The sequence below is a fragment of the Gorilla gorilla genome, chromosome 21 (assembly GCF_029281585.2).
Source record: "Gorilla gorilla gorilla isolate KB3781 chromosome 21, NHGRI_mGorGor1-v2.1_pri, whole genome shotgun sequence".
Lineage (NCBI taxonomy): Eukaryota > Metazoa > Chordata > Mammalia > Primates > Hominidae > Gorilla > Gorilla gorilla.
In genome coordinates, this window is record NC_073245.2 from 71,664,766 (window position 1) to 71,736,854 (window position 72,089).

Consider the following 72,089-nt stretch of genomic DNA (forward strand, 5'->3'; position numbering starts at 1 on the left):
CCCCCTCCAGGCCTGAAACCCCCACTGCTCAGGACCCAGCTCCCAGCCCACCTCCTCTGGGAAGCCCTCTGTGAGGGGGTTCTAGGCTGGGACTCTTATGACCTCCCACTTGCACGTTGACTTGGCTCCTGGTACCCCCTGTGTCCCCATGTTGTGAGAGACAGGTGGCAGCCTCCCCACATGTGTGTGTGCATCTCCTGAGGCGCTGAGCGCGTGGGAGGAGGGGAAGCAAGCTCACCGGTGCTGGGAAACCTGTCCTCCAGGCCGCCTGGTTAGAGTTTGCGGGGCAGGTGCAGCCCCAAGGCCCGTGTCTCTCAAGTGAGGTCTCCCAGCTCCTAAAGTCACTTTCTCCTGAGGAACCATGCTAAAAATGCTGGTTCCAGGGCCCTGACAGAACCATGCTCTCAGGAGCCAGCACTCAGGGTGCCTGGGCTTTTTCTTAGAAGAGGCCTGGGATCTATTTCTGAAATAAGCTCTCTCAGAGAAATCTGACAGGTGCAGAATTTCAGAGCTACAAGCTGAGACAATGGCAGGGGCCTCCAGTAGCCGCCTGTCTCTGGGGCCCCTGGCCCACATGAGGCCCCTCAGGCCCACACACAGTCTCCCTCCAGCTCACATGGCCCCACACACAGTCCCTCTGGCTCACATACGGTCCCTCTGGCTCACACACCTCTCTTGGCTGCTGAGGTTTTGTGCTTCCACCAAGCCAGGGGACTGTTCTGTGGCCCTGGAACCACTGTGAAAGCAAACAACCCTCGGCTGTGTTGGGAGACAGCTCCGGCTCCTCCATCCTCAAATGTGAGAGCTGATGATTGGGGTGGAGGAGGAGGTGAGTGGGGAGGGGGTGGGGGAGAAGGAGGTGATGGGGAAGAGATGAGTGGGCAGGAGGTGAGCAGGGAGGAGGTGAGCAGGGAGGTGGTGGAGCAGGTAGAGTGGAGGAAGGAGGTGATAGGGAGGAGGTGAGTGGGCAGGAGGTGAGCAGGGAGAAGATGAGCAGGGAGGTGGTGAGCAGGGAGGAGGTGGAGGGGAAGGAGGTGATGGGGAGGAGGTGAATGGGCAGGATGTGAGCAGGAAGGAGGTGAGCGGGGAGGAGGTGAGTAGGGAGGAGGTGAGTGGGGAGGAGGTGAGCAGGGAGGAGGTGAGCAGGGAGGAGGTGAGTGGAGTGGGGATGGGATTGGAGTGGGGGGAAGGAAGTGATAGGGAGGAGATGAGTGGGCAGGAGGTGAGCAGAGAGGAGATGAGTAGAGCAGGGATGAGTAGGGGAAGGAGGTGATAGGAGGTGAGTGGGCAGGAGGTGAGCAGGGAGGAGGTGAGCAGGGAGGAGGTAGAGGGGAAGGAAGTGATGGGGAGGAGGTGAGGGGGGAAAGAGGTGGGGGGGAAGGAGGTGATGGGGAGGAGGTGAGTGGGGAGGAAGGTGGGAGGAAGGAGGTGATGGGGAGGATGTGGGGGAGGTGGGGGGCAAGGAGGTGATGGGGAGGAGGTGAGTGGGGAGGTGGTGAGCAGGGAGGAGGTGAGGGGGCAAGGGAGGTGATGGGGAGAAAGGAGGTTATGGGGAGGTGGTGAGTGGGGAGGGAGGTAAGGGGTAAGGTGGTGATGTGGAGATGGTGAGTGGGGAGGTGGTGAGAGGGGAGGAGGTGAGGGGGCAAGGGAGGTGATGGGGAGGAGGTGAGTGGGGAGGAAGGTGGGGGGAAGGAGGTGATAGGGAGGATGTGGGGGAGGTGGGGGGGAAGGAGGTGATGCAGAGGAGGTGAGTGGGGAGGGAGATGAGTAAGGAAGTGATGGGGAGAGGGTGAGTGGGAAAGTGGTGAGGGGAGGAGGTGAGGTGGCAAGGGAGGTGATGCGGAGGAAGGAGGTGATGGGAAGGAGGTGAGTGTGTAGGAGGTAAGCAGGGAGGAAGTGGGGGGGGAAGGAGGTGATGGGGAGGAGGTGAGAGGGGAGGAGCTGAGGGGGGAAGGAGGTAATGAGGACAAGGTGAGGGGAGAGGAGGTAAGGGAGGGGAAGGGGAGGGAAGGAGCTGAGTGGGGCAGAGCATGTCTCCTCTCTTTAAGCATCCTCTGTATTCTGCAGAGGCCAAGCAGTCCGGGTGTGGGCCTTCCTCAGTGGCCCATGAAATAACTTTGCTCCCCAGATTCTGAGCATGGGTTAGAACACCAAGTCCCTGAGCAGCCCCATCTCTGGGCTAGGGCAGGGAGGGCAGGGTCCCCTTTCAGCCTCACACCTGGGATGCACTCGTAGGAACCCGCCAGGTGTTCTGCTCAACTTAAGGTCTCAAACACCAGCCCAGGGCATTGCCACCTTCCCACAGTCATGGTGATGACAAGCTTGGAGTCCTGCAGATGTCAAGGAGGGACAGGGCTGCACCCCTCACCCTAGCATCACTCCCAGGTCTGCAGGCCACAGAGGGTGGTGCTGGATTCGGTGGAGAAATGTGCATTTGCACTGGCTGTGCTCTTTACCGTGCACCTCTGGGCAAGTCCTCCTAGGGCCAATGGGAGGAATCGCAGAGGCTTAGACATGCAGCTGTCTTCACCGCATTCCTTCCTGCTCCCTCTGCTGTGACAGGCTGCTTCCTGCCTGGGAGCTTTGAGTTCAGAAAGCTGTGAGCTGTTTTCAATTCAAGGGGCAGGTTCTCTCTCTCTCCCTAAGGGTCCCTGTAGACAGAGGAGGGAGGGCTGAGAGCGAGTTCAGTAGGGAGGCTTCAGACAAAACCCAAAGAGATGAGCTAGTTTCCTTCCTAGTTAGCCTAGGTGGCCAGCGCCCTGTGGCCACTCGAGCACGTGTCTGTCCTCATCTGCTCCAGCATGGGGCTGAGACTCCTGTTCCCGGATTGGGGCTGTCGCTGGTCTCGCGTTCCTTCTTCTTGAAACTCAGATGACCCACCCCAACCTGACATTTGGACGTGCAGGGCATCTGCTCAGAACAGGTTGTCCTGTTAGCCTATTGTTCAACCTTGCCTGGTTGTCCCAAACCTTGAGCCAATCTCTGTAGCCTCAAAGAATCTTAGACTTGGGAGGCAGGGTGGCCCGGAGGACCTCATGTCCTGCATTTGGGGACACAGACACAATCACGGCCTAATTAGACACAACTTGGCTCCCCTTCCATAAAGCTTGTTCCGTTTCACTTCCACCTGTGCTATTTTCATGTTTGTTTCTAAATAAATTCACCTTTTAAAAACATTAAATAGATTTCTTTACGCAGGGTCAGAAGTGGGAAATCATTACTCCTTGCCATATTTAATAGACGGTAACTGTGAAAAACAGAAACCAAGTGTTACTAGCTGGAGACCCTTGCCTGAAGAGGATTCCGAGCCTGAGTCCAGCTTTGTTCACAAGGAAGGTTGTGAGTGTTCGGGGCCTGTGGATATATTAGACAGAGATTTTTCCTGTCATCGTAATGCCACGCTTTAGTAAATTCTGACCAAGTGCAGCCCTTCAAACTCCAGGGGGGAAACTGAGGCACCAGGTAGCGAAAGGAGAGATACCAGGTCAAAGGGGAGTCTGATAGCTGGGCTCAGACACCAGCTGGAGCTCTTCTCCACACCTTTCCATTTCACTCGCCCCCTCCCTCTGTGCCTCAGTTTCCCTCCTCTCCATTAGTCCAGCCTCAATAGCCATACAGGTGGCAGTGGTGGGGATCAGGTGTCAGAGAGGAGCAGCAAGCTCTGTCTCAGCTCCGTGGTGGTCAGTGGGGTTCCTCCAGTCCTCTCCCTTTGGCTGATGATGGCTGTCTCCACGTGTCAGCCACAGCAACCCTGTCCCCAGACACTAGCTGCTGTTGGAAGGGAAACATGTAAATTCCATCCATTCTCCTCAAACACAAAAGGGAATGTTTAAACTGGAGCCAGTCAGGGGTCAGGGGTGGAGGGAGTGGCCTCCATGAGGAATGCATGATAAATCCTCTCGCCTGGCTTCTTGGCTACATGAACAGTTTTATTTTTTCTCCCAACCCCTCCCAATTGTCCTCATGTTGGGTGCTGTTTTGTGTGCCAGAAGGACAGGGAGAAGGACAGATGATGGCCCCACCGTCCATCACAGTTCTGGCAACGCAGAAGGCCTAGAGAGGAGGCTCGGGGGGGCTGGGGTGCAGGGCTCCAGGGTTTGTGGGGAAAGCTGTTTGGGAGTCACCACAACATCCATCATCAGCTGTCGTGCGCATGCTGTTCCACCTCTCTGTTTATTTTCTGAGCATCTCCAAGAGCCTGGGACACCAGGACAGGGCATGGCAGGAGGAGATGTTTGTGTTTCTCCAAAGAGAGCTTACCGTCTTGTGAGGTAGCAAGAGAAAATGCTGAGGAGGTGCTGATCATCAGGTGGGAGCTCCCTGTTTTGGTTCAAGAGGGGCCATAACGAAGGGTATGGTTAACTGCAGTTGTGTAGTGACAGGATAAGGAAGTTTCCTTCTTTCCTTACAAAGACAGACTAGGCAACAACGCGAGACCCCGTCTCTACAAGAAAATAAAATAAAATAAATTAGCTGGGTGTGGTGGTGCATGCCTGTTGTCACATCTGAGGCTGAGGCAGAAGGATGGCTGGAACCCAGGAGTTTGGGGCTGCAGTGAGCTATAATGGCATCACTGCACTCCAGCCTGGGCGACAGAGCGAGACTCCGTCTCAAAAAAAAAAAAAAACAAAAAAAAACAAAACGAAGAAAGAAATGCCCAAATGTCTCACCCCGTGCACATTTTTAGAGTGCTTCTCAGTTTTTCACTGCTAACTTGGTGTCCCTAATGGGTCTTGGCAGTAGGGATGGAAAGAAGGGGTGTGGGAAGTCAGTAAGAGAAGATAAATTGCCCCAAAGTTATTAATTCCATTAGTTCATAGGGCCATACCCCTTTCCTTTCTCTCCTGAGCGGCACTTCAGCTCGGAAGGTACAGGTAATCCCTTAAGTGCTTCATCAAAGAGAATAAAGAACATGGAGCAATCACTCCTTGGCTGAGATATTAAAAGAATAAATTCAGGTTGGGTGCACCACCTTGGTGGTCAAAGAGAGGCCATATATCATCACACCTAAAGGACATTCACCAGTGTCAAAAAGAACGAGCTGTCTTTCTCCCCAAGGGAAAATTGCCTGTGGTGGAGGGAGATTCATTCAACTGGGTTTTTGCAAGTCAGGTCAAGAAGAGGAGGGTGCGACCAGGTTGATCACATCTGAAATATGATTGGCAGACAGCTAAGTGACCTCGGTGAGAAGGGAAGTAAATTACCTTTTGGTTTCAAGTTTTCTGAAAAGCTGTGAGCCAGGCCCTTTGGCACAAAGTACATGCTAGGGGGTCACCTCCATCATGGGGAGCATCATCTGGGGCTGCTGGGGTGGCCAGGACCCTCATGGGGATGCCCCTACCTGCTCAGAGAGCTGCTGGCTGGCCCAGAATGGGCGTTGGATGCTGCAGATGCAGTTGTCAACACAGATGTCCGTCATCAACACCTGCCTGCCCTGGAAGCGAGGTTGTCAGGAGCAGCTTAGGGTCTGACCTAGGCCTTCCCTGGGAAACCTACCTTCATCCCAGCTCTGGTCTGCATTTTCCACAACAACCAGAGACCCTTTCCAAACACAGCTGGGAGGCCAGGCATGGTGGCTCATGCCTATAATCCCAGCACTTTGGGAGGCCAAAGTGGGTGGATCCTTTGAGCCCAAGTATTCGAGAGCAGCCTGGACAACATGGCAAAACCCCATCTCTATAAAAAAATAAATAAATAAAATTAGCTGGGCATGGAGGTGTGTGCCTGTAGTCCCAGCTACTAGGAAGGCTGAAGCAGGAAGATCATTTGAGCCTGGGAGGCGGAGGTTGTAGTGAGCCAAGATTGTGCCATTGCACTCCAGCCTGGGTGACAGAGTGAGATCTGTATCAAAAATAAAAATAAAAACACAACTGGGCCATATCACGCCTTTGCTTGAAATCTCTCCCATGGCCCGTGACTTTTCTTAGGGATAAAATTCAAGTGAATTGTGAATGAGTTATAACCCCAATACTATACCATTGCCCCAAGAGTCTCCCACAAGACAGAAGACAGCTCTAGGAGTTTCCTGGGGGCTGCTGTACCAAGTGACTACAAACTGAGTGGCTTATAACAAGAGAAATGTGTTCTCTCACCATTCCAGAGGCCAGAAATCCGAAATCAAGGCGTCAACAGGGCCAAGCACCTTCTGAAGCCTCCAGGAGAGGCTCCTTCCTGGCCTCTTCCAGCTTCTGGTGGCTCTGGGTGTCCTTGGCTGGTGGCCGCATCCTCCCATCTCTGCCTCCATCCTCTGCCTCCGTCCTCACGTGGCCTTCTCCTCTTCTCTGTGTGTCAGGCCTCACTCTGCCTCTCTCCTGCAAGGATGGCTGTCATTGGATTTAGGGTCTGGCAGGATAATCCAGGGTGACCTCATCACAAGATTCTTCACTTAATCACATCCACAAGGACATTTTCCCCAAATAAGGTCACAATAACAGATTCTGGGGATTATGATGTGGACACATCTTTTGGGGGTTACCATTCAACCCATCATAGTAGCTGGTTGTTTAAAGCTGGGGTCCCCAGGAAGCAGACCCTAGACAAGGCTTTGAGGGCAAGCAGCCGCTCTGGGAGGCAATCCCAGGTAACAGCCCTAAGACCCCGAGAAAGCGGTAGAGAGGAAAGAGTGAAGCAGTGCTCTCAGCGCATCACAGCAGCGAGTGACCCAGGCTGGTTCTCACCAGGGGGCTCTGGGAGATGGTGCCGGGCAGGCTGTGGGGCAAGGAAACTGGGGTCTCATTCAACTCCCACCATCCTTGGCTCAGGGCTACTTCTGGGCATGAGAACTCCATGGTGCCTCCAGTTATGGGAGATCCCAGAGGAGAGTCGCTGGTGTTCACAGAAGGACATTGTTGGAATGTTCTGGAACTGAGTGCTAAGGGCATATGGGCACGTACAGCAGCATCCCTGACCCCAGTCCTGGCGAACTCCCCTTTCTTTCTTCCTCCGGGCTCCAATGTCACAGGATGCTGCAGAAGCCCGTGTGGGCAGGACCCAGCCCAGATCCTCAGGGCTTCCCTGGGACCCCACACGATTCCTCTCCATTCATAAGCCCCCCCTCCCAGCCTCTGCCTCCTCCAGCCTCCTGGATGGATCTAGGTGGTCTCTGATTGGTGTGCTCTGGACACCATATTAGTGGAGGGAGGGAGGTTTAGATCCTGCTGGGGACAGGGAGAGACAGAGGCTGATGGTGGTCAGAGGGGCCATTTGCTGTTGCCTCCTCCCCCTGAAGGTGCCAGGGCTAGAGGTAGCTGGAACATCACCTGGGCTTCAGGTAGTGGTGTGGCCTCAGCCTTCCAACCCCAAACCAGATATGCCTTTTCCCCTGAGCTGACAGTGGGAAAGTTGGCTTGGACCCAGAGGATGGAGTCCCATCTGTGTGAACACAGCAAGCAGAGATACCTGCGGCCCTGGGGGCAGCTTGGTCCAGGAAGCAGAAGCCTGGGCTACACGTGGTATGAACAGTGATCTGCATTTCATTAACTCTGCCCCCAGGCTATTGGCTGCCACCAAGTTTGCTATCCTGGTGAGGAGCAGGCAAGGGGTACAGAGATGGGAAGCAGGGCCCCGTCTGGCATTTTTACCAGGGGTGACGCTGCTTCTTCACTGAGCCAAAGTAGAAACTGGGCAGCAGAAGGAAACGGTTCTCCCTAAATAACCTTGGGCAGCTCCTGAGCTGGGTACGTGGCTTTCCGATGCCACATCTGTTCTTCCTGCTTCCAGCAAAGACTCCAGCCCTCCTTTCCATCTGCGGCCTTCATAATGGGCTTGACTCCCCACCTGGAACCACAATGGGTACAGGACCCAGGCTGGGTAAATCAGAGTCAGCCATGGGTCAGAGATGGACACATGGCCCAATCAGGCCACTGAGTGTCAAGCCCTGGACTCTTGGCAGAATCTGTGCAGAAGAATCTCTCTCTTTCCTCTGGCCGCTAACATAGGGGACACAAGCTTGGAGCTTTTGTGGCCCCTGTGGCCTCCTGAGCAGAGCTGGGCTGGGAATGAGGCCTCAGAGAGGGCACTGGAGCCGGGAGGTGGAGGGACAGGGGTCTGATGATATTCAGCAGCCAGATCCAGATGTGAAGCCCAGCCTGTCCTCCGGGACTTTCCAGTTACATGAGCCAACAGATTTGCCTGCTTCGAGTTGAGTTTCTGTCACTTGCAACCTAATGAGTCCTGACTATGACAGTTACTTAACCTCTCTGAGCCTCAGTTTCTGAGTCTATAAAATGGGAATAAAAGTGGTACTTTATATGGTTGTTCTTACATACGATGCTCTGAGGATGTAGTTTGTGAGAAGGCAGTGGGAATGCAGTAAGTTTAATCAAGGTTTGTTGAGTGAGGGAAATTCAGGAAACTTCTGTCAGTCACTTTAGCCAATTTGAAGCTCTCCTTTTTTTGTGCAAAGACAAACTACAGCTTACTCAACTGGTACTAATTTATCTAGGTTCAGCATTTGATTTTATTGGGCCTTGGATTTTCATCTATTTTGTGTCTATCTCATTGCTCCAAACTAGTACAAGCTCCTGAATTGCAGGGGCCACTTCCTATTCCTCCTGGGATGATCAGGTTGGGCGGGCCAGGGTGCTGCTTTAAAAGTCAGATTTTGCTTCTTTAGTCTTCCCTGTTGTTAATGAACAGTTGTTAGATGTCACTTTGTGCCTAGCTTGTTCTAAGTGTTTATGTTAGTTAAGGGTTTTCTGTGTCTATAGAAGGAAAAATTCAAACTGAGTTAAGCCCAAACTAGACTTTGTTGGCTCACATAGCTGAAAGGCCCCGGGGTAGCTGCCTTCATGCCTGGCTGGACCTAGTAGTTCCAGTGTCATCACAGGACTCTAAGAACTGTCATGGCTCTGCTTGTTTATGTGCTGGTGCCAAGACTATCTGTTCCTGGGGGATCCCAGCAGCCCCAGACTCATGGGAAAAAATGACCATGTCTTTCCCTTGGTCACTCTAACAAAAGTCTCAGAATTAGCCCTGATTGGACAATCTGGGTCACATGCCCATCTGTCAATCAATCACTGTGGTCAGGATTATGCTGACTGACTGAGGGCTGAGTTGCAAGCCCCACCCCCTGCCCTGCTCAACTACAAGGACCAAGAAGGGGAATGAATTCCTCTGGCAACATCAGCATGCAGCTACTAGAAGAAAGGCTAATGGATGCCGAGCCACCTCTGTGGCCCTTGTCACTCAAATACTAACAAGTTGCAGAAGTAGGTACCATTACATGTTGCATATGAGGACAGATGAGGCACAGGGAGGGTAAGGGACCTGCCCAGTGGCACACAGTTGATCAATTGATAAGAAGACTCCAACCCAACTACAAGGTTCTTTGTAATGACCTCAAAAAGAATTTTTGCTGTTGTTTCTCTGCTTTCCTCTGTTTGTGATTCCCTCACACCAGCACAGTGCAAGACACACAGTAGGCCTGAAAACACTGCTCATTTGAGTCCATGGATGCCTCTTTCTGGTGTTTGTGTGATTGTTTACTCCTCAGGGTTTCCAATGACTACAGAGTATGGCCAACAGCAAAACACACCAATTTTTACTGCAAATTAGTTTTTGAATAAATGATATATAAGTTTATGCATCCTAATTAACCAAAAATTATTTATTACAGCAATTAAAATAAAGTTGTGTAAATGACTGCAATTTTAAGTTCTTGACAAAGCAATAAAGTCCATTACTGTTTCTTGCCCTGCCAAGGCTCCTGGAAATCCTGCCAGCTGCTCAGCTGTCCCGCCCCCCGTGAAGATTGCAAGGAGCAGAGTCAGAGAATCTATTGAGCTGGGTCCCCTGGGGAACTGACTTCAGGCTGGAGGCCCTCAGGCAACAATCAGCATCTTCTGACTTAGTAATGCCAGGGAGGGTATTAGAAACCACTAGACTCCTCAGCCACCCAGACACAAAGATACAAGGTGGGGTGATGTGCATGTCTCTCTTCAGGACAGCCCAGAACAGCCAAGTCCGTTCTGCCGCTAACTCTCCTTCCCCTTGCTTTGTCCTGTGACTTGCTGGGACCAACCTGAAATGCCCCCTCTTCCCAACCCAACATTTATCCATCCATCCATCTAGTCATCCATCCGTCTAGTCATCCATCCGTCATCCTTCATCCATCCATTCATCCTTTCTTCCATCCATCCATCCATCCATCCATCCATCCTTCCATCCATCCATCGTTCCACCCACCCAATCATTCATCCCTTTATCACCCATCCATCCATCTGTCATCCATCTAATCATCTATCCTTCATCTACTCATCTGTCCACCCATCTCTCCAATCATCCATTCACCTAATTGTCCATACATCCTTCCACCCATTCATTCAATCATCCATTTATCCATCCAATAATCTAATTATCACCATCCATCCATCCATCCATTCATCCATCCATCCATCCATCCATCCATCCATCCATGTTACCATCAATGTACCATACCCCAGGTGCATGTTTCCCATTTAAGTGTCCTTGGGGGTGGCATAGTGACTACTGGAAAACTCCAAAGAGAGCTGTCAGCCATGGGCTCAGCCAGGGATCCTGGGGAGTGCCAGGAAAATTCCCCTGGGAAACACCAATTGTTTTCCCATCCCTAGCCCTACAAGTATTCTGGTGGAGGCTGAAGAATGAGTAGATTCCTTTTCTCTATGTGGAGAGGAAGAATGCAGGCAGGAGAATGGCATAGAAGAAATGAAAGGCATTTTAAAGAATTTTGGGGCCATAATTCAAGGAAGTAAAACTGGTGTGGAGCCTGCTTCTCATCATTTTCCAGTGGAGGGGAGCATGAAGCATGGTTGGATTTCGCAGATATTGGATGGGACATACTTGTATTAAAAAGTATGTTGTTTATTTGAAATTCAAATTTATTTCTTTTCTTTTATTCTTTCTTTAGCATGATCTGACAACCATAAGCTTGCAGACCCACCTGGGTTCTGCCTCTTGTGAACAGGTAGCCTTGGGTGAGTCACTCTGACACTTGGTGAGCCTCTCTGACACTCACCTTTCTCACCTATAAAATGGGGATAACAATAAATACCTCGGGGAGTGTAACCAAAATTGCCCACCACTGGGACCACATAGGTGGTGGATTGTGTAGAACAGAAACATGAAGGGCTCATGAGGAATTCCAGGTCTGTAGACTGCAGGACAGAGGCCTCAGCCAGAAGTGCTCAGAATCCAAGTTGAACAATGCTCTGCCAGTCACAGGAAACATCTGTGGGGCAACTGTGGTCCCTAGGCTGCTATTTTGTAAGCTCCCATTTTTCTAGGGCTGTCCAAAGGATGACATAGGATAACATGGTGATATATGAACCCCAAAGGTTCGGCGCACCGAGCCGGCATTGCACAAATGGCAGTTCCAGGACTCTCGGGGCAGAGATCAACTCTATTGTTTTCAGCCCCTTCTCTTGCTCCCAATGCTCCCCCCTGCTCTCTCTCTTTTCAGGACCTCCCCTCTCCCCTACCTCATCTGTTGCAGCAACTCCTGCATCTACAGATGTCCACTGACTGCTTCCAAACCCTACCGCTCTTCACATATGGGAGAAAAAGACTTGGCAGTTTCTTAAAGGATACTCACGAAAGACCATGTTGAGACTTGGGTTTTGGAATGAGACAAACTTGAACATGGACTTGACCACTAACTCTTTCAGCAACTCATTCTGTGCCAGCGGGCAGCTCATTCAGCACCTTCGCATGCAGTGCCTGTGAAATAAGTACTGAAATGAGGTGAAATAAACACTGAAATGAAATGTGTGAAACAAGGTCTGGAGCTCCTAGAGCTGTGGCCAGTGCTCCATAAATGCCAACAGTGACCAGCAGGACCAGCAGTACTGCATGGTTCTCAAAGCCACAAGGGCCCTCAGAGCAGACTTCCTCTAGCACAGTACTCATTGGAGGAGAGCTGGCTTGATTGGCAGCTTTCTCTAGCTCTTAGCTTCTGGGAAACAAGAGGTCAGAACAGGGTGACTGCTTGCTCACCCTGTGTGTAAGAAAGTTTACAAGAATGAGAACTCCATTGCAGACTTGATTCTTGTTTCAAAACATTCATCCATCTACGGTTTTTCAGGATGCTGACTTTAATCCACTATAAATGTGTCAGTCAAAATCCTTTTAGTTGCAGGTGATAAAATTACCAGCTCTAAGTAACTAAAAGATGGGGGTTGATTAATAGTGTACAACAAGCAGCCTGGAGAAGGGGAGTAACCTGGGGCTCCTGTGTTTTGAATGTTTCTGCTTTGCCATCTTCACAGTCACAAGAAGGTTGCCATAGCTCCAGGCATCATGTGCTTACACCATAGTATCCTACACAAGAAAGAAGGAGGTACAAGCCAAAGATCTTTCTCTTTATAAATCTCTCTTTATTCTTGGGGATAAGCTCTTCCAGAAGCTTCCTAGCAGATTTTCTTCTGCAGTTCAGTGTTGGGGAGTAGGTCACATGCCCATCCCTACACCAAAAACAAAGGAAAATAAGATGGCAGTGGCTTAGACTGATTTGCACTTTCTGTGATTGCTGCACAAAATCAGTGTTCTAGTCACAGGAACAATGGAGGAATGACTGCTGGGTGGACGGTCAGTATTTCTGCCATTTGTAATAATAATGCAGATAAAAGTAGCTTCCATTTGCAGAGGACTTACTATGAGCAAGTCATCCGGTTAAAGGCTTGACTGAATGACATTAGTTTCTCACAATAGTCCCATTTTGATCATACAAGAACCCACTGTTCTTGTTCCCATTTTCAAGGGAGGCAAGTGCTTTCTGTGGGGTACCTGGTGCTGGCTGTTCCTGAAGCTGTCCCTGGTGCTGGCTGTCCCTGAAGCTATCCCTGATGCATGTCCCATCAGTCAGCCGAGGGTGGAATAAAAACTATGAAGCCACCAACGACCCCACACTCCCCCTCCACTTGCCAAATTCCATGCATCTTTGCTCAGGTCTGGCAGGAGAAGCCAAGAATAAACCCTGCCTTGCTGGTGCCCAGCAGCAGCTGCAGGAGGAGGCATGGGTCTGCCCTCTAACTCAACTGCATGTTTCGACAATGTTGCAACATTCCAGGCCAAAGGCAGTGATTTCTAATCAACAGGATTGTGTCCTTGGTCCAGGCCTTTCTGGAGCACTTAAAGTGACTGGTGACAACTGTTCCTGTGGGTCCTCTTTCAGTCTTCATTCATGTGGGACATTTTGATTGGGGAATGGTTTTATGCCTTGGGCCTCAAAAACGTTCCAGGTGTTTTGGTCACAGGAAAGTGACCGCCAGAAAAGAGGTGGGGACAACTGAGACTCATGTGAGTCTGATGGAAACTCGGGGGGAACAACGTGTTAGTACTTGGACGTATTTCTGAGCAATGGACAGGAAGCATGCAAACACACTTGTAAGGCACCTACACCATGCCAGGTGCTGTGCAAGTCAGGGAGCTGAGCAGTGGCCACTCACCTGCTTGGGCCTCCCTTCTAAAGCTGCAGCCTGTCCACTTCTCTCTGTTGGCAGAAGGCAGAAAAACCTCTCTCTCTGTTTCTTTCTGTCTCTCCATCTCTGTCTTTCAGTCTCTGCCTTGCTGTTTCTGCCTTTCTCTGTCTCTGTTCTCTCTGTCTCTTTGTCTCTGTCTCTGTCTTTGTTTTTCTCTGTGTCTCTGTCTCTGTGCCTATTTCTGTCTTTGTGTCTGTCTCTTTTTTCCATCTCTCTTTGTCATCTGTCCTTCTCTCTGTCTCTGTTTCTGTCTTTGTCTCTGTTTCTCTCTGTGTCCATCTCTGCCTCTCTATCTCTTTTTTATCTCTCTTTATCTTTCTGCCTCTATCTCTTTCTCTGTTTCTCTCTCTCTCTGTTTTTCTTTTATCTCTGTTTTTCTGTCTGTCTCTGTCTTTCTCCCTGTCTCTGTCTCTGTGTTTCTTCTGTGTCTCTCTCTGTCTCTGCCTCCTTATTTCTGTCTCTGTCTCTTTCCATCTCTCTCAATCTCTGTGTTTCTTTTTTATCTCTCTGTCTCTGTCTCTCTTTCACAGCATGCACACACACACACACACACACACACACACACACACACACACACACGTGGGTCTTTAGGCAGAAATGATTCTTTTTATTTAACCAAGAATGAATTGGGCTGAAACACACACATTTTTGCCATTTTCAGTTTATCAAAAAGTATATGTACATATGTGTGTGAGAGTGTGTATGCGTATGTGAGTGCCTCTCTAGATAAAGTGCTTCTCCCCCTCCCTACCTTCTGCCTCTGGGTAGAACACACTGATTTCTGAATAGCACCAGGAGACCCACACACTCTGACCTGCCTGGTCTGCAGGGCCAGACTTGCAGGTAGCTGTGTCTGTACAGACACAGCTGTATGTGTGTGTGAGGCCCAATCCTTTCTCTGTAGCAGAATGAGGAGATGTATCTTTTTTTTCAGGATGGAAAACTACTGCTCTCTGAGCCGTGCTCTCCTGTGTGGGTAGAAAGATGCCTCTCTATCAGGACCAGCTCTAGACCGCACGGCCTCTGTTTTATTTGCTAAGGATCTGCCTTCTGAAATGCAAAATCATCTTTGTTTATTTGGGTTGGTTTGTTCCTCCCTGCAACGAGAAAAAAATATATAGTCTTTATGCGCACAGAAAAACATATCTCCTCTCTGTCTCACACTCTCTTTGATACACACACACACCACACACGCGCGTGTGCGCACACACACACAATTTTCCCTTCTTTCACTATGTGCCACTGGGAAAACAAACCCTTCATTCCTCGTTATTCCACACACGTAGAATAATGTGTGTGTCTCCAGGCAGAAAGTCAGAAAGTCTTTTCTCTCAATCCCTTTCCTTTTGGCCCCCCATTCTTACACATGGTGCACACACACACGCACACACACACACGCACTCACAGGCTCCATCACTGGAAAAAATGTCTCCCTTCTTTCACTATAGATGCACCACCCAAAAAGCCAGCACTTGATCTAGATGCAGATCTGATTGAGCCAAACTTGTGTGCACACACTCTCACACACATGGATGCACACACACACTCACACAATTTCCTGCATGCTGAGAAATGAATCCCTGAAGAAGGGAAGTGTGTGTGTGTGTGTGTGTGTGTGTGTGTGTGTGTGTGTCAAAAATTATTCTGTCTCAGAGAGTGGGTCTCTGAAGTCTTTATTACTGGATGGAAATACTGGCTCCTTTGAGAAAGTTTGTACTAGGGAGAAAAACATATGCATAAATTCTGTCTGTTGAAGAGGAAAATTGTGTGTGTGAGTGTGTAGAAGGTAAATGTCCTTTCTGTGTTGGTTTGTTTCTCTCTGCAATGAGAAAAAATGTTTTTATCCATGAAGAGAAAGTGTCCCCTTTTCCCCCACAGCCCCTCCACATGCACGCACATGTGTACACACACACACACAGACACACATTTTCCCTTCTCTCACTGAATATGTGCCACTGGTGAAACAGACTCTTTATTTCTCAGTATGCAGAATAAAGTGTGTGTGTGTCTCCAGGCAGAAAATCAGAAAGTCTTTTCTTTTAATCTCTTCCTTTCTCTTTCTCTCTCTCTCTCAGAAAAGTCTCTCTCTGAAGGTTTCTGACACTTGGCAAATAGGCACCTCCCCCACCACCGGACAGAAAAACTCAGTCATGCTGTGACAGCAGGAAGATTGTGTGTGTGTGTGTGTGTGTGTGTGTGTGTGTCCACGTGCATGCAGGAAGATGTCTGTGTCTTGTTCTGTCTGTGTCTCTGAAAGCAGACATGCAGCAAGTCTCTCTCTCTCATCCTTACACACACACACACATTTCACAGGCTCTATCCCTAGGGAAAAATCCCTCACATCTCCCTTCTCTCAGTAAAGATGCACCACCCAGAAAGACAGCACTCGATCGGATCTGCGTTTGGACTGGCAGAAAGCTGCCTGGCAGGTGTCTCTGGGGGTCTCTCTCACTAGCTCCTCATCACTGGCAGCAGCGACGCCATCCCCAGCTAAGCAATCCCCCCAGAGAAAGCCCCTGACCACAGCCCCCGCCTTTCCACCTCGGAGACTCGTGTGTGTCTGGGTACGGGCAGCAGAGAGTCACTGTCTGTGAGTTGTTTGCTCTTCCCGAGGGCAGGAAAATCTGTATCAGGCAGAAAAATCTGTTTTGAAAACACACACGCATGCACATTCATGCACACAACGCACATACGTACCACACACATACCACATGCATGCACACACAGGCAAAATGTCTTTCCTTCCTTCAGGAAAGGTGCACCCCTGGAAGGCCCAGGCGCTCTTTCTCAGTTTCCAGAAACCTGCCGGCATTGCTTGTCTTCAGAGACAACGTGTCTGTCAATGAGGAAAGTCTCTCTCGGAGGCCCTTATCTCTAGGAGAGAAAAACACACACTGAGAGAAACTCACTCTCCCTCTTCCCACACTCAGAAATCCGTGTGTGTGTATGCACTGCGCAGGAAAAACAAGCAAAACAAACCAAAACCAAACCTCTGTGCTCTGGCCCGTGATCTCTCCGTACACAGGAGAACGTGTGTGCCATTTTCCAGGCAGAAAAAACGATTCTGGACACATGCAAGCTCACTCGGACATGCACACACTCATGCAGAAAGGCCTCAGTTTGCACCAGAAAAACAAGCTCTATGTCGTCTTGGTTCCTGGCCCTCAGAACAGCCTGTGTGCACCTCCACATAGAAAATGTTTTTTCCCTTTCACTCAGAAAAGGCTCCATCCGAAGCTACCTGTAATGAGGCAGAAACGACCTCCACCATTAGTAAAAGGCGCAACTGAGTAACTCACACGCACATGTTACTCTTTCCACACTGAGAGAATCCTGCATGTGTGCCTGCTTGTGCAAAAAACCAAAACGTGTCTGGTTTGAGGCTTTCTGTGAGCTCAAAGAGACCTATCTCTTTCCAGATAGAAAAAAAACCCGTCTTTCCAACACACACACACACACACACACACACACACACACACACACACACGAATACACGGCACTTGGGACAGAAATGTCCCCCTTGCCGGCCCCAGGGTGCACCGCCTCCAGCATGGGATGCTCATTCCCTGCACGTCTTGGCTCATGAGCAATTGCCAATTTGTGTCTGTCTTCAGGCACAAGACATTCTCTCACCCAGAAAGGGCCCCCGAGAAAACACAATTCAGATAACACACACATACACACACACACACACACACCTCTCTCCAATTCTCACTAAGGCTTCACCACCTAGAGCATGATTTCTCAGTTCTTGGAATATTTTGTGTCTGTTTACGGGCAGAAAATGATCTGTCTCACTCAAATGTCTGTCCCTGAAGCTGCCCTCTACTCTCTCCCGCACCAGAGAAAAGCCCACTCACACTCGCCCGCCCTTTTCACACTGAGCAAAGTCTGTGTGTGTGTGCACCTGCACACACACTCATGTACGTGGCCAAAAAAATGTTGTCCGTTGGTTCATCTCTTTTTGCAAACAAATGTGTCTTTTTCTAGGTAGAAAAATTACACACACACACACACACACACACAGACACACACACACACGTGTTTCCCCTTCTCTCAATAACTTTGCACCACCTGAAAAGTCATTATCCAATTCTTGGCTCTTGAGAAATCCTTTATCTCCAGTTAGAAAATACTGTTGCTCCCTGAGAAATGTCTAAAGTGCTCTGTCACTAGGCTGAACAACTTGCCGTGCCCTCCCCTGCACACACATACACTCACACCAGTCAGCAGGCGCGCACACACTCACAACCAGAAGAGCACTGTGTGCACGTCAGTACACATCCTGTCAGCCTTTCCATGTCTGCGCACACACACACACGCGCGCGCGCGTAGGCAGAAACCTTCCCCCTGCCCATCAAGTGTCACCACTTTTTTAAATCACTTCTTTTTCTTCTGATTCTCAGCTTATGAAAATCTGTGTGTGTGTGTCTCCAGACAGAAAATGATTTTTTTTCCTCCTAAATTGCTTCCTCCAAAGCACTTTCTCGCTGGGAGAAATGATTCCCCTCCCAAGAAAAACACTTTAGAGAAGACGATCACTCCCACTCTGACTTCCTTTTCATATTGGAAAATTGTGTGTGTGTGTGTGTGTGTGTGAGAAAAACTGTTCCCTTTTGGTCTGTTTTTTTTTTTTTTCGCAAGTCAAAAACCACGTATCTTTTTTCTCCGGGCAGAAAAACTACTGTCTGTTTTTCTGTCTGTCTGTCTCTCTCTTATATACACAGATGTACACACACGTGCACACACACACACACACGCAGAATGTCTTTGTTTTCTCACTAAGTATTTACCATCTGAAATAACCAGCACTTTCCAATCCTCAGCCCTCAGAAAAATATGTGTTTCCAGGTAGAAAATATTCTGTGTCTCTCAGAAAAGTCTCTCTCTAAAGGTTTGCCACTGGGCAGAAATCTCTCTTTCTCTCTCACATACACACACACAACAAGAAGGAAAATGTGTGTTTGTGGTTGTGGTTGTGTGTTTGTTTTTGTGTGTGTTTGTGTTTGTGGGTACAAGCCGATGAAAGTCTCTCCATGTTGAGCTGCCTCCCTGCAAGCAAAAAAATACATGTTCTTTTTTTTCCAGAAAGAAAAAATACCCCAACACACACACACACACACACACACACACACACACACACGTGGCTCTTCTCTATGTACTACCTGAAAAACAAGCAAACAAACACTATTTCTGGGCTTGCAGAAAATTATGTGCATGCTTGTTTCCAGGCAAATAACAATATTCTTAATCTTCACTCAGAAAAGTCACTTTTCAAAACTCACTGGACAGAAATACATTCTTCCCTAAAAAATAACAACCTACTCTCACCGTCTTTCCACACTTAGAAAAGTGTGTGTGTGTTTGTGTGCACGTGTGTAGTGGGAAAAAAAACCCTCACTTTGTTAGTCTATCTCTTCCTGCAGGCAGAAAAATATACGCATCTTTTTCTCTGCGGGAAAACATGTACGTGAGGTGCACTGGCAGACACACACACACACACACACACAATCTCAGGCAGAATGTCTGTTTTCTCACTAAGTATGCACCACCTGAAATACCAACACTTTTGAAATTCTCGGCTCACAGAAATACATGTGTCTCCAGGCAGAAAATGTTCTTTTTCCCTCTCAGAAAAGTCTCTCTCTAAAGCTTTTCATCACCGGGCGACATAACTCCCCTCTCCCCAAGAAAGCACACACAAAATAAGAAAAACACACGTTGGAAAAGAAGAAAACTCTGTGTGCATGCATAGGTGTGTGGTTATAAGCAAAAATGTCTCTCTGTGTGGATTTGTCTCCCTGTAAGCAGAAAAATACATATGTGATTTTTCCAAGCGGGAACAAAATTCTTCTCTTTCTCTCACTGTCTTTCCCTCTCTCTGTCTGTCTCCTCTCTCTCTCTCTCTCACACACACACACAGACACACACGCGCGCACACACACACGTCTCTTCACCGGGCTCCCCTGCTAAGCAAATATGTCTCCCATTCTCTAGGGAAGTCTGTGTGCACCACTTGAAAAACACTATTCTGTAGCTTGCAGAAAATTACGTGTACGTGCATGTTACAGGCAGAAAACGCCCTCCCTCTTTTTTTCTTTCTCTTCTTCTTTCTCTCTTTCCCTCTTGGAAACGTTTCCCCTGCCACAGCCAAGAAACACACAGCACGTTAGGAAAACATAAGTACCTGCTCACTCCCCAGGTAGCACATGTTACGGGTGTGTGCACACAGCCCTGCCTGTTGCTCTGTCTCTCCCCGCACACAGGAAAACACGTGCTTGTGTGTGTTTTCTCCAAGAAGAAAAATCAATCTTTCTCTCTCTCTGCCTCTGTCTCTCTCTCCCTCTGCTGGAAAAATCGTAGTTTATTGCTTTTTCCCACCAGCAGAAATATCTCCTACCTTAACCCCTTACAGGGGCTGGAGACCTGCACACACTCGCCCTGCAAATCTGAAAACCCGGCGCTCTCCCTCCTGCTCTTTAGAAAAAGGGGCATGGGTCACTGTCACCCATTTTCTTATCACGAGAAGAGAGTGCCTGTGTTATTCTCTCTTTAGCTAGGAGAGCTCTCCGTCTTTGTCACACACACCCCCTTTCCATGTCTGAAAAGGGTGTTTGTGTCACTGTCTGGGCCCAATGTCACTGTCCATTTACTCTGCACCCTGGGCAGGCAGTGCCTTTCACTCATAGGAAAGAAGGAAGTTTCTCCCACTGCTCGGTCCCCAGGGTCCTCTCAGGGACCTTCCCCCTGTCCCCGCACCTAGTCCAGGTGGGAACCGGTTTCCCCTTGCAGGGAGGCGCTCTGTCTTCTCCCGGGCCGGGATACACAGGTGTCGCAGCAGGAGTTCAATGTACCCCGTGACCCCCTCGCGGCCAGAGGCCCCTGCCCAGAAAGAGGGGACCCTCCACTTCACTGAACCCAGCCAGTGCCAGGCCCCCGAGGACACCGGGCTACAGTCTCCTAGGATGCTCCCAGGCCTGGAGCCGGGCAGGGTATCTCGGTGTCAGGCAAGTTGGTCCCCAACGAGCCACCCCAGCGGGGGTCCCTCCTCCAGTCCCCTGAATCCCTTGTCTCCGGGACCACGTCTCATCTAGGCTCAATCAGGGGCGATGACAACAACCATGACTTTGCCCCAGGAGCCTGAGTTGGGGGCACGGGGCCCGACGAAGAAGGGGCCAGCGAGCTGTTCCCCCCCTGCCCCCCCACTCTGGCGCAGCGAAGTCTGCAGATCTCTGGGCCCCGGCGCTGCCGAAGCCTCCCCCACGCGCCGCGCTCACTCGCTGCACAACAGCGCCACCACGAGGCCGTGCGCGGAACTGCCGGCAACACAGCGGTCGCACCCCCTGGTCCCCCCGCCGGCTGTGCGGATCCCGAATCCCTGCTTGGCTCGGAGCTGCCAGGTCTAAGCCGACCCTCAGAGACGCACGCCCCTGACCCACTGGGCAGCTGTGGTGTCTTTGTATACAATGTTCCCTTCCTTTCTCCTCTTCTCGTAGATGTTCAGATTCCAAGGGACTTTTCCAGAAGCTTCCAGAAACCTTTCCTTTTAGGGACCCAAGAGACCTTGATTTCAGGGACACAGTGAACCCCACTTAGGACCCCAAGAAAAGGGACTTGTCTCCAATCTCCTGTCCTAGAATGTGCAGACTTAGGGGGCTCTCCTGTACTCCTGGGTCCCGCACATCTGTCCAGCCCCGCCTCGTTCACCAGAGGCAGCACAGACAGGCTGAGCACACAGACGTGGGCTTAACTCTCTACCCATCCACTCACTGTCTGGGGAACTTGAACAACTCACATTGCCTTTCTGTGCCTCAGTTTCCCCATCTGGAACTGGTCTAAAAGAACACCCCCCGGTAGAGCTTCTGGGAAGATCACATGAAGTATGAAGCTTTGAGAGCTTTTGTACCCAACAGGCTCTCAGGAGGCAGCAGTCCAAACGGTGGAGGGATCATTGTTACTAAGCAGGCACAGCTCCCAGCCGAGGGGGAGCTGGATCTCCCTGGCATCGACCACCCCAGGATGGTTATGGGATGGTTATAGGATAAATACCTCTGCAGACGTTCAAGTGGAGAGGCTCAGGAGGATGCCGGGAATGTCTGCTGTTGCTGGGTCGGGAATTCAAATGATTTGTGTTCACTGTATCCCAGCTAAGAAGTTCTGGGCTGGGGCAATCTTTCTGATGCCCTCTTGTCTCCTGTTAACAAGGATTAGCTCAGCAGTATAGACAGGACCATAAAATATACCACCTTAGCCAGATCCTGGGGAGGCCACTAATGGAGCCACACTGGGCCAGGTCCACGGGGGCCTCTCAATCACAGCTGGGAGATGAGGCAAAGCCACCGTCGTCCTCACCTGCCCATCCACCATCCCGGTGAGGTCAGTGCTCAAAACCTGTCTTTATCCCAGTCCGGTCTCACAGGGAGTATTTGTGCTGCTTTAAAGCCCTTCCCGGTGTCCTACTTACTTCTCCCTCTCAACCCGCCGGCTGAGATAGGCTAAAGAGAGCATCGTTTCTTCAACAGATGTTTATTGAGGACCTGTTATCTTTTGGGAGCCATGCTGGCTGCTAGGGACACAGCCTGAACAAGATAGGTCCCTATTCTCTCAAGGAACTGACATTCTGGTGGAGAGAGGACAAAAAACATGTATTAATAAGTAAACAAGACAATTTCAGAAGACAAAGGCTGTCAGTGAAGCAAAATAGGATAGAGAGTAATTGGAGAGGGCTCCTTTACACAAGGGGCGGGGGGCAGGGATAAGAAGAAGGAGCTGGCTGAGTGCAGAACAGAAGGAAGGATATTCTAGGCAGAGTGAATAGCAGGTTGAGGCCCAGGGGTCAGGGGAGAATGAGCTCTGCCCATTTGAGGAATGGCAGGAAGGGCCCTGGGGCAGGTGCGCAGTGGTCAGGGGAGGAGTGGTCAGGAAGCGGCCAGAGCTGGCTTGTGCTGGATGCAAAGAGAAGGTAAGGGATTGGAGTACTTAATAAATATTTGTCAAGTGAGTGAATGCATAATTTGATCTATCCATGTACAGTTGACCAGATGGCCAAGGTTTGCCAAGTCGGCTTCTGTCCATTTTCTCTACTTAGTGGTGTCAGCTCTCAAAGACTTCTTGCTTCAGAGCCCCTCTCCGTGCTCCTGTGAGGGTGGGGATGAACCCTGAAAAGCCGTCTCCTTGTGGACATTACTGTTGTGTTCTCAGCATTCTTGCACGTTGACTTAAAGCTATTCAACTTCCTTATGAGCATCTGAGGGAGAGGAGCTGGATCCACATTCTGGACTCTTGACTCTAACTTTGAAATAAAATATTTAAACAGCCCATCTCGTGATATTCAAAACAATAGTCTGAAATGTATTCTGTAATAGTCATTGAAACAAAATGCCTAATTCCCAAATTACCAGTCTACAGAGTTCCCAAGGAAGAAGTGTGGATGTGAAACAGCTGCAGACTCCGTTGTTTCCTGGATGGCCCTAAACAGTTGTTCTCACTCAGTTTCACTTGAGAATCACTTTCAAGGAGGAGACTTTTTCAATTTGCCATAAATCTTACCATGTTTATTTTTAGAAGTTTCAGCTCCGTGATAATTTGCAAATGAGAAATGTTTTGAACCCATGTTGGACTGAACTTCCCCAAGAGGAGACTGGATTACATTAGATGAAATGGAAATAGAAGTCAAATTTTGGGGAACACTGACCTCCTTGCCATGAAACCATCCATTGTGGATGTGCCCTCATTGCGGAACCTCACCTGCAATGTTTATGTGCTGGAAATAGAATTATATCAGCCATTCACACTTTAGTCTAAACATGAGGCACTTGTTCCTGCTCTCCATCATGAATCCATGTGAATCCTAAAAAATAAGATATCTTTTGTCCCAATTTCACAGTGGACCAATGAAGGAGCAGTGGATGTGTAGCCACCGAAGTCTCAAGATGGCTTTGGAGGTTCTGGGTGATGCTGGGGGCTCCAGGGTTTCTAAGAATCTTTGTGAAGTCCACACTTGGGAGCTGGAAAGCCATCCAGGGCAAGGCAAGTGTTGATCCTCACAAACAAGAATTTCCCAAAGTTGCGAAAGAAGCCCTGCTGAGGAAGCAGGAGTACTAAGCTTGAGTCTTGGCTCCCGCTCTCCCTGTGTGACAACAGCCAAGCTCTAGGCCCTTAGAGGAAAGAGTCTGAATCCCCAATCCAAACCTTTCACTTCTCAGCTAGGAAACGGGGGCTTATTGAAAGAAGGCACTGCCAGGTTGCCAGTGCAAAAGTTGTCCTTTCTGAGCCTCAGTGTAAACTCACAGGGGGTGTCTTCCTCACAGTCATGTGAGCAGGCCAAGCCTTCCTTCTGACTCCCAAGTCATCTGTGGACAGAGAGAGCTGGAGAAACAGTTTCCTAGAGCACTAGCAAGCCTCTAGCTGGACATACCTCCATTGAGTTTCATCAGAAATGGGTAAACCTGGGTACAGAGTTGCATAAACTTAGGCAGGTGCATCCAGATCCCAGAGCCTTATTCCTGGATGTAAGGTTTCTTGTGAGGTGTGGCTTCTCTGCTTGCTGCAATCCAAGAAGGAGTGAAAATGTATTTTGTATCTTCTCCTCAAGAAGAGAAGAAAATAACGAAAGAAGGAAAAACAATAAAAGAAGGGTAAAAAGAGGAGAGGCAAATTGAGCTACGTTGGGTTTATCTCAGTCATAAAATGAGGGATGACTTCCGTAAAGTTCATATTCTTTCTGCCTCTTGTCCAACTGTTTAAGCAATTATTGAGTGTCTCCTGTGTTCTGGGGGCTATGCTGCAGCCTGAGGTTACAAAGAGTGGCAGGACCTGGCTGTGTCTTCAGTAAACCCCTACTTTCTACACTCAAGTTAGGGAGATAATGTCACAGAGTTTAGCTTTTGCTTACTTGTTTCTTTTCTTTTTTTCTTTTTCCCTTTTCCATTTCCCTAGGCCTGTTTCTGTACCTTTCTCTTTCCTTCCTAGCTCTGCTCTCTCCATCTCTCTTTGACCACCATGTACAGTAATACTTTTATTCACTGAGTGCATTACGTTGAGTTTTATCTCACATGTCCTTTACTTTAGAAATGAATGACTCTGATTCATGGAACCTCTCTCCACACACAGGATTCATTTGCTTTTTTTGGCGTGTGGGACTCTGGATGGAAAAAAATTTCTTGTCCTTGAATTCAGGAGCACTTCTATCATGCCTCCTATAATAAGATTGAAAGTTCTATTGGCCACATTTTTGGAGGACTGATTTTAGTCATAAACATATAGGTTCAGCAAGGCACCCAGAAAAGTAGGATTTTTTTTCAGGGCTCCTAGGCTAGTGCTCGGGTGAGAACACAAGTTGTTTAGATTCGGGGGCATTATGGTGCTCAAAGTTGACTTTAAATGAATGATAGAGTGACAGTAGCTTGCTGAAAGGTTTGGTGATTGGAAAAGGTCTTTCTAGCTTCACCTTTCTCAAGCAGTGTGAAATATGCATGGCAAGTCTTATTTTCTATTTAGGCAAATCCATCCCTTTGCTGTCAATAAGAACAAAACCAAAAAAGGTCACAATTTTTCACTGTCAACAAGAAACAAAGAGCAAATGAATTAGGGCTGCAGCCTGGAAAACAGGAGCCAGGGTGGGAAAAACAAGAAAATGAGAGCTGGCCCTCATGTATTGCTTCCTGGTCCTCATGGGCCTATTGAGGACCCCCTGCCCTGCCCCCAGAGGTGAGGCCTTCTCATTTTTCATATCTTTGTGATCTTCAAGCATTGTTTCTTTGAAAGGAAGGGGGGCAAAGGAGGAAGGGATAAAATAGAAGATGGAGGCCCCCCACCAGAAGAGGAAAACCAGAATTGCACTCACCCAAGGAACCACAATCTGTATTTCTTGAGCAGATTTCCTCGAAACACGTTTATTTTATTTATGTATCCGTTTGTTTATTTTTTGAGGCAGAGTCTTGCTCTGTCACCCAGGCTGAAGTGCAGGGGTGCGATCTCGGCTCACTGCAACCTCCGCCTCCCGGATTCAAGTGAATCTCCTGTCTCAGCCTCCTGGGTAGCTGGGATTACAGACATGCGCCACCACACCTGGCTAATTTTGTATTTTTAGTAGAGATGGGGTTTCACCATGTCGGTCAGGCTGTTCTTGAACTCCTGACCTCAAGTAATCCACCTGCCTCAGCCTCCCAAAGTGTTGGGATTACAGGCGTGAGCCGCTGCGCCTGGCCTTGACACACGTTTATAACAAACTGCAGTGTTTTCCATGCTCCATGACGTGCTTAATAGGCATCTTTAAAAATGGCGATGCAGGAAGTTCACTCACACAACAAACAACCGTATATTCTGCAGCTGAATTCTCCTCTGTGCTTCATCAGGCGTAACTCATTGTGAGGGAGCACATTCAGATGGCAAGAAGAGATTTCCCAGACCCTATTGACTGCTAGGTACCTGCTAGGTACATGCGGTCTAAGTCCTCATTAGCATAGGAAGTTTGGGAGCAACAGGCAGAACTTTCTCTGATCGTGCACACCGTGAGGAGGACCCAGCAGACATAGGAGGAAACAAGAAGTGGATGCATGGTCTCCTCACCTTGGAAGCAACAAGCAACTCAGCCACATGATAAACCAGGAAGGAAAATGTCTGACTGATAATAGGTGACAGAATGAATCAAGGGAGGAAGGTCCCTTTGGGTCGGGGTCCCCAATCCCCGGGCCATTGACCTATACTGGTCCCTGACGTGTTAGGAACCAGGCTGCACAGCAGGAGGTGAGTGGCAGCGGAGCGGGTATTACTGCCTGAGCTCTGCCTCCTGTCAGATCCGCAGTAGCGTTACATTCTCATAGGAGCACGAACCCTATTGTAAACTGCATAGGCGAGGGATCTAGGCTGCACACTCCTTATGAGAATCTAATGCCTGATGATCTGTCACTGTCTCCCATCATCCCCAGATGGGACCATCTAGTTGCAGGAAAACTAGCTCAGGGCTCCCACTGATTCTACATCATGGTGAGTTGGAGAATTATTTCATTATATATTACAATGTAATAATAATAGAAATAAAGTGCTCAATAAATATAATGCGCTTGAATCATCCAGAAACCATCCCCCTCCACAGTCTGGGGAAAAAGTGTCTTTCATGAAACCAGTCCCTGGTGCCAGAAAGGTTGAGGACTGCTGCTTTGGGTTATAAACCCCAAATGGCACCTGTATGAAATGATAGGGAGGTTTATATTATTAGTAATATTAATTTTTTTCATAAAAAGTTGCCATCGAGATATAGCCATTATTAATTTTTTAAAAAAAACTTGACATCTATTTTCAAGTTCTTTTAATGAGGTTACTGCAGAAAAAATGAGGAAGAGACAGAGATGGGGTAAGAGGCAGACAGAGGAGAGAGAGAAAGAGAACTTTGGAAAGTAGATTTAAGCTAGGTGATGGGTTGGTAGGTGCGGCAAACCACCATGTCACACGTTTACCTATGTAACAAACCTGCATGTCCTGCACTTATATCCTGGAACCTAAAATAAAATAAAATTTAAAAAAAGAAAGTAGTTTTAAAAGGCAGCTGTTTGAGAGTCAATGAGAGTCTCTGTTGAGAGTGAGAAAAAATTGCCAAGAAGTTCATGTTGGCTCAGCAAGTAAACTACCCCTGAAGAAGCTGATTAATGTTTAATTTCCACCCACCCCAGTGTTCGGGCTCCGGGGACTGCAGGAGGCCACCCGAGATAAGCATGCAGGGCCCCCTCATGAGAGACCCACCATCTCCAGCTGTCACTCTATTACCCCATTTCATGGATTCACTTTGAAATTATGATGGGAAGTTGATGCCTCGAAGTGTCTGCCTTTTGGCAACCAACTTCGTCTTGTGTCTGGAGCCATCAGGTACACATGCACTGTTGCCCGGATCAAGGGCCTCTCCTTGGGCCCTGGCCCCAGGGCCAGAGCTGCACCAGCGCTCTCAGCTCCCCCAAGCCCCCTACGCCCACCTTCCACCGCATGGGAACACAGCCAGCATTGTCAGATCTTTTGACTTTTCCAGAGAAGCTGCAGATGACAAATTGTAGCTCCATCTGGGGCTTCATAATTCAACTCCTAAATTGCATTGCCAAAGGGTGGCAAATGCCACGGCCCTCTTCTGGAAGGGCCCACGTCTTTGCCCACAGACAGTATTTACCAAACATGCCGACGTAGCCTCCTAAGCAGATGTGAGGGCTGTCCGGCCCAGCCAGGTGTCTTCTCCCACCCCCTCCTCCCTTGCCGGCCTCCTCCTTCCCGTCCTTGTCGCCAGGCTGTAGCTGGCCTCAGGGGCCCCATCTCCAGTTGCCATTTCAGACCCTTCCTGTTGAGGGATTTCTGGGCCCGTTGAGGTATTTCTAGGCCCCGTTGCCTCCAACTTTCCTTCTTCCAAGGCCATGTAGAGAATGGCTTGGTGTTTCTAATTAGGGAAGCATTTTGTTCCTGGGTTTTTGTTATTGCAGAAGGAATTTCCATTGCACTTAGAATGGCAGAGACTTTGCACAGTGTGTCACTGTGTGCCCTCGGGTGGAAGCCGGGCCTTGTTAAGGAGACACCACTGTTTCTGCAGTGCCTTCACCAGGCCCAGAACAAGGGTGTCCTCAGCTTCCCAGAAGAGGCCAGTAAGTGTCAGGAAAGAACGTCCCTCCCCCTGAATGTGAACTAGCCGGAGAGAAAACAGGGCCGGTGGCGCACAGCCCCTGGCAGATCATCCGAAACCTGACATCTGCTGAGGGGGAACAACTTTGCCCTGGGCACCTGGGAAAAACGAGAGCATAGCCTGCCACCTGGCACTGTGACCATCAGACACGGTGGACACCGAGCAAAAATAAGGGTCCCGGGAACAGCTGGGGCTGTGCGACTCCACCACCATCTGGAAGTAGCGAACCATGGGCCCTGTGGAGTGGGAGGAGCTGCAGGCAGCTTTCGAGTCTCGTCCATCCTCTGAGCGAGGCCTCCTTTGCACTTCAATTCCGAGAACATTTTCTAAAAGCACCTCCCGTGCAAGGTACTGTTGTGAGGGTTTTGCGTGTATTCACCTGTGGAATCCCCGTGAACACCTTTCCAGGTAGGGCAGGGGTGTCTGACGATGTCTAGAGACATCTTTGGTTGTCACAGCTGGAGGGAGTTGCTGGCCTCTGGGGACAGAGGTTGAGGATCCCTGAGGCAGGTATTGGTATCATTAGCCCCATTTTACAGACGGAAAGACTGACAGAGAGAGATTCAGGGCCCTACTTAGGGGCACCCGGGACTGTCTGTGCAGGAACCTCTGCTTCTCCGTGGCCCACTATGTGCCCCACTGACCTGGGTGCATCCCTGCCAGCCCCCACACTCATCTCTCCACCTGGGCAGAGACCATCCTGTTGAATGCTAGAGAGATCCCGTGTAAGAAGGCTGCATGCGCAGCACACGGTGTTGGGACCTCTTGGTTCCCCGAATTGAATGATTTGGGAGAACTTTCCAAAGCAGCAGTCAGAGAAAACCCCACCCTACCGATTTGGTATCGGGGGAGCACGGGCCAAACTCAATAGAGGCTTTTTGTCTAAACCTCACACTCTTGGATCATAAAAAGAACATATGCATTTTCATATATTTTAACATTTAATAATCCAAGAAGTGTGAATAATAAACACTTGGATAGGGCCGATTTCTTCCCTTCTCCCACCAGACAGGACTCGGTCAGAAGCCTCCAGATGCTGGAGCTCTCATGACCGTGCCAGGGACCTCTTTCAAGAAGCAGGAATGGCATCGAGGAGCCCAGCAGGGCGTCTAGCTGCTTCGCAGGGTAAGGCACAGATGGCAAAATTTCATGCCGGGTTACCAAGGGTGCTGTAGGTTTTATAATTGCAAGAGTCTTTTTTTTTTTTTTCCTTGATCCTGCTATGTTGGGCAGTGACCACCGTCTGTTAAATACCTTGCAAAAAGCCTTCTCAACAGCTGGGCTGTTCTGTACATTTCATCTCTGCCTGGAAGGAGGAGGGAGAAACAGCCTCATCAGTAAACACCAGCAAGCCACCAGCTGCTACCACCGTGTCCTGCAAGAGTCCGACCCCAAATTCCTCTCCCTGGAGCCCCTCCTTCCTGAAGCCCCTTTCAGAGGGATAGAATGTTTTCTTTACCAATTAGCACTCAGGAGTAAAGTGCCTGGGAACACAAATGAAAGGGTTACTCTCTTTGCAGCATTTTGCTGACTTGCTAAGGTGCATGAAGATAGACCGCACTCATTTTTAAACAAAAGGGGGAAATGGGCTTCTCTCATACAGGCAAGATCTGGGGCCACAATCCTGTTTTCAGCACTTGGCTTACACCCTAAACCGTGATAAACAGTTCTTTTGTCCCCAAAATTCAGATGAGATTGAATCTCTTCCTGCAACGCAGTTCACCTGCAGCCTGGGAAAGCGCTCTAGTGCCATCTTGAGCTGCTTTGTGGAAGGGACCCGAATGATCCAGAAACTGCTGGACCTTGTTTGCAAGGCTGTCACCCAAGGCATCAAGCTGCTGTCTGTCTCCAGGTTTCCAGACCCTTGGCATCTACTCCCCTTTGAATTCTCAGGTGACCTTATTGACCCCACATCAAGTGGGAATGCGCTGAGACCTTTGGAGGTGGCCGTTTGAGTGAAGCCAGCCACACTCACCTCCCTCCTCCCACCCTCCCTGAGGCCCTGGAGGCACGACTCACTCTAGCAAAGGAGGTAACCCCTGATGGGAGCAGGCAGAATTAACTCAGGGGTCAGCCCTGGCCCTGCCCTCTTTGAGCTCTTCAAACATCATTTAACAGCAATTAGGTAATTGGGGAAGGTAGATTTCCTGAGAATTAGTCCAGGATTGGGGTTAAGAGGCATTGTATGTGGAATCGGAGGGAAATGGCCAGGCAGAGACTTCTTGTGAACAAAAGCTTTCCCTTCTACTCTGTTTTCCTTCCAGCTAATCAGCCACCCACACTCCATCTCCAAGTCACCGCCTGGGAGCTTTCAGCATCTTGTATGGGCCTCACATTGTCCAGGCCCAGGTGCCCCACTCAGCAGGGCTCCAGTTTCAGCAGCCCCAGGCAGAGTTCTGTCTAATTTGTGCAATTCTGTTTAACATGGCAGAACCCAGGGCGAGTGGGGCCTCTGCAGCCTGTCCTTGGCCAGCTCCCACACCTGCAGTGCCTCAGTGCGCCCAGGGTACCCCGAGTCCCTTATAGAGGCTGGCACATCCTCATTGCATGCCACTCTCTGCCCTTGCCCCACACATGGGAAACCAGGGTGTTTTCCGGATGCTGCTGTAAGATAATGCCAAGAGACTCCTCTCAAAGCTTTCCTCGAAGGAGCAGGGTTGTCTGTGTCTTGGGTAAAAGTAAGCATATTCTGTGGTGCTCTGATTAGGGTAGGATTAAAGTTTTTATTTTGTTTATTTTACACGGCATTTATTAAACATTTCTTTATAATGAAGAATAATACTCATGTGGCACTGGTTCACGACCAAGGGAGGTGGTTTGCCCTCCAGAAAACACATGGCAACATCGGGAGACATTTTTGGTTGTCACAATTGGGTGGGAAGTTGGGTGCTCCTGGCATCTAGTGGATATAGGCCCAGGACGCTGCTAAACACCGTCCAATGCATGGGCCACCCCCCCACAACAGAGTCACCTGGCCTGTAGGGCCAGTAGCGCTGAAGTCAAGATCTGACCTGCCATGCAGCAAATTGTGAGAATCTTAAGTGTGTATGTCAGTGTGTTTTTACATATAGACACTCTGGGTTAGTTTCCTAATGCTGCTGTTAAAAATTACAAACTTAGTGGCTTGAAGCAACACAAATGTATTTGTTGTTAGTTCTGGCATCAGAAGTCTTAAAATCAAGGTGTCAGCAGGAGTGCATGCCTGCAGAGGCTTTAGGGATGAATCTGTTTCCCTGCCTTTTCCAGGATCCAGGGGCCACCTGCATTCCTTGGCTCATGGTCCCATCCTCCATCTTCCAAGCCAGCAGTGTAGCATCCTTAAATGCTCCTCTCTCTCTGATCCTCCTGTGTCCATCTTATAAGGCCCCTCGTGATGACATTGGGCCCACCCAGATAATCCAGGAGGATCTCCCCATATCAAGATCCTTAACCTAATCACATCTGAAAAGTCCCTGTTGCCATGTAAGGTGACATGCCTACAGGTTCAGGATTTAGATTTAAGACATGGACATCTTTGGGGCTGTTATTCAGCCCTCCACATAGACTCCAATCAAAGTGAACATGACGTCTGTGATCCAGAGGCTCCTGTGTGCCTCCTTTCCACCAGAACCTCCCCAGCACCATTCTGACCTGTATCACCGTAGAACACTTTGCCTGTTCTTAGGGTGAATGATTTTTAAAAACAAATCTCTCTTTATTAAAGCCTACATTTGAAACATTAATACAATTATGAAGAAATCCCACCATTGGATCGCTAGAAAACTACAGAGAAATTCTTAAGCTGAACATTCAAACCCAGGTTAGAAACAACCAGAACTTAATTAGAGTGAGACGTGGTTATTTTACAGCGAGACAGATTCACATTAATCATGGGATGGGAGGGCCGGGGAAGGAGGAATGAGAGATGAGATGTACATTCCAGTAATTAAATATGTTCTCAGAGGAGCAAACCGTGGTGGAATTGCAAAGATGCTTCACGTAGCTTTCTAAGCCACTGGCGCCAGTATACAAATTGTCCTCTGGGTGAGGAGCACAGAGACTCGGCTACTCCATGGGTCTAGAATGTTAGGTTTGATGATGGCAAATTGCACTTCATCCAACAAATACTGCAGTGGGACTTATTGCCAATCCCCAAGGTTCAGGGAGTAGGGGGTCAGGGCCGGAATGTGAAAGTGACCAGACCTAGGCATTATCGGAGCTCACTATCTATGGAGAGAGGCAGTCACCTAAATGGCGTGTGATACGTCATGCTTGGTGCCAGAGCTTCGGGCTGGGAGGGCAGGGGCATCTGTGAAGGCCATAGGAGAGAAGCAGAGCTGGGCACCCCAGGGGGAGGCGCGGGTGGGCCCATGCGGCCCCACCATGAAGAGCCCCGTGTGCCTGGCAAGTAGTTGGCAAGGCCTGTGCTTGGTGGGTTCTGAGCAGGCTCCTACTGTTCTAGACCAAAGCAGAAAAGTTGAAGGCCCACTAGGAGGTAAAATACAATGCCTGATAGGAGAGGGTGGTGCCTGAACTGGAGAAGTCACAGGATGGAGAGAGCAGGTGGAGATGGATTCAGAGGGTTGGGGAATGATTGCATTCTGCAGAGCCAGTGAGGCCCATGGCTGGGATGTTGGGGTGATGGTGATCCAGACAAGAGCTACTCACAGGGAAGTGGAAGGGACAGGGATGAATCTTGCTTCGAAGCACATTCCCTAGGATTGGGTTTTTTAGAGCAGTTTTACATTTGGGGAAAAGTTGAACAGAAAGCACAGAGAGTTCCCACACATGCCCCATACCCCTCCCCCAATAATCCTATTTTCATTAACATCTTGCCTTAGCGTGCTACACTTGTTACAGTTGATGAACCAATATTGATGCATTATTATCAGTTAAAGTTCATAGTTTATGTGAGGGTTGACTCTTGGTGGTGTACATTCTATGGGTTTTGACAAATGTATAATGTCACGTGCCCTCAATTACAGGATCATACAGAGTCATTTCACTGCCCTAAACATCTCCTGAGCTCCACCTGTTCGTCCCTCCCTCCTCCTTGAACTCCTAACAACCACCGATCTTTTGATGTCTCTATAGTTTTGAATTTTCCAGAATGTCATCTAGTTGGACTCACACAGCATGTGGACTTTTCAAACTGGCTTCTTTTACTTAGCAAGAGGCTTTTTTGTTGTTGTTGTTGTTGTTGTTTTTGATGGAGTCTCACTCTGTCACCCAGGCTGGAGAGCTGTGGCACGATCTTGGCTCACTGCAACCTCCACCTCCCAGCTTCAAACAATTTCCCTGCCTCAGCTTCCTGAGTAGCTGGGATTACAGATGCACGCCACCATGCCCTGCTAATTTTTGTATTTTTAGTAGAGACAGGGTTTCACCATGTTGGCCAGGTTGGTCTCAAGCTCCCAACCTCAGATGATCCACCCGTCTCAGCCTCCCAAAGTGCTGGGATTACAGGCCTTGCTGCGCCAGGCCAGCAAGATGCTTTTACGGTTCCGTGTATGTCTTTCCATGGCTTGCTGTGTCTTTGAATTTTCAAGGTGCTGTGTTAGTATGATGGTTGTGAAGCCTGAGATGAGAAGAAGCCATGAGACACCAGATAAAGCCATCAGAGGAGCCATGTTTTGCCAACCAATGGCTCAGAGCCCACCCTGTCCCCACCCTGCCACTAGGAACCCTTGCCCAGTTCTAGAGGAGGCAAAATCATGGATGTGTCACTGGCTAATGTTCTTGTCCAAGAGTAACCCAAAGGCAGGTAGAGTTTCCCGGAAGACCATGTTACCTGCCTTCATGGGCAGAATAAATTTCTCCTTTACCTATCTAGAGAGTCTTACCCAGGCAGCTCAGAGACCCCTGTGCTCAGGCTGCTCCTGGTGGGGTGAGGGGTAGATGGCAAACACCCAGCCAAGGGTCCTGTCTCCCCTCCCCGTGAGACCCCAGGGTCCCACCATCTGGGGCGCGCTGGCTGCTTTCCCTGCCCAGCATGTCCAGCGGGCTGCCTTGATGAGCTCACCCTGGAACATACAGAGCCTCTTCACATGTTTTTCTTTTTATCTTCTTATTAAAACAATAATAGCTTGACTACAAAGCTATTAATCTGGCAGTAAATTATGGGAAATTTATTGCTATGGTTGTTTTTCAAAAATTGGCCATATTATCCCAGAGGAGGTACAATTAAACATTGAAGAATAAAAGTCACAAATGATTTGGAAGGCACCTCTTGTCTGAAGGTTTCAGAGACCGCCTATCCTTTTTCCATCAAATGATCTGCAGATGGCCTCAGATGCTGAGACGTGGCAGAACTCAATCCAAGGATAACCACGAAGTTGTCCATGGAATGATCGCGCCTCATTCCTTGCTGTTCCCTGTTGCTCTTGCAGCCTCCTGTTTGTGTTTCAGAGCATGCTTATTGTGTGGTAGGACCTAGGAGCCAACAGCGTTCCTAAAGGTAGCTTGATCTTGACCAGCGGGCTTCCAGCACGGTCAAGATATTGCCAGAACAGCCAGGAATTGGGTAACTGATGAGAGAAGAGAAGAAAATCTTGTAAATAGAAATGTGGAAGATGGTGAGAAAATGAGAGAAAGAATGACAGTGTAGGTTAAAGAGGGTCCCAATGACAGAATCCTCCCAAAAAGATGTTCAAAGAGGGAAAAGTTCACTTGGATTCTGGAGAGGAGGGTTCTTTACTGTGTCTGGGGTCGTGGTAGTCATAGCAATCTGGGACAGGGTGTCTACATATTTGGGGCCCTGGGATCATGCAGAATCATGGAGAGTATAATCCCAAATAAAGGCGCTGGACAACACCACTTGTAGATTTCAGGGAAGGAGAGAGATGGCAGCCACTGGTGTGGTCCAGGGCAAAGAGTGGCTGAAGGTCTTAGGTAGGGGAGATGCTCCCCAGGAGAGCAGGCACTGGGGAGGGGTGTCCTGTGGTTGTAGCCAAGGTGAAGTGGAGACAAGTTTGAGTAGATGCTGGGGGTCTTGAAAGCCACCCAGAGAATGTCATTTGTTCATTCCTTCCACCCACATCCACTGGGCACCCACTATATGCCAAGCACTGTGCAGGGCAGAGAGCAAACCCTGCCTTGGGCCATTCAGGCTTTGTTCTGTAGGCAGAGCCATGGAGAGCTGATGAGTGACAGAGGGCCAAGGTGACTCTGGGTTCTAGAGAGACGCTCCAGGCACACTTCTTCCCTTCACCCGGTCATGTTTCCTGACCTCACATCTGGTGTTATCTTTGTGGGGAAGAATTCTTCATCTCCCTGTCTCATCCCAACTCAGGATGGGTTCCTTGGAGTAGGCGTGGAGACCGTCTATCCAGACCATCCCCTGGATGGACCTTGATTTGTGCAGGAGGGGCTCCATGAACATCCTAGCCCCATGAGCCTGCTTTGGACGTCTGCAGATCCAGGTTAGAGTCCAGGCTTTGCCTCTAGCTCCCCCCCATGACAGAGCAAGTCATTTAGTGCCCTGGATTCTAACAGTAGCGGCAGCAGCAGCAGCAGCAGCAGCAGCAGCAGCTCTCACCAGGGCAGTGTTCAGACTCATTCACTCCTTTCTCTTTCATCGCTGGGTCAGCCCCCTGCTCACAATCACCTTTGAAGTGGACACTATTAATATTCTTGTTTTACAGAGGAGGAAACTGAAGACTCAAGAGGTGAAAGAAGTCACTTGCCCCATGGCCACCCAGCCAATGTCACAGATGGGGCTTAGATCTGGGGTTGCCAAGTCCTGCAGCCTTGCACCACCTCAACTAAAGGGTTGGCATGTGCTGGGTGAAATGCCAGTTCGGAGTCTGTGACCATCCTCTCCCGTTTGACATGACTCGGGATGACACTGCAGATGGAATGAAAAGCCCCACCTGGCTGGCTTTCGCATCATGCTCTTCCCTGGTAGCTTCCCAGCCCTGGAGAGCCGCAAACAGCGAAACTGTGAGAGAAAGAGGTTGGCGTGGCTATTCCACCGCTCTTTCTGTCCTACCTGATTCACTTCTCTCTTGCCCTTCCTAAGGCAGAGCCAGGCATGTAACTGGAAAGTGGCATCTCCTTAGTTTTTGACACTGGGATAACTATTCTGGCAAGTTTATTTCTTCTGTGAGTTTGCTTTTCATCCTGATCTATCCAGTTGGTCTATAAGGACGCTGAGAGGAGCAGCTGACAGAGAAACAAGAGGAGGGAGGCAGGGCCTGGGGTTCTGGAAGGAGATGGTCGCAGTGGTGGGACAGGAAGATTTTAGTCTGCACATCGAGGCTGTGACATGTTCCAGCTCTCTGCTTTTCTAGCATTAGGTTGTGATTAGCCTTGTGGTGAGTCCACCTGGGTCTTTCTGGAAGGTTGCTGTCCTTCCTGCTTGGGCTATGTATCCAGGATCCTTGGAAGAAACTGTTCTGGTCAGCTCTGAGGAAAGGGAGATATCCTAGGCTTTTTCTGCTCATGGTCACCCCCAGACAGCCCCAGCTTCTTCAAGAAGCCTTCAGAGCAGCGAGAAATCATGCAGGAAAACACCTCCTCCCAGCTGTTGGGAAGCCCGGCATTCTATACGAGGATTTGTTTCATTTTTTGGATCTTGGTAGAAATACGTAAAACGATGCTCCTAAAAGGCTGGGAAGACGGCTGGACTGCACAGCCGGCCGGGACCCCAATGAAATTAAAAATAAAGAAGGAGAAATGGTGGGAAATTATTGCAAAAATATTTTCTCCGAATTGAGGGCAGTAGGGAGATGAGAAGAAATAACTTATTGGAGGTTGGGGAAAGGGCAGGACTTGCTTTAATAAACATGTTACAAGAAAGCCAAGGAGCGTCTTTCTTGGATCCATAACAAGTCGTGCACTCAACATGCTCCAGGAATACGGCCTAGTGGAATTAACGAAGGAATCTGCATCCTGTCAACATATGGTAGCAGGCACTAACGAGCTCACACCCTAAAACGAAGCAGATGGGGCTTTGTTGGAAGAAAAAGCCTTACATTAGGTTTCAGAGGTATTATAGGATAATGATAATAACACCTATTTTCTGCTTTGTCCAAAGCTTCCCCATCTTTGTCAATCAGACAGCATCATGAGGATCCTCAGCCACGCTTGATGGACAGGAAGCTGGTGGCTCAGCTGTGAGGCTTATAGGCCTGCCCAGGTGGACGGGGTGGGAACAGGTGCCAAACCAAGGCTTCCTTCCCTGAGATCCCTTCCAGAAGAAGGCTTTTCTGTGACTTCTACATGACAATTCCTTGTTCCTATTCTCCTCTGGAGTTTGAAAACCAGGGCCAGATATGTTCCATAGGATGCCAAAGTGATCCCTCTCTCCCTACCTCCCTATCTCCAGCTCCTTCCTTCCTTCTTCTCTTCCTTCCTTCCTTCCCTCCTTCCTTCCTTGCACTGAATTAGTTGCCTTTGAAAATGGAGAGAATTCATGTTACAATCCAGATATACAACTTCTCTGGAAAAGTTAAATCTGTCAACAATGGCTGTGGTGCTCATAGTAAGACATAGCTGGATAGAGCAGGTGCTTTTCCATTGATAGTCAACCCCAGCCCACATCCATCCTCATTTCCTCCTGCCTGCCGCTCTAAGGTGTTGGAGTTTGCAACCTCAGATTCTTGGCCAGAACCCACCTATAACCCACCTATCTGGGGCAAGCACTCTGCCAAATCTTCAAGGCAGATGAAGAAACAGAGATGGAGAGAATGATCTGGATAACTAAAGGGGGAAGTTTTAGTTCTTGCCAGAATTTGGTGGACAATATGCAATGATGTCCACATTCAAGTTCAAGCTCATCACATTCCCACCAAGTCCTCCACAGCTTGAATTTACATGAAACAACTTAAGAGTTTATGGGTGTAGTTCCAATCCAGCTAGACTATGTCAAGTTCAGCTCACCTGTTTGGTTATGTTAAGGGTCTTTTAAAAATATCAATGGAAACTAAATGCTCATCAATAAAGGACTGGCTAAATGAGATATTGCATAGAGGGAACTCTAATTCGCAGTTAAGATGAATGAACTGCAGCTCTGTTGATATAAATTTAAACACACACACAAAACGATGTTCTATAATGGGAGCTGGCAAAGTACCATCCGGTGCTCGTTTTTGTAAATAAAGTTTTATTGGCACACATCCATACCCATTTGTTTACATATCGTATGTGGCTGCTTTCACACACAGTGGCAGAGCTGAGTAGTTGCAACAGAGACCATATGGTCCGCAAAGCCGAAAATGTTTCTCAGCGGGCCATTTACAGAAAAATATTTGCTCTCCACTACCCTATGTTATTTGGAATACATACGTACATATGTATGTATATATACACATTATATATACATACGTATGTGTGTGTATACACACACAGAGAGATATTTAAGTTCATGGCAGAGGTTGATTTTGAGTGGTGGTCCAAAGTTAGATCATAAATAGCATCAAATTTTCTTGATCTGAAAATTCTATTTCTCTAGTTTAAAATAATACTTGGAACAATATGAAGAAATGTTAACAGCTGTCAAATTTCAGTTAAGGATTCACAGGTATTTGTTTTATTATCTTTTAACTTTTCTGTGTTTAAAATGTTTCAAATAAAAAATTATTTCATAGAACAAAAAAGTTTTAGGACTGGAACAATTACATCTAAATTATAAAATTCTTAGAGTGACATTTATAATTACATGTTTAAAATGATCTACCATAGGGATCTTCTTAACTATTTGGTGTATTATCCCTAGTTTTAGTCTACATTATATGGGAAGAGAGGATTTCTTTTTCAGATTTTCTTATACTTGTATATTTTACAAATTCTCTTCTATATCTTTATAAATAGTTCCTAGGTACAACCGACAAATTATCTTGATTCAGGCACCAATTTTCCCTCGTGGTCCTGTTTCACTTGCCCTCAACACAGAAGCAACGAATAGGCCCATCCAAGAACAACAGTCAGTTATGCAACCAGTGCCTTCCAGCATGTAAATAACCCCGTCTAGAAATCCAGGAAAAATAACCAGTCCTGAGTCTCGTCTCACTTACTCAAATCACATGGACAATTTACGTCCATGAATTGGAATTTCAATTTGATCTCAGAGTTTACTTGCGGGGGCCAAGGCACGTTACAGGGGGGAGGAAGGGGAGCTGCTGAAGCTAAGAAGAACTGGAATTAAAGTCATGCAAAGCAGATGCCGGGACTAGTGGGTGCCAATGCAAGGCAGGTGCTGGGTGGGGCCAGGTGACTTGGGAAGAGTGGGCTCCCCAACCTGGGCCAGCCTTTGGGCAGCTTAGGGGACAGTGGCCGAGCAGCGGGATCTGGGGTCGGCAGTTGCTCCATCTCCAGCTCTTTCAAGGAACTGAGCGTGGAGTCTGGCAATTTCAACAGAGTATATCTTCTTCTATACCTGAATGAGGGATTATTCTCAAACTGCTGGGCAGCCAAGTGGGTGTCTTTTGAAAACAGACTTCTGGAATTTCCCAGACTTCTTGCAAATAATCCACAGTACTTTGTTGGGGTGGAAAAACCTGAATTTCTTCCTACTATGTCTGGAATATATACAGTAAAGTCTTTATGACTTGACAGGGTGTGCCTGGCCGGGAAGACCTCTGCTCTTGGCCAGGCTGTGTGGCAATGAACTCGGTGATCTGGGGAGATTGGGCCCCTCCAGGGGTCTCTGCCTGAGGGGTGGGGGGGCTGGGAGGGTCTGGGGCCCCAGCCTTTGTCCTTAGATTTCCTACAAGTCAGATGATCCTGGACGTGGTTTGTGATCACTGCAGATGTTGCCAGGTTGGCTGCCAGCTTCTGAGAGGCCTGGATGGAGAATGAAGGAGACAGGGAGAATGAGCAACTGGCTCTGAGACCCAGAGTGGGGCAGGAGGGGCCCCTTTCCCTGTGTGGGTGTGGCCTCTAACCGGGGGCCCTATGAGGGCCTCTCCCAAGACTCTCTGCAGCCGTATAGTTCCATGACCTCACAGCCATCTAGCCTGGCTGGGAGTGTTCATTCTTCTGGCAGCATGAAGTGTCCTTCTCCAGTTCTAATCTGTCTGCAAAGTCCTCAGACCCCAGCTTTCCACACCATCCCCCAGACCTGTCACAGCTGCCTGCCCAATCCCCCACAGAGAAGTCTTCAGGAGAAGGGACTCGGGTCAGACATAAACCTGGGCTCGAGTCCTGCCTGCCACTTGCTAGCTCAGTGACCTCAACAAGTACTCAACTTCTCCAAAGCACACATTCATCACCCAGGAAACAGGGATGATCACAGTTACCGCCTTCTAGGGGTGTGACAAAGACTCAGGGACATGAGGACCAGAGTTCTGGGCCCATGGCTGGCCTGTAGCACTCAATCTAGGATGCCTCCTGAGACCAGCGATGGTTCTGCTCCTTCTCTACTGGGGAGAGGCACTTTTGCTGATGCCCTCTGTTGGCCTCTGCAGAGCCCCCCTTAGCCTCTGCCCTTCCCAACCGGGGAGGCAAAGTCAGGGTCCCGGCCTTCCCTACCGACCCCAGCTGACAGGGGTGAGTTCCAACACCACAGCCTACCTGGGGGTCCTGGCCGGCGGCACGGCTCCCTCCTCCCTCCCCCAGTCTCGTAGACAATTCCCTTTTCACCCAGGGACCCTCTCTTGCACGCCCCGCATGGCTCCGCTCACTCATATGTGGAGCCTTCCTCTGTGCTGACACCGTCCTATGGGCTGGAAATGGCATTGGCCAAGGAGGCCGGAATGTTAAGGAGGAGGCATTTGGGGGGAGGACCACAGAAGGAATGGAAAGGGCGTGCAGGCAGGGGTTAGGACCCCAGCTGAAATAGCACAGGACAGTGTCGGGGTGACTAGGCCATGCTTCAGGCAGGCTGCTCAGGGAAGGCTGTCTGGGGAGGAGGGGGTACGTGGGCTTAAACCTGGCTGGGCAGAAGGAGGCGCCTGGCCAGGAAAGGAGGGTATGGGTTTCGGGCCTGGGGAACAGCTGCTGCGAAGACCCAGTGGAGGGTTGGGGAGGGGGTGTGGGCAAGCCCAGGTCAGGTCCCTGAATTTTGGGGGAGGAGTCAGGATCCAACACTAAGCGGCCAGAGTGCTGGGGGTTGTTGGAAGGTCTGATTTCCACTTTAGAAAGCTCACCCCACCCTGCCACTGGGTGGAGAATGACCTGCAGTGGGAGGGGGAGAGTAAGAGGGGAGAGAGGGTGATGGCTTGGTCCGGGGTGGGAGAACTGGAAGGAAGGAGACGGACCGCACGACTCAAGTCCAGGAATGAGTCTGCACTCAGTCTCTCCTGCCCTTTACTATGGGGCACGCTTTCTCATTTCAGCTCAGGCTAAATTAAACTAATTTAGCTTCATGGAACCTAAGAATGAATGGATGGCCCAGTGACCCCAAAGTGGCTGAAATAAGAGAATCAAAAAGCCCTCTGCACCGAGGGCATAATGGAAGATGCTTCTGGGCCCCAACCTGCTCAGTCACAGCTGGGTTGTAATAAATGAACACATTTGGGAACTCTGTTGTATTTCGCTTCGTCAAAACGAAAAAATGGAATGTGCCACCCTGGTTCCTATTGAAAGGCACCCTGGCCCCCAGAGCTGCTCTGAATACCTAGGACTGTATTATCAGGATTTCTCAGAAATCTCTTCCAAACACAGCTGCCGCTCTTTAGGGAATGGTTGACTTTAATTATTGAGAATTACTTTAAGATTCATGTTTTTCCTCATGTTACTGAAAAGTAATCATTGTAATAATGAAGACCACATGTGTCCTGGGTCTAATTATTAAATCATTATATTGTTATACCATTCCTATTAGTTGCTTTGGCGAAAGGGTCAGATGAAAAAAGTCAGGGCATTCTTTTTCATGTCGACATTTTATTTTCTATCAATACAATTCGCTCCAGCCCGAGACATGGCAGAATGGGACGTGAACTGGCCTGCGTGGGGGCTCGGCTTTGGCCTTCATGGCGGTTGGGTCCGGAGGGAGGTGAGCAGTGCCCTTGACTGATGCACTGTCCGTCGCTGCTGGACTAGGGCTGGGACTGGGCCCCAGAGCCAGGGTCTCCAGCGCTGGCAAGGGGGAGCTGCTGGGTCCTTCCTTTCGCTGGGCCTTCTCCTTGGATCCATTGGCCCCTGTAGGTACTCCTGTCCGGCCTTCCTGCTTTCCCCAAAGTCCTCAAAAAGCGTTTGGGCTCTAAAAGATAAAAACAAAACAGCAAAAGTAGAATGAGTAAATGTTTGAGTACACATCTAGAAGTTTCGATGACTTCAAGTATAGTAAACTGTAGTCACTTTCCTCGTAATAAAGTTTAAGTCATCAGAATAAAATGAGCAAAACAGATGTATCTTAAAATGCAAACTAAAACATTATAAGAAAATGGTAAGGACAAATTACAGTAATTTGTGACTTTGCATGTGAGTAAAATCCTGAATAATCGAGAAAGCAAGATGATCAAAACCTTTTCAGAGATTCTTGCAGCAAAAAAAAATCTCATGTGACCTGGTAAGAGTTGTTGCAGGGCTCGGTGTGGCCAGACCCAAGAGGCCCTGCAGCACCTGTCATGGGGGACTCGTGCTCTGTGTCACGTAGTAGCTGCTCAATAATTCCTCCCGGAGGGGATTGCTGATGGAGTCCTTGCTTTTCCCTGGAAACAGTGGATTGTCAAGCTCCAGACAGAGGAAACTTAATTTGATTTTGTCCCCCGAGTCAGTACTGATTAAGGCTATCATAAAGTAAATTGGCTGAGTTGGGGCCCATTTCAGGAGGAGCTGGAGTTCCTCTGCAGCCCAGCCTGGTTCTGAGGGCCCCAGGCGGTGGAGTCTGCAGCAATGGAGGAGGGGAGATGGGCACTCTGTATTAACCCAGCTGCAGGCGAGAGGGTTTAGGGGGGGATATGTGAGCCTCCAGGGTTGCAACTCTGCCTTGCCCTTTGCTCAGACCAGCACGTCTGAGTTGCCATGCATTCGAAGAGTGGGTGCCATGGTTCCCAGCAGATATGTGGCTCAGGACTTGGCCAGATATGCCTGGGTATCCCATGTACCTGGCCTATGCCGGTACCCCATGTGTGAGCTGTGTGACCCTGCATGGGGATCTCCCATCTCTGAGTCTCTTCATCTCTGTAGTTACTGTGAGGAATTCAATGTGTGCTAAATGCCTAGAAGTGTGTCCAGCACACCTTTTATGATAGGGCATGTTGGTGCACGTGGCACTGCACAGGTGGTTTCCCATCTCCTCTGCTGGGGGACGGGGCTGAGTCAGTTACCTTTGCCAGCATGTTTCCAGCACTCAGCAAAGAGTGTGGCACAGAGTAACCTCTCAGAGGTGGTTTGCTGAATGAGCACACCAACCCTTAGCTCATGTGACCCCCAAATCCCAGCTCAGGATGGAAAAGGTAAATTGGGAGCGGGGCCAGAGCTAGGAGAGGTACAGGATGGAGAGAAGTTGCTGGGAAGGGAGGCCGAGGTAAGGCCGGGCCGGTGAAAATGGGAACATGTTACTCAACCTCTGCCATGCTGGGGCCTGGGGAAAAGGATGCCTGCAGCTTTATGGAGGATGGGAGGGAGCTGGCTGTAGTTGTGTGAGGGCCCTTGGGACTGTAAACCTGGAGAAACCTGAGGAGGGTTGTCAAAGGTGTGTTGGCCTGCTGCCATTAGATTACTTTGGTTGCAAGTAATGGAAAACCAAACTCAAGTTGACTTAAACAATTAAGGCAAGTTATTGGTTCCTGTAAAGCCTGAAAAGTCCCAAAGTGGATCTAACTTCGGTTTAGCTAGATCCAAGGACACACAGCAGTGGCACCAAGGACCCACTTTCTTTCCATCTTGTTGTTCAACCTCTTATAAAGTCAGTCAGGGCATTTGCATGTTGTCCCAACATTTGTCACTTGCAAATGGCTCTCTCTACTGCACAGGACATCATAGGAAAATCCCAGAGCAAGAGGGATGGGACTGAGTCCTGGTGCTGAGACTCTGGGGAGGGACAGGCTACTTCTTTGTGATTACTCAAAAGGCGAGGAGGGGTGATGAAATAAGCCATTTCTAAACTGTGCTTCCCAGACCTCAGGGTCGTCCCAGAGGAAGGGGCTGAAGGGAAAGGGAAGGAGATGGGTGAGCTTCCAATTCACTCAGAAGGGCTCCTCTTTTATCCACCTTCCATGAAAGAGTTCAGACACAGAAAGGCTCAGGGGTAAGCCTGAAACTCACCAAACCAGCTGGTCCGAAGCACATTTTACTTTGAGTGCTCACTGTGTGCTCTGTTGAGTGTATTAATGGCTTCCTAGCAACCCAGGAAGTGGATGCTATTACAACCCTCCCTTTACCTATGAGAAAGTGGAGGCCCAGTTAGTTAGTGGTAAAGCCAGAAAATCTGACTCCAAAGCCTGTGGGACAAACCCATCTCTCCACCGAGCCATCTTCTGTACACAGCCACCCTTTTAAACACAGATGCAGTAATGCACACAGTAGGTGTTCAGCAAGTGTTTCCTGACTGAATGACTGACTGCAGGTCTGCCTGGGTCCATGGCTCATGCTCTTTGTACACTTCATTTCTCTCAAGTAGGACAATGTTTAGCATTCCTCCAAAGAACCCTGCCGTCATCTTTGGGAGTTAAGAAGTTCAGTTCTTCCCTGTTTTTGTAATTACAGGATGACCCCAGGTCCATTTTCCAGGAATTCTTTGGAATTGAGAGGGATCAAACTATGAAGGAATGCTGATGAGCCTTAGAATTGGTTTCTGTCTGCGTCCCACTTCTTGCAAATCCCTAGTTATTAAACACTGTAGTTCTTTCATCTATAGGAGCCCTTTCCCCAATTAGTAAATAGATATGCCTGACTGCAGTCACTTGACTTGGCTGACTCATTCATTCCTTTACTCACTTATTCACTCATTCCTTCACTCACTCATTCACTCATTCCCTCACTCATTCATTCACTCATTCATTTCTTCACTCATTCATTCACTCATTCATTTCTTCACTCATTCATTCATTCATTCACCCATTCACATATTCACTGATTCATTCACTCACTCATTCACTCATTTATTCACTCACTCATTCCCTCACTCATTCACTCATTCCTTCACTCATTCACTCATTCATTCCTTCACTCATTCACCCACTCATTCATTCATTCCTTCACTCATTCATTCTCCCATTCACTTATTCACTCATTCACTAAGTCATTCATTAATTCACCCATTTCCTAATTTATTCACTCATTCACTAATTTGTTCACTCATTCATTCACTCACTCATTCACTCACTCATTCACTCATTCATTCCTTCACACATTCATTCACCCACTTATTCATTCATTTGCCCACTCATTCATTCACTCATTGATTCCTTCATTCACCCACTCATTCATTCATTCACCCATTTATTCATTCACTCATTCATTCCTTCACACACTCATTCATTTGCCTACTCATTCATTCATTCGCCCACTCATTCATTCATTTACCCACTCATTTATTCATTCCTTCACTCATTCATTCCCCCATTCACTTATTCATTCATTCACTAAGTCATTCATTCATTCACTAAGTCATTCATTCACCCATTCACTAATTTATTCCCTCATTCACTAATTTATTCTCTCATTCATTCACTCACTGACTCATTCATTCAATCACTCATTCACACAGACATTCATTCATTCTCTCACTCACTCAGTATATTCATTCTCTCACTCAGGCATTCATTCACTCAGTCACTCATTCATTCACCCCCTCATGTATTCAGATATTTTATAGAGCAGCTCCACATGTTCATTACAGTTGTGGGTACTGTAGAACATGATGTTGAACAAGGTAGGTCCCTGTTGTCATAGAACTAACTGCCCACAGGGGGCACTGGACCTGCAGACAAATAAGCAATGTTAACCGTGGCACCAGAAGAGGGTGAGGGGTGCCCTGGCAGTAGTTCCAGCAGGACCTGCCTTTCTGGGCATCACAGGAAGAGATCGCCCTGTGGAGGAAAGGAGTTACTGAGGAAAGGAGTTACCAAGGCAAGGGGAGTGAGGTTGGAGGGAATGGAGAGAAGTGTTCATGTTCCAGGCAGAGGGTACAACAGGGGCAGAGGGTACAACAGGGGCAAAGGGCAGCTGGACGTGGGTTCCAGAAACGGAAAGCAGCAGTGAAGTGGGAACACGGGAGGGAGCCAAGGGAGCGCAGGATCCTTGCCATAGTGTCAGTGCTGCGGTATCACGAGCCATCTCCAATTGCTTCTCTCATGCTTGGACGTGTAAGTCTTGCATTCCTGAGAGCTGCAAGCCCTACAGGAACTGAAGGTAGGTCATCCCCCTCAGGAATGCTGCAAAGAGCAGGAGCATGGCCCTGGGGAAAGGAGGCTCCCACAGGACCCACTTGGGTACCAGTCGGGGGACCCAGGCCCCCATCATGTCCCAACAGCCCCACAGACCTGTCCCACTGGAAAAGCAATGGTTTGGCAAAGTGTCAACAGCATAGCCCAGGAAGATTCTGGAGATACCTAAAGTAAAGCAGCATGAGTGTAGGGGAGCACCTGTTTCTCAAAGCCGGGGGTGCCAAATGTTATGGTGGAAGCATCTGGAAGCTGTGGATTGAGGCACAAGAGCAAAAATGAGATGAACTCAGTGCAGTCCAGACTCTCCTGTCCCCTGCCCACAACCCCCAGGGCGCTCAGTGGAGACGGACCCCCGCAGGTCAATAAGTAGGTTGATTTGCATTTAATAGGGGCACAAATTGCAACAACAACTAACCGTGGTGACAAGCAATTATATTCGGCTGAAATTAAAAATGAAAGTAAAAGAAGGAACATATAAGAAATTCAGCCATTTCCTTCTTGGTCATGGGGATAGAGGGAGGATGACAGACAGAGCTCCGGCTCACAAGAACTCCCACTTGGTTGAATTCAAGGCTGTCACCGTCCTGAAATTCTTAGCGATGTTGAACAACGGGGCCACGTTTTCACTGTGCTGGGCCCCACACATGATGCGGCTGGGCCCAAATACAGAATCTGGCTGCCATATCTGGTTTGTGCCTCCATGAAATTGTCCTTCCCTCCGTCATACAAATGTATTCCATCCTATTTCTCTGGTGATTTTGTGGCAGCATTTTCTTTTTTTTCTTATTTACCCAGCCTTTTAAAGTACGGTATAGCATGTGATCAGCAAAGTTTACAAATCGTATGAGATGACTTTTTAACATATGGTCCAACTCTTGTAAAAGTATTAAAACTTCTGTCCCCCACAGAAGGTTCCTGGCACATATTTGGAGTCACCTGGCCAGGAATCCACCAACCTGATCACTGTCACCATGGGTACATTTTGTGGCACTATTTCACCTCAGAAAGATTTTCTTTTCTTTTTTTCTTTTTTTTCTTTCTTTTTTTTTTTTTTGGAGACTGAATCTCACTCTGTCTCCAGGCTGGAGTGCAGTGGCGTGATCTCAGCTCACTGCAACCTCCGCCTCCTGGATTCAAATGATTCTCCTGCCTCAGCTTCCCGAGTAGCTGGGATTACAAGTGCCTGCCACCAAGCCCACCTAATTTTTTGTATTTTTAGTAGAGATGGGGTTTCGCCATGTTGGCCAGGCTGGTCTCGAACTTGTGATCTGCCTGCCTTGGCCTCCCAAAGCACTGAGATTACAGGCATGAGCCACCATGCCTGGTCAAAGATTTTCTTATCTTTTTTTTTTTTTTTTTTTTGACAGATTCACTCTTGTAGCCCAGGCTGGAGTGCAGTGGCATGATCTCAGCTCACTGCAGCCTTTGCCTCCCAGGTTCAAGTGATTCTCCTGCCTTAGCCTCCCGAGTAGCTGGGACTATAGGTGCCCGCCACCATGCCTGACTAATTTTTGTAGTTTTAGTAAAGACGGGATTTCACCATGTTGGCCAGGCTGGTCTCGAACTCCTGACCTCAGGTGATCCACCTGCCTCGCCCTCCCAAAGTGCTGGGATTATGGCATGAGCCACTGTGCCCGGCCAAGATTGTTTTATATAATTTCCCAACTACTCTTGTGGGTTATTCAGGCCCCTGGGAATCCAGGAAATCCTAAGGGGAGAAATAAAACATAGAACTTCAAGTAACTCTCACTATGGCAAAAGCACCTAAAGTTGAAAGATGTTCTAAGTCTTTCAAATAATGTAAGACATAATTCCATTTTGGAGGTGCATTTCTGCAATGAGATTCTTGGGTCTTTTAGGCGGTGCTTTCAGGGATCTGGAATCATATATTTTGAGATGATAGATTATCTTAAATTATCTTAATTGTTTCATTAACATGAACTTGATATAAAGTAGCCCCTTGAAGTGCGTTGTAAGGAGGGAAAAGAGATTAATAACCTAATCAAGCATTTGGAAACAACTGACATGCCTCATGGAGAGAGTACTCTAAAAATTTCATTTAAAAATGTAATTATATTGATTGGAAAGATGGATTTCTTTGTTTCAGAGAGCAGATCTTATAGTTTGAGAGCATTTAGCTGAATTGATAGAATTATATTTAAAATGCTATCTTCTTAATTGCATCAAAATGTAATTTTCAGGCTTTTACTGCAGAAAGAGTTGGGTTTCTGGAGCCTTCTGCCCTTTTAGTGTTGATTTCAGGTGACCACTTGTGTTCCTGGGAACAAGAAACATAAAAACAAAAGGATTTATATTTATGGTATTTTAGTTCAGAGCCAACCTTGTGGTAGGGAAGGTGGCTGTGACCTTTGTAGGTGGGGGTGCAGGTGTGAGGGGATAAGGAGGGGCGCTCTGCCAAAGCTCTTTAAGGAATGCACCCCAACTCTGGGTCCTCAGTGACCTCAACCTTCCTCCCTGGATGCTGCCTTTTCTTTCTGGAGTAAGACCTTGGCATATTTTTAAAAATCTTCTTGGCAGTGTCAGATTTTCGTTATTTGAGGGAGGTTGCATTTTTCGAAACAAGTCATTTGGAGCTAAGACTAGGTCATGATACGCAGGGAAATATCACTCTGAGATAATATTCCAGACAATGAGTCAAGTCCCCAAAGCCAAGGCTGATCTTCTCACATGGCTTCAAAAGCCCCCGGATTTTCGTCCTGAGGGTCCCCTTCCTCCGGGCCATGCACGCATGAAGATGTGCAAGCACCTTTTTGCAAATAGCTGCATAAACAAACAAGGAAACAAACTAGAAAACCACCTAAATGCCTCAGATTGGGCCTTGTGGAGGCTCCTGCCACCTGTGCCCCACAAGAGATTTTCACTATAAAGACACTGAGAGATATGAAAACATTTCTGAGAGAATGTCGGGTTGGGGGATCCCAAGAATCAAACTGTAAGTACACACGACAGCTGCAAAAATAAAAAGAGCCGCTGTGTCAGGGTGTTGGGATTGGGGGACTTTTCCTCTTGTTTTCACCTAAAACTGTGTCTTAATGAAAACCAAAATCCAAAGAACAAAGAGAAGCATGTAAAAAGTTCTATAAAAAGCAGGCTCCTATGCAATGTATTTCTGAAGGAGAAATGACAAAGTTTGGGCCGGTGATGCTGTCTTTAGATGATGTCTCAGAATATATCATAATCTCTTAAGGTAACCTTGGCTGGAGAAGACACTGTGTTTGGAAGCGTATGTTTCCTTACATTACTTACTAATAGTAATAAATAGCATTTGTGGACTTTACAGAAAATATTCCTGCAAAATAACTCACCCCATCCAGTGCAACCCAGAGAGGCTATTGCTCCTATCTCTACATGACAGGGGGGGGATAAGGGATGCTGGGAATGCCCTAGGTGATGTTACTGAGCGTTCACAGCAACAGGATGGGACCCCAAGTAAGTAGCCTGTCTCCCCATCTGAGGCCTCATCAGGGGGAAAAGGACTTGAGAAGATACCAGTCTGTTCTATCCTCTGACACAGGGAGGCTCTCTCGTCTACAATCCCTCCCCATAGGTTTCCCAATTTTCTTCAAAATTGGTTTCACTCAATCCCCATGGCATCCCTCAAAATGCCTGCTGACTATTTGACCGGACTACCCCTTGCAGGTAGGAGACGAAATCCCAATTTGAAGTCAGGAGATCACAAACTCAAATTCCTACAGGAGTCAGAGCTAGGGATGACAGTCCCTGTTCTCATATTAAATACATAGGAATCCTCTTTACTCTCTCATAGAAAGGTCTATTCCCTAATTTTTTACTCAAAACATGAAACTCTTTTGATTTATCTGTTCCCATTATTTACAAAGCCTGAGAGAAAGAGAGATATTCATCTAATTTAAGAAAAGCACCATGCAACCAACTGCTAATTGGCAGGAAAAAATAGACTCAGGGAAACAATAGAGAATGGTGGGGATTGTGGCAAAATTGGAGTGTTCACATTTTATCCAAAGGGAGCTCAGTTACAACTGATAGCTGCCATGTGAATAAAAAGACCCTATGTTGTTATGTTTTCCTATTTTCAAGAAGAAGCTGGAGACCCAAATATGAGAAATTTCCCAATTTTGAAGTATATTGAAAGAGAGAGTCTCATTTTGAAGAATTTCAAGAAATTAGTTAAGTGTCTTGGTTTGGGTTTCCCCAGAAACAGACCATGAGACAAGGACTCAAAGACAAATGGTCTATTTGGGAGACAATCTCAGGAAATACCCCTGGGAGAGTGGGAAGGGAGAGTGGGCGAAGAGAAGAAGAACAGATACGCTCTCGAACAGTAACTTCTGGAAGCAGCAAAGGTTCAGATTGCTCAGAGATGGTATAGAACAGTGCTTTCCAAACGGTCTATGGTGAAAGATTTGTTTCTGTTGCCAAGCCATGGAGGGTTGATATTTTTGTAAAATAAAAAATGGGAACAGGCCGGGCGTGGTGGCTTACACCTGTAATCCCAGCACTTTGGGAGGCCAAGGTGGGAGGACCACAAGGTCGGGAGTTTGAGACCAGCCTGGCCAATATGGTGAAATCCCGTCTCTGCTAAAATACAAAAATTAGCCGAGTGTGGTGGCAGGTGCCTGTGGTGCCAGCTACTTGGGAGGCTGAGGCAGAAGAATTGCTTGAACCCGGGAGGCGGAGGTTGCAGTGAGCCGAGACCATGCCACTCCACTCTAGCCTGGGTGACAGAGCGAGATTCTGTCCCCCGCCCCCCGCCAAAAAAAAAAAAAGGAACAAAGCCATAGAAAATATAAGCCCCATTTAAAAATTATTAATTTGCTTCAACAGTTGTAAATTAATGTTCCAAACTGCTGTAAAAATTTCTAAATGCTTGTGCTCAGTTTCAGTACTTAGCCCATCACAGGCTGGTAATAAACAGCTGAGAAAACCGGCCTACACTGATGCGGACCCATGCTTGGAGTACTGGGACGGGTGCAGATAGCTTATGACTATCCCATCTGAGGGTGGAGGAACCTGGGATATTTATCCACCCCGTCCTGCTTGCACACGATTAGGGGCTGTTTCCAGGGGCAATTCCATGGGTGCTAGGTAGGTCGGGGGTTCCTGCAGCCAAACAGCCCCGCAGTTGAGAGTTGCAAGGAATGCTGGAAGCAGCCTTTCGGGGTAGAGGTGAGTGCTAAGGGAATGTGGACAGGGCGGCAACAGCAACTGCTAACTGAAAGTCTTGATTCATCTCAGCTCCATCGCCATGGTTCTCAAAGTGTGGCACCTGGGCTGGTAGTGCCAGCATCACCAGGGAACTTGTTAGAAACACAAATTCACAGGCCCCACTCCAGACCTACCAAAGCAGAACCTGTGAGGGTGGAAGCCCAACCATGTGGATTTTGACAAGCCTCCCAGAGAATTCTAATATATGCTCAAGTTTGAGAACCACAGCTCGATTGCATTTTAAAGCAATTAGGCCAAGGAAAAATATCATTGTTCTTACATAAAACCAAGATGACCTTAACTAGCATTGGCTCCTTTCTTTCAACAGGCTCAAAGTGAACTCATTTTCATAAGAATTGCATTGTTTAAATAAATATGAAGTTTAAACTGTATATATCCTGTCCCATGCCAATAAGTCCAATGCATACACATCACTTTAAAATCCACCCATGGAGATCTGTACTCAGCGATTGTTGCTAGAATCACTCCTCTGTTAGATATCAATAGTGGCAGATGATAAACTCTCTTCTGCAATGCGACACCTTCTTTACTAATAGACCATTAAGCTGTCTGAATCAGAGTTTCACTGATTAAACAGGAAATGCCATCTGTAGAGCCTGGTATCCTTCCAGGGTCTGCAAAGGATGGAACCCAGATAAAAAATAAAAAGCCTTTCCTTTGCTCAACTTTTAAAACAATTATTCTTATTTTTCAAGGCGTATTCATATAAACAAAGAGAGCCTGGTCATAACCTATGAAATAGGCCAAATAATAGTAGGGATGTCAGTATTCTGGGGACAAGGAAACAGCAGCAGGATGAGGAGGGACTTGCTGGGTGCATGTGTTTGCTGAGGGTGGGGTCCCACCTCCCCAGCTCTCCACCTCCTTCCCCACCCCTTCCCCACCCCTTCCCCACCTGGTGCTGTTTATTTCCTTTAACAAGAACCAGAACTTGGATGGTTCTGCTCAAACATAGCAGCTCTGACACCCCCAGAAAGGCTGGGAAACATGGAGGTTCTGTTTAGCTTTCTGTCCCCGCTGTCGTGAAATAGCCCCTCGTGAATGAAATTCTGCGCACGGCGTCACCACCCAGCGGAGCGTCACCTGCTGTAGGCCTCACCTCCCAGGTGGTCAGGGTTTGTTGATACCTTGGTGTCGCCAATGAGTCTGATGAAGACAGAAGGTTTTCATTAAGTAGATAATTGCTCCTGAGAATAGAAATGCAAACGGAAGCACAACAAATGTGCTTTGCTATTTGTAGACATTTGTCAAGTTTAAGTGAATGGGCCACATTAATTTGAAGGTTTAATTTCTTGGCATTTGTGGCTGTCTCTGTTAAAGTGGTTCTCATCTGGGGTGATTTTGGCCTCCCCCCGCCCCCCACTGTGGGTACATTGGAAAATGTCTGGGGACGTTTTTGGTTGTCACAAGCAGGGGGTGGGGAGGTTGCTGATATTGAGTGGATGGGGATCAGGGATGCTGCTATACATCCTGCAATGCACAGACCTTCACCACAGAGAATGAGCTGACCCAGGCTAAGAAATGCTGCTCACATGTATACATATGTAACAAACCTGCACATTGTGCACATGTACCCTAAAACTTAAAGTATAATAATTAAAAAAAAAAGAAAGAAATTCTGCTCTATGGCTTTAAGCCAGTACAATTTTTCACAATAAATCATAATAAACCAAACACACTAGAAAAATAGAAGAAGTAGGGGGAGGGATTTTTAGCATTAAAAGTACAGATTTGCTGTAAGTGAAGCTGGATATCTTGGTTTTGTCCCTCTTTGCCTGAGGATGGGTTATGCCCACTGAGAGTTCATTAGTTAGTATTTTTCGGGTCTATTTCAGGCAACCAACCAACCAACTTATTTTTTTAACGAAAGTTTAAACCCTCACCTTAGGCGAACTGTATCGAAATATGGATTAGGCGTGCACAGGCTTTTCCTGCTTTGGCCAGCCACTGGCCTGAAGAAGATGCTAACCTTTCTCACTTGAACAGTTCAGCTGCCTTTGATGGATTTTTACTGAGTGTCTACTCTGTTAGCCACCACAGAGTTACTGTTAGGTTGGGGGGAACTGGGAGAGAAGAGGTTCAGGCCAAGTAAAAAGTAGAATGTCAGAAGGAGACCAGTGAGGAGCTAATAGGGGTGAGGTTCAGAGGAGCTGAGGAGGGAGAGAAAGGGAGAGGCAGGGTCAGGAAGGTCTTCCATGAGCCCCGGCCCCCAAGAACACCAGGTTTCTATCAAGGCACAACTACTCCAAAGCCCTAGAGAAAATTCTCTGAAGTCACATGTGGTAGAAATTTCACTGGAATTCAGAAGTGGGTCTACTTGGTTTCCTTCTTTCTACTCCTTCATCCTTCTACCTGCTTTCCCAAACACTGGCACCAAGAAGAAAACAAAAGTCTCCGATGCACAAGCTCCCTAGAGCCCAGAAGCAGGTCTTCCAGTTTCTTAATTGGAGACATAAAGGCAATCATGCCTGCCTCCTTCCTCCTGTAGAAATGAATACATTTTAGTAAACTATTTGAAGATGCACAGGAAGACGCAATCATTCCCAGCTGAAATGGACCATTGCAGACTCACCTCATGAAACACATCTCATCTGCCCCCTCTCATAATCGGATTATTAGTGTGAAAATGGAGCCCAAGTGCCCGGTTAGGGATATACAATTATGTTAATAATATTTATGATGTCTAGAGGGCCTTCCTTTGGTCTGGTGGTTGGGAAAGGGGTTGGAGTGGTTCTAACATAATCTTCACAACAGAAGCCTGGGTCCCACCAAGAGAAGATGCCCTGAGACAGACGCTGTCCTGAGAGTCCATGAAGGAATGACGCTCCTTTCCAGTACTAGGCAGACCCAGTAACTCCTACTTCCAAGCATGTGACTGGGACAGCCCCATTTTCCAAGGAGCTGGTGTGATAGTTTTTGACCTGATAGTAGTGAGTTGGTTCCAGTTGTTTCCTGAATGTTTTTACAGAAATAACCAATGTATTTCCAGTGCAGTGTTCTATCTTAGCTGACAAAACAAGAGGTGAGGCTCAGCCTGGAGTGATTCCATTAAACCGGATGGGCACAAGATACGGGCCAATCTGGTTACCGTCCTGGAAGAGATTTCATCTAGAGGCGGCTAAACGGGAAACTGGAATTTCTCTCCTCTCAAATGATTCATTATCGCTACAACATCTTAATAAAACAGACAAGGGGTCAGTAATTCGAGCTCGGTAATTAAATGGAAAAAGAACAGCTTAGTACAACGGTTGAGCACCGTAATAGATTCCGACATATAATGACATATAAATGAAGGGAAGGGGAGTGGGGATGACAAGGTAGATGAGATATTAGACAGCTGGCCCTGAGCTTGTCATTTTCCAGTTGGTGCAGAACAGGGCTTTGTTCAGGTAAAATGGCTTTTGTTGGCCGGGGCCACTGTTGCGGCCTTTGACAGGCGGCCCAGGCAATTTCATTTATCCAGATTATAAGACAATTAAATGAAAATGAAATGTTTGTGTATTTCCATTTCTTTTAATACTGGCAAATGCGAAGTTTCCTAAGAAGCTTGCCTGGAAAAAGAAATTCATCTCGGCTTTCAAAGTGGGTGGAGTGGAGAAGTAAAATTCCTCCTGTGATTTTGGGGGCTATACAAGGAAGAAGGAATTTCACAGGAAAATGGAAAGAAAGAAAAAAAAAACAAACACCTCCAGCTGTCATCTTCACTGTGCTTATCTCTTGCCTAATTATAAGATTGAGAGGCCATTGCCCCAGGCAGTGCAGGGCTTGGTTTAAGAAAGAGAGCTGTAAGGATGCTTGGTTTACCTAAATAATAGGCTTTGTCAAATACCTATGGAGCAGGTGAGCTGTCATTCCAGGAGCTGGTTTTCCAGCACTCTGAACTGTCTTGTGCCTTCCAGCAGCCCTGCTCTGTAATTAAACAGCCAACCTGGAGATTAGGGGCTCCCGTGAAGGGATTCATTGCAGGTACTGCACATGTCTGTAGCTAGAACCCAGTTTTATGGGTCTTCTGGTTGTCAAGTTTTGCTCTCATTTTCCCTTTCCTCTTCAGAGATAATCACAGAAACAATTTCATTTGTCTTTCATGCAGAGAGAGAAATAGCAGGTTTAACAGTCCTGAACACCCATCTATGGTTATCTCAGTGTTCTTTATCTCTGAGTCAGGGGAATTTTCTACCTGTTGACATTCATGTCTTCCTGAATGCCCTGGCGACTCCTGTTCTCAGGGCCACCCAGCGCCACTGCCACGACTTCCAACAGATGGTTGTTTCTTCCTATACCTCTGTCCTGGCCCCAACTTTCTAGCCAGGTCCTTTTTTCCTTCCAGGGTTGGAAAGTACTTCTGCCTGCAATTTTCCAAGCTTTGAGCATGTTAATCAGTTGCTCCAGATCTGTTGGTTGAATTTTAGGCCACCAGCACAGAGCACAATGGCTGGACTCAGGTGTCAGATGTCCAAAGAGGGGCAGGGGCTGCGAGAACCTGGCGTGGTACAGCACAGTGAAAATATCGAGTGCCAGTCAGGTCTCGCGGCCTAGGCACTTGCCTTACAACAAGCTAATTATTTTACCAGTTTCCTCTGCATGTGGCAAAGGACGGTGGAGCTGCAGGAAGCACTTCGATTCTTCTGTTCTATCAAGGTTCAAGTTGATGCACAGAAACCGGAAACCCACCAGGACTCTCTCCTTCTTAGACAGGGAAGGGATGAGAGTCTCGTAAATAGAGTCCTGGTCAAACTCTGGCTTACCATGGCCCACCGGGCCCAGAGACTCTCCAGGATCACTGCCTGGTCTGGTCTGGGTGCATATTTTGGGCTGCCATGCCCGGCAGGTGGAGCCATCCCACATCAGCTCTGTGTTCTGTGTAAGAGCACTCTCAGTGGGGAAGGTCAAGTGTTCCCTCGGCAGCTTCAGCCTCTCTGGTCCAGATATCCCATCTCAGGAGGCGGGTCGTGATGAGTACAAACCTTAAAAATCTAAAAGATTCAGGGATGAGGGTCCCCTTCATATCTCTGTGTGCTTCACCTATCTAGCCACTGCAGAAAGGGACTGAGTCCTGCAGGATGACCGTAGACCACCATAAGCTCGCCCAGGTAGTATAGTATCCCTGACTCAGTTCCTGTGCTTGGGGCGTTACTCTTGCGAGAACAAATGAATTTGGCCTTTGGTACGTGGTCTGCAGTCACTGATGGAGCCAATGAGTTCTTTTCAATCCCAATCAGAAAAGAAGACCAGAAATAGTCCACATTATCCTGAGATGGACAACAGTATGCCTTTACAGTTTTACCCTTAAGTTTGCCAGTTAACCATCCTGCCCTCTGTCATAATAAAAATCCGGACCATTAAGATATCCCTAGGATATCACCTTGATCTCTCACGCTGATGATATGATCTTGATCAGGCCAGAAAAGCAAAAGGTGGTGGCTGACATGCTGCGGCCCTTGGAAAGCCACACACGCACACGCTTCAGAGGGTTGGAGATAAACCTTATGAAGATACAGGGGCCTGTTACATCCCTAAAACTTTTACGGGTCCGGTGGTCAGAGGCATGCCAAAACATTCTCATCAAAGTAAAAGACAGAGAACAGCATCTCTGTCTGCACCTAGTAAGAACTGACTCGGCCAGGCGCAGTAGCTCACGCCTGTAATCCCAGCACTTTGGGAGGCTGAGGTGGGAGGATCACCTGAGGTCAGGAGTTTGAGACCAGCCTGGCCAGCATGGGGAAACCCGTCTCTACTAAAAATACAAAACTTATCCGGGCATGGTGGCGGGTGCCTGTAATCCCAGCTACTCAGCTGGCTGAGGCAGGAGAATCACTTGAACCCGGGAGGCGGGGGTTGCAGTGAGCTGAGATCGTACCACTGCCCTCCAGCCTGGGCGACAGAGTGAAACTCCATCTCAAAAAGAAAAAAAAAAAAAAGAACTGATTCCTGGTGTGCCTTGGTAGAGGTGGAATGCCCAACCATGGGACACCGTGTGACTAGGAACACCATGTGACTAGAGGTCACACCTGCCCATCCTGGGGTGTGTTCTGTCCTCACTGAGTCATGAGGTTGAGTGGGCCCAGCAATGGTCCATCATAAAACGGAGGTGGCACAGGATAAAGTGCAAGCAGGACCAGAGGCTACCAGCAAGCCTCATGAGCAGGTGGCTCAAAGCCCCTTGCCTCTGCCTCTGCTGTGCCACTCCCATTTTCTAATGAAAGTCCCCTAGATCCCCCTTTGAGGGAGGCCTTGCTGCCTGGCTGCCGGCAGGGCAGTCTGTAGAGAGCCTTGAGCTGACATTTCCTCCAGGGTCGGCCTCAGCTGTGGAGAGCTGCACCCCCTAGTCTCTCCTTTCTGGGAGCCAATGACATGAGGTGACTAGGCGAGGCCTGGCCATGTCAGACCGATGAGGACCACCCTGACCACCATGCTGTGTCTCATGCACTTCGCTGGATGTGCCAGGGTGTTGGGGGCCTGCATAGTTCACCTCTTCCCTTTGCCCAAGGCTGCCACCACCCTCCTCCTTTAACAAGTGCTGATCTTGGATCATCATCTCCCACTTCACATTCCTTTTCAGCATCTGCTTCTGGAAAACAACCTTCCCAGAGACCCAGCAATAGATCAGTGGTGTAAATCTCCACAAATGTTCTCCTTGCTCAAATAACAGGTCTGCGTAGCTGAATCGTTTGGTGAGATGGTTTCATTTCCAGGCTGGTGATGGCTCTGCCATCTGCAATACTTGGGTTCCAGGGGTATCCTGCTCATTTCTCTGCCAGTCCATGCGGGTAGGGGTGGAGAATGTGAAAAGGAGACGCATCTGCTTCTTAAATGCTTTGGCCTCAAAGTGACATACTGCACAGGGCCACATTCACTGCACAGGGGGTGGGGCAGCCCTGGTTGGGTGCCACCTGCTGCCCACATGGTCTCCCCTTGGTCTCGTGTGGGTCCTGGCAGAAGCTGACATTGATGCTAGCAAGTGAATGTAAGCTGTATGTTTGGGAGATGATCCTAGGAAACACTAGGAGAGGATGGAGAATGACAGAGAGGGAGGGAGAAGACCCATAATAGGTGTGTTTTCAAGCAAGTCGCCACCTTGTACAAGCAGAGCTCACACCAGCATAACTCGGGGAGGAGGCAGGGTAGACCATGCCTGAAGTCAGCCCACCAGGAAGGAGGTAACCGCATCACCCACCGACCCTCTGCTCGTGGTCACTTGAGGCTGACCCCAGCAGCATCAACTCTCTGGTCCTTTGGGTGTTCTCTGTGTGGAGGGTGGCAGTGACTCAGCCGGCAGCCCTCAGCCTGTGGGTGCAAGTGCAGGGAGGAAACCGCCGCATCAGCCTCGCACCCTTAGTATGGAAGGGAAGATAAATTTTGGTGGACAGTTAGCCCAATATTACCTACTTAATATTGTTCTTCGAAGGTACTCACTTGAAAATGGATTTACTTTTTGAAGTATTTGGGCTCCTTCCTTCCCCGCCTCCCTCCCTCCTTCTCTTCCTTCCTCCCTCCTTCCCTCCCTCCCTCCCTCCTTCCTTCCTTCCTTTCTTCCTTCCTTCCCCACCCCTTTCCTCCTTCCCTTTCTCCCCACTCCTTCCCTTCCCCTCCCCCCTCCCTCCCCTCCCTTCCCTCCCTCCTTCCTTCCTTCCTTCTTCCCTCCCTCCCTCCCTTTCTTCCCTCCCTCCCTTTCTTCCCTCCCTCCCTCCCTTCCTTCCTTCCTTCCTTCCTTCTTCCTTCCTTTCAAAGCACTGTGTTCCAGGCACTGTGCCAACTACCCAGATTGTAGCAGTGCAGGAGGCTCAGGACCAGCCCTCAGAAATTCCTGTTTGATACAGAATGACAGAAGAGTTAGGTTGAAGCCAATGGTAAATTCCATAGAACTGAGGGGATACCCATGACCTTTCCGTGAATTTTTTAAATACACATTTTATTTGTAAACAAGGCATCTCCAAATACTGTTTTTTGTTGTTGTTGTCATTCAGGAAAAATGCACACGTGCAAGTGGAAATGATCTCTGTGTTCATGTGCGTCTGTGAATACGTGCCTGTGCCTGTGTGTGCCCGTGCATGTGTGTCTGTGGCGTGGTGACACTGTGGTCCTGGGGAGCCCTGCACATCAAAGGGCCACTGGAGGAGTGGTTCGCTTTGCCTTTGAAGAGCCTTTCTGCCTCTTGAATGCAAACACAGCCTATCCACCTTTCCTCCAACTTTAATAATAGTTTTGTGAAAGCCCCAGGGACTCTTTGCCTTGCCTAACCTTCAAACCAGATTTACAGTCAAGGAATGTTAGACATGAATTAATTACCCCACTAAATACAAGCAAGACACAAGTGCACATAAAGGGGAAGAGAGAGGTCCTTATCTTCCGTACAGAAAAGGTTACCAGAAAATGCTGCTGCATGATTCCTCCTGCCATCTCACCTCCAATGCATTGGGAAGCCACCTGCTCCGAGTCATTTTCTAAGGAGAATCCCTCCCTCTCCCGACTCTCCCCTCAGCTCCAGATCCACAACCCTGCATCCAGGCATGGATCCCTCACTTTCAAGGAGGCAGAGGGGCAAAGCCCCTGTCTTTTCTATTCTGGGATGAGGTTTTAATTGCCTCTTGTTGCAGATGTGATTTTTCTGCTATTAGTTCTAGCTTCTGAGAAGGTAAATGCTTTGTGTTGTGTTACAGCTGCTGTGCATTTTGTCTTTTAAATTGACTTTCATTTGCCTCAGCTGTGATTTCACCAACTCCATCAGTGCCATCTCTGGAAACTTCTCAGGGAAATAATAAAAAAGTTCAAAACAGACAGTGAAAAACCAAACAGCTCTTTATTGCCAATCTTCCTGTGAACTGGCATGACTTGGGATGCCTTGGGTCTATGGAATTAAAAAAAAAGAGAATGTTAATTGCTCCCTTTTCAATTTGACTTGAAACTTATATGATAGATAAAAGTATTTGACTTGAAACTTACATGATAGATAAAAACACTTTAAATACATACACACACACACACACACACACACACACAGAGAGAGAGAGAGAAATTGGTACCAAATCTTCTTCACATCAAGCTGCACTTTCAAAGTTCTGCTTGTAAATAAATGCTAGAAAAGTAACTTCACGGCTGAGGGCAATGTTATGACAATTCTGTAGACTTGGCCCCTTTAGAATGAAAGTTTCAAGATGTGACCAAAAAAAATGGTGGTTGGTGGGGGAGAAAAAAAAGGCCCCTGGAGCCAGAGTTTATTCAATATATTGAATCCAGATTTCATAAACCACAAAAATGTCACCCCAGAAAGCATATGCAGAAATGTGTTTTCTTCAGAACTTCTAAAGTGGAAACTGAAATATACAATGAAGACAATTAGATGAAATTTGGAAAATGTCAAACCTAGGAGACCTAGGACAGCTTTAGTCTGGGACAGCTCAGAAGGGGATTCATGCCTGTATACATGGGTTGGAGCGGGGTGGTGTTCCTAAATGAAGGACTGCAACTGCCCGGAATGACAGGATCCAGAAGTATTTGAATCAAGTAAGTCGGGGAGAGCAGAACTTTTTTGAAATTCTGCAACGTTGCTTTGTAGGTTTTTAAAAAATCAAATCTTGATAATTCCATGTCCAGGTGACCCTGACTGTGCTAGGTGGCTTTGCCTTCCAATTCCCCATGCCAAGGTCAGTCTTGTGGGATGTTTGCAGCCACAAGGGAGGGAATAGCGGTTTGTAAAGTTTGGCCTGGACACAAATCAGGAGGGAGACCCTCCACGGGCATGCATTTGGAAATTCAGGCTGACCCAACCTAGTTGGGGGTGGGCGAGCCCAGGGCAGAAGAGAATGGGTGGTGTGGGGAAAGGCCCAGGGGTCAGCGGCCTGGCTCCAGACCATGTCTTCCTTCCTGTCTCACTATGGTTCCTTCAACTTCTTGGAGTCTATTTATTTGCCTTCACTATAAATGGGGAAACGATGGCCGCTTTTCCAGCTTGTGGTGAGGTTTACAGAGCAAGCCTGTGCAGTGAGCTTTTTAAGAAATTGGTTTGCTTGGTGATTACATGGGGCCCTTTGAATAACCCCTCATTCTCCAACACCTAGAATCACTTGTCTCTTGTGTATTGACCAGGTCACTTCTAGAAGGCAGCGTTTTCATGAGCCACCCTAAGCACTGCTGAGGTTGACGGGGGGCATGGCTGTTGATTCCCGTGCTGAGCACCACACAGGGAGTAACTTAGGGAATCCTCACTGCAAAACAGGGGGCGTGCTGTCTTCAAGTTTTGAGTGAAGAAACTAAGTCACAAAGAAGTTGGAAGACCACACCTCGAGGAAGGGGTCTGTCTCCGTTGTTCACCATCATGCCCGACTCTGTGGTCCCCACAGTAGCTGCCAGCCCTAGGAGCTACTTACACATAAATGAACTAACATTTAATTTAAAATTCCATTCCTTCATCACAACAGCCACATTTCAAGTGCTCAAAAGCCACACAAAGCCCATGGCTCCCATACTGGTTAGCGCTGATGTGAACCATCTCCATCACTGCGGAAAGTTCCACGGAACTGCACGAGTCCTTCCATTTAAATCCCAACCCAGGGACAGAGGGCTTATAAAACAGGGTAAATTTGGTAGTGATTAGTCACGTGTGAAAAAAGAATTGTAGACTCCCAAAAGGAGTTGCCCAAATGACTTCTGTTAACCAGAGGATTGAAAAGTCTATTTCCAGATCATTAACTGTTTGACAGAAGAGGCTGTTCAGGGAGAGGGGAGAGAATTGGCGATGAGGCTCTGGAGAACATCTTCAAATATTGGGAGATGCTTTTTCATGACAAGGGTCCAAAATGCAGATGGAGCAGAGTCCTCCTCTGAAGGGGACACCCTCAGGCCAGCAGGTTCCAGGTCACCTCCTCAGCATTTTCCTCCGACTGGATTTCAGCTGCAAAAATGGGATGCCCAGCTTCACAGAGCAGGTCAATAGTGAGTCTGGAATGTTCCATCTGCAGACTCCCACCTCTCTCCCCACTTGGCTTCTGGTCCTGGCTTGACCACCAACTTGCTGTGTGACCTTGAGCCTTTGACTTTCCATGCCTCCACCTCCCCATCTGTAGGTGAGAAGGCTGGGTAGCCCTGCAGCACCCTACACATCCCCTTCCATGCCTTTTCTCGGTCACTCATTATTTGTGTGAGGTGAGGGCAGAGCTCAGAGCATGAACAAGACAGCATGACCCACTCATCCCACGCTGTTGACAACATGACCCACTCATTCAATGCTGTTGAGATGCCTACCTGTCCTCCAAGTTCTCCAAGCCGGCCAAGTGTGAGGTGCTTGTGGGTGAATGATAACCTGGGTGAGCCACTGAGTTCGCCTTAGGGTTCAGTGTCCCTGGGAGTAGAGTAGGAGCCAGGGATTCTTGTTTAAGAAGAAATGCTCTCAGGAGCCACCTGCAGGAGAATGAAAGAGAGGGCTGGAAAAAGAGCCAGTCAAAGAGGTGGGTTCAGGAGGATCCACTCAGTCCCACCCCATAGCAAAGTCTGGAGCCTGGGTTGCTCCTCAAAGTCTCTCCACTCCTGAGTCCCAGAGGTGAGAGACCTAGGCTGGTAGACTCCCCCTATTAGGCAGTCACTGACTCTGCTCATTCATTCATTCCATATCTCAATATTCCCCACCCCTGTAGAGGAGGAGATACAGCTTCTCAGGCACCCCCAGGCGAGGTGGCTTCCACTGGCCAATAGCAGTCTTCCAAAGATTGGTGCCTGTGTGAGCCATGAGTTGTCGTGGGAAGGGAGTGAGTGTATCAGGCACGTAATGGGGCTTTGGGCAGACACCCATAGCTTCCCCTACACAGTTCTAGCATCTTTGTTTTCACAATTCTTCTATTGTTGAAAGGCAAGGAAAGGGCATTTGATTTCTGTTTGAACTTCTCTCAGTCCAGGTTCTTGCTTTTGCTTTGCCTTTTTTCAAGTAGAGGTACATTTTCATTCCTTCCACTGTTTATTGCAGTCCCTCAAACAGCAGTTATATCTCCTCCCCGGGAAGAAATGAAACCATCTGGTTTTGTCCCCAGCTAGCTGTGCCATGATAAATGACAGCTCAAAGGTTTCAGCCAGCACAGAGCACAGTGGAAAGTCGCCTCATTAACAAAGTGTATCATTGCATGTTCTGGAACAATCCATCTCAAAGGGGCCTGCATTAATTAGGAATATTTTCATTCAGCATGAGGCTGTGGTAGAACATTTGGCCGAATGGAAACAGGAAAGACATACCCAATTGCCCAGTTCACCAACATGCTTTGCAAAGCCTTGGTATTTAAATGTCTCTAAATAGACATTGCATTTGGCTTGATGCAACCTCCCCATTTAAGATTCCCATTTAAAACTTTTGCCTTATACATGCGATACTTTTCTCATTAGTCAAAGTGTTTCCTTCTAACAAGGTAAGGTGGTCGGGGAGGTTGAAAAGAATTCTTTTCTTGCCAGACCAGAAAGAAAGGAAATGTTTTGAAAGACTTACTGTTTTTTGTTTTGTTTTGTTTTTGAGACGGAGTCTTGCTCTGTCACCAGGCTGGAGTTCGGTGGCACAATCTCGGCTCACTGCAACCTCTGCCTCCTGGGTTCAAGTGATTCTCCTGCCTCAGACTCCCGAGTAGCTGGGACTACAGGCACGCATCACCACGCCCAGCTATTGAAAGACTTACTCTTACCTTTTATGATACACTAGGCTTGTGTCTGTGTCTCAACAGCTGAGAGAAGCCTCTGGCTTCAGCTTATGCATCTTCAAAGCCTCAGATGTCTCAATGCCCTGGAAGTAGCCAAATTAAATCTGACAATGATTAGGAGAGTAAGAATGTTACAGTACATGCTCTTCCTTGTAAAAGGCCGGAATTAAGTCTGGGTTGCCCCTGGCTTCCCGTTTGTAGCACAGATAGATTGGAAGTGGTGTTGGAAACAGCTCAGTAGGTAGACCATGAGTTGGGAGTTCGGATGGACCTGAATTCAAAATCCCAGTGCTGCCACTTATTGGCTGTGGATTTTGGATAATTCATTTAAACTCTAAGCCTCAATTTCCTCCTTTGTAAAATGGGAAAAATAATATAAATCTTATAGCATTGCTATGACAATTAAGTGTGCAGAGTAAATGCCTAACACACATTAGCTATCATTATTGTTAATGACAATATTACTGGCCTAAGGTTCCCATAGGGCTCAAAGGCAAAGTCCTTGAAGAAGGGTCCTCCTTCCTGGAGGGAGTTTATTTCACATGTATTTTCTGGAGCTTTCTTATCAGAGGGTATTGACATTTCAGTTTCTGGGCTTCACCTCAGAGAAGAGAGTGTGGGTGGGAAGACCCCTCTTGGGAGCTGGGCTTGTCTTGACTCCTACTTGGGGGAATTTCATACTAAGTAAGAGAGGTCAGCTTTCTTTACGGAAACTCAGCCTTCTCCCTGGACTGGGCAGCTCAGAACAACACAGGCTGCAAGAGAGCTTTTGTGTCTTTCTCCGGAAGGCAACAAGGCTAAGAATGTAAGAGTGTAGGTCAGTTGGTGACCTCAGAGCTCAGAATTCTAGTGGACTCTGATGGTCCTGCTGATAAGATATAATGACTGTTAAAAAAAAAATTCTAGAGATAAGGGTTAAAGAAGATTCCCACGCCAATCACTTTCCCTCCCAATTGCGGAAGAGAAAGACGTAGAATATAATATCATAAGATTTAGAAGATGATAAAATAACCTTGCCTTTTCTCCTCCTTGGGTGAAATTTCTTCCATTTTTGGACCCATTTCTACTTCACTTACCAGCTCACATATGTCTGCATGAGTTTAATTAGGATGAAACATCCATGATTCAGCACACTCTTTGGCAAATGAGGGAAATAAGCGCAGAAATAAAGACAGGAAACTACACTTGCATGCAAGTCTTGATCACCTGGGATTCATGGCAAATCTTCCCCTGGGGCTCTCAAGGCTGCGTAGGATACAGATTTAAAGAGGAAAGCAGGAGATGGCCTGGAGGGGGTGGCGAGGCTCTGGTGGTGAGGCTCCCTGCCTAGAGAGCGAACACAGAAGTTCCTAGGAGGGAGAAGTTCCTTGTACTGCCCTGCTGACCACTGTCGTTTTTTTGCAAGAAGGAAAAGGCAATTAAAAGTGCTTTGAGACAGTCCTGTAATGGATCAAACAATTAAATTCAACATGTATCTCTTTAGCTCAGATATTTTGTTGAAACATAATGAGCATTCGCCTCTTATTGTAAATGAAATATTCCTCAAGGCTGCCGTAATTTGGAGAAGGGGATTCGTGAGGAGCTTTTCAGCTTAGCCAGGCACAGGGTGGCAAGTGACTGTCAGGGAAACTAACTCAGCAGAGGTCTGAGCAGATTGTAGGGACTCAGAGGACGGACTCAGGGCATGGTGTGAAATAGAGGAGGCGCCATGAGAATTTGTGAATGTAGGAAGACCGCATGGGAAGGCGACCTTTTTTTTTTTTTTTTTTATTTATTTATTTTTTTTATTATACTTTAAGTTTTAGGGTACATGTGCACATTGTGCAGGTTAGTTACATATGTATACATGTGCCATGCTGGTGCGCTGCACCCACTAACTCGTCATCTAGCATTAGGTATATCTCCCAATGCTATCCCTCCCCCCTCCCCCCACCCCACAACAGTCCCCAGAGTGTGATATTCCCCTTCCTGTGTCCATGTGATCTCATTGTTCAATTCCCACCTATGAGTGAGAATATGCGGTGTTTGGTTTTTTGTTCTTGCGATAGTTTACTGAGAATGATGGTTTCCAATTTCATCCATGTCCCTACAAAGGACATGAACTCATCATTTTTTATGGCTGCATAGTATTCCATGGTGTATATGTGCCACATTTTCTTAATCCAGTCTATCATTGTTGGACATTTGGGTTGGTTCCAAGTCTTTGCTATTGTGAATAATGCCGCAATAAACATACGTGTGCATGTGTCTTTATAGCAGCATGATTTATAGTCCTTTGGGTATATACCCAGTAATGGGATGGCTGGGTCAAATGGTATTTCTAGTTCTAGATCCCTGAGGAATTGCCACACTGACTTCCACAATGGTTGAACTAGTTTACAGTCCCACCAACAGTGTAAAAGTGTTCCTATTTCTCCACATCCTCTCCAGCACCTGTTGTTTCCTGACTTTTTAATGATTGCCATTCTAACTGGTGTGAGATGATATCTCATAGTGGTTTTGATTTGCATTTCTCTGATGGTCAGTGATGATGAGCATTTTTTCATGTGTTTTTTGGCTGCATAAATGTCTTCTTTTGAGAAGTGTCTGTTCATGTCCTTCGCCCACTTTTTGATGGGGTTGTTTGTTTTTTTCTTGTAAATTTGTTTGAGTTCATTGTAGATTCTGGATATTAGCCCTTTGTCAGATGAGTAGGTTGCGAAAATTTTCTCCCATGTTGTAGGTTGCCTGTTCACTCTGATGGTAGTTTCTTTTGCTGTGCAGAAGCTCTTTAGTTTAATTAGATCCCATTTGTCAATTTTGTCTTTTGTTGCCATTGCTTTTGGTGTTTTGGACATGAAGTCCTTGCCCATGCCTATGTCCTGAATGGTAATGCCTAGGTTTTCTTCTAGGGTTTGTATGGTTTTAGGTCTAACGTTTAAATCTTTAATCCATCTTGAATTGATTTTTGTATAAGGTGTAAGGAAGGGATCCAGTTTCAGCTTTCTACATATGGCTAGCCAGTTTTCCCAGCACCATTTATTAAATAGGGAATCCTGTCCCCATTGCTTGTTTTTCTCAGGTTTGTCAAAGATCAGATAGTTGTAGGTATGCGGCGTTATTTCTGAGGGCTCTTTTCTGTTCCATTGATCTATATCTCTGTTTTGGTACCAGTACCATGCTGTTTTGGTTACTGTAGCCTTGTAGTATAGTTTGAAGTCAGGTAGTGTGATGCCTCCAGCTTTGTTCTTTTGGCTTAGGATTGACTTGGTGATGCGGGCTCTTTTTTGGTTCCATATGAACTTTAAAGTAGTTTTTTCCAATTCTGTGAAGAAAGTCATTGGTAGCTTGATGGGGATGGCATTGAATCTGTAAATGACCTTGGGCAGTATGGCCATTTTCACGATATTGATTCTTCCTACCCATGAGCATGGAATGTTCTTCCATTTGTTTGTATCCTCTTTTATTTCCTTGAGCAGTGGTTTGTAGTTCTCCTTGAAGAGGTCCTTCACATCCCTTGTAAGTTGGATTCCTAGGTATTTTATTCTCTTTGAAGCAATTGTGAATGGGAGTTCACTCATGATTTGGCTCTCTGTTTGTCTGTTGTTGGTGTATAAGAATGCTTGTGATTTTTGTACATTGATTTTGTATCCTGAGACTTTGCTGAAGTTGCTTATCAGCTTGAGGAGATTTTGGGCTGAGACAATGGGGTTTTCTAGATAAACAATCATGTCATCTGCAAACAGGGACAATTTGACTTCCTCTTTTCCTAATTGAATACCCTTTATTTCCTTCTCCTGCCTAATTGCCCTGGCCAGATCTTCCAACACTATGTTGAATAGGAGCGGTGAGAGAGGGCATCCCTGTCTTGTGCCAGTTTTCAAAGGGAATGCTTCCAGTTTTTGCCCATTCAGTATGATATTGGCTGTGGGTTTGTCATAGATAGCTCTTATTATTTTGAAATACGTCCCATCAATACCTAATTTATTGAGAGTTTTTAGCATGAAGGGTTGTTGAATTTTGTCAAAGGCTTTTTCTGCATCTATTGAGATAATCATGTGGTTTTTGTCTTTGGCTCTGTTTATATGCTGGATTACATTTATTGATTTGCATATATTGAACCAGCCTTGCATCCCAGGGATGAAGCCCACTTGATCGTGGTGGATAAGCTTTTTGATGTGCTGCTGGATTCGGTTTCCCAGTATTTTATTGAGGATTTTTGCATCAATGTTCATCAAGGATATTGGTCTAAAATTCTCTTTTTTGGTTGTGTCTCTGCCCGGCTTTGGTATCAGAATGATGCTGGCCTCATAAAATGAGTTAGGGAGGATTCCCTCTTTTTCTGTTGATTGGAATAGTTTCAGAAGGAATGGTACCAGTTCCTCCTTGTACCTCTGGTAGAATTCGGCTGTGAATCCATCTGGTCCTGGACTCTTTTTGGTTGGTAAACTATTGATTATTGCCACAATTTCAGCTCCTGTTATTGGTCTATTCAGAGATTCAACTTCTTCCTGGTTTAGTCTTGGGAGAGTGTATGTGTCGAGGAATGTATCCATTTCTTCTAGATTTTCTAGTTTATTTGCGTAGAGGTGTTTGTAGTATTCTCTGATGGTAGTTTGTATTTCTGTGGGATTGGTGGTGATATCCCCTTTATCATTTTTTATTGTGTCTATTTGATTCTTCTCTCTTTTTTTCTTTATTAGTCTTGCTAGCGGTCCCTTTTAAAAAACCAGCTCCTGGATTCATTGATTTTTTGAAGGGTTTTTTGTGTCTCTATTTCCTTCAGTTCTGCTCTGATTTTAGTTACTTCTTGCCTTCTGCTAGCTTTAGAATGTGTTTGCTCTTGCTTTTCTAGTTCTTTTAATTGTGATGTTAGGGTGTCAATTTTGGATCTTTCCTGCTTTGTCTTGTGGGCATTTAGTGCTATAAATTTCCCTTTACACACTGCTTTGAATGCATCCCAGAGATTCTGGTATGTTGTGTCTTTGTTCTCGTTGGTTTCAAAGAACATCTTTATTTCTGCCTTCATTTCGTTATGTACCCAGTAGTCATTCAGGAGCAGGTTGTTCAGTTTCCATGTAGTTGAGCGGCTTTGAGTGAGATTTTTAATCCTGAGTTCTAGTTTGATTGCACTGTGGTCTGAGAGATAGTTTGTTATAATTTCTGTTCTTTTACATTTGCTGAGGAGAGCTTTACTTCCAAGTATGTGGTCAATTTTGGAATAGGTGTGGTGTGGTGCTGAAAAAAATGTATATTCTGTTGATTTGGGGTGGAGAGTTCTGTAGATGTCTATTAGGTCCGCTTGGTGCAGAGCTGAGTTCAATTCCTGGATATCCTTGTTGACTTTCTGTCTCGTTGATCTGTCTAATGTTGACAGTGGGGTGTTAAAGTCTCCCATTATTAATGTGTGGGAGTCTAAGTCTCTTTGTAGGTCACTCAGGACTTGCTTTATGAATCTGGGTGCTCCTGTATTGGGTGCATATATATTTAGGATAGTTAGCTCCTCTTGTTGAATTGATCCCTTTACCATTATGTAATGGCCTTCTTTGTCTCTTTTGATCTTTGTTGGTTTAAAGTCTGTTTTATCAGAGACTAGGACTGCAACCCCTGCCTTTTTTTGTTTTCCATTTGCTTGGTAGATCTTCCTCCATCCTTTTATTTTGAGCCTATGTGTGTCTCTGCACGTGAGATGGGTTTCCTGAATACAGCACACTGATGGGTCTTGACTCTTTATCCAACTTGCCAGTCTGTGTCTTTTAATTGGAGCATTTAGTCCATTTACATTTAAAGTTAATATTGTTATGTGTGAATTTGATCCTGTCATTATGATGTTAGCTGGTGATTTTGCTCATTAGTTGATGCAGTTTCTTCCTAGTCTCGATGGTCTTTACATTTTGGCATGATTTTGCAGCGGCTGGTACCGGTTGTTCCTTTCCATGTCTAGCGCTTCCTTCAGGAGCTCTTTTAGGGCAGGCCTGGTGGTGACAAAATCTCTCAGCATTTGCTTGTCTGTAAAGTATTTTATTCCTCCTTCACTTATGAAGCTTAGTTTGGCTGGATATGAAATTCTGGGTTGAAAATTCTTTTCTTTAAGAATGTTGAATATTGGCCCCCACTCTCTTCTGGCTTGTAGGGTTTCTGCCGAGAAATCCGCTGTTAGTCTGATGGGCTTCCCTTTGAGGGTAACCCGACCTTTCTCTCTGGCTGCCCTTAACATTTTTTCCTTCATTTCAACTTTGGTGAATCTGACAATTATGTGTCTTGGAGTTGCTCTTCTCGAGGAGTATCTTTGTGGCGTTCTCTGTATTTCCTGAATCTGAATGTTGGCTTGCCTTGCTAGATTGGGGAAGTTCTCCTGGATAATATCCTGCAGAGTGTTTTCCAACTTGGTTTCATTCTCTCCATCACTTTCAGGTACACCAATCAGACGTAGATTTGGTCTTTTCACATAGTCCCATATTTCTTGGAGGCTTTGCTCATTTCTTTTTATTCTTTTTTCTCTAGACTTCCCTTCTCGCTTCATTTCATTCATTTCATCTTCCATTGCTGATACCCTTTCTTCCAGTTGATCGCATCGGCTCCTGAGGCTTCTGCATTCTTCACGTAGTTCTCGAGCCTTGGTTTTCAGCTCCATCAGCTCCTTTAAGCACTTCTCTGTATTGGTTATTCTAGTTATACATTCGTCTAAACTTTTTTCAAAGTTTTCAACTTCTTTGCCTTTGGTTTGAATGTCCTCCCGTAGCTCAGAGTAATTTGATCGTCTGAAGCCTTCTTCTCTCAGCTCGTCAAAATCATTCTCCATCCAGCTTTGTTCCGTTGCTGGTGAGGAACTGCGTTCCTTTGGAGGAGGAGAGGTGCTCTGCTTTTTAGAGTTTCCAGTTTTTCTGTTCTGTTTTTTCCCCATCTTTGTGGTTTTATCTACTTTTGGTCTTTGATGATGGTGATGTACAGATGGGTTTTCGGTGTGGATGTCCTTTCTGTTTGTTAGTTTTCCTTCTAACAGACAGGACCCTCAGCTGCAGGTCTGTTGGAATACCCTGCCGTGTGAGGTGTCAGTGTGCCCCTGCTGGGGGGTGCCTCCTAGTTAGGCTGCTCGGGGGTCAGGGGTCAGGGACCCACTTGAGGAGGCAGTCTGCCCGTTCTCAGATCTCCAGCTGCGTGCTGGGAGAACCACTGCTCTCTTCAAAGCTGTCAGACAGGGACATTTAAGTCTGCAGAGGTTACTGCTGTCTTTTTGTTGGTCTGTGCCCTGCCCCCAGAGATGGAGCCTACAGAGGCAGGCAAGCCTCCTTGAGCTGTGGTGGGCTCCACCCAGTTCGAGCTTCCCGGCTGCTTTGTTTACCTAAGCAAGCCTGGGCAATGGCGGGCGCCCCTCCCCCAGCCTCGCTGCTGCCTTGCAGTTTGATCTCAGACTGCTGTGCTAGCAATCAGCGAGATTCCGTGGGCGTAGGACCCTCCGAGCCAGGTGTGGGATATAGTCTCGTGGTGCGCCGTTTTTTAAGCCGGTCTGAAAAGCGCAATATTCGGGTGGGAGTGACCTGATTTTCCAGGTGCGTCCGTCACCCCTTTCTTTGACTCGGAAAGGGAACTCCCTGACCCCTTGCGCTTCCCAGGTGAGGCAATGCCTCGCCCTGCTTCGGCTCGCGCACGGTGCGCGCACCCACTGGTCTGCGCCCACTGTCTGGCACTCCCTAGTGAGATGAACCCGGTACCTCAGATGGAAATGCGGAAATCACCCGTCTTCTGCGTCGCTCACACTGGGAGCTGTAGACCGGAGCTGTTCCTATTCGGCCATCTTGGCTCCTCTCCCCGGGAAGGCGACCTTTTTAATTTGCCTGTTTCCTAACCA